Below are 56,690 nucleotides of genomic sequence, written 5' to 3' on the forward strand. Positions count from 1 at the left end.
CTTCAGAGTTAAGCCCAGTTTCTAATATATGGAACAAAAAAAAAGAAACTTTCACTCTATATGCTTGTCATTTCTTCATTGCCCATAGGGTAATTTCTTGGGATTTTTCTCAAGTACTAACGTCTGTCAGAAGCAGATTGCTGGGGCTGATTCTGGCTGGTAAGTCAAGTTACCCTTCTGCTGTGCAAGTAACTCGAAGGTGAAGTAGATATAGTGCAGAAACAGAAAAGATGGGAAAAGGAAACAGAAATATTTCCCACTTTGAGAAACTGGTTACAGCACCAGCATGTCTTTCGGGAAATCTTTGTACCCCTGCTGTCCTCCTAAGATGCCCCAGTTCAGCCACTGGAAATAAGATGCATCCCAAGTGACCCATTAGCAAAGAGAGGAATTGAGAAGCACACACAGAAGAGTATCCCACAGGCCCTTTCATATTTTTTGTGCTTTGTGCAGGATTCAGATCAAAGGGAGTTTTGCTTTACAAATGCTTCTTGTTTCTATAAAAAATTTTTGTGTGAATGCTAATAATCTTTCTATAGCAAGGAAACATTTTTTTAAGCCGGGGCCAATGATCCAGTTTTTTCCAGCTCCATTCCAATAAAGTTTGTCTTCTGAAGTCCCCAAGTGCACAAACAAGATAGACTGTAGTAAACTCTCCAGCAGCAGACTCTCATTTCGCTGGAGTCACAAGCAATATATTTTTACCCATATATCCAGCAGCAAAAGGCTCTGATATGGTAATTTTTACCTCCTTTACTTCCTTTTCTCCTCCTTCCTTTGTATTCATCTCAAAGTATTTAAAGCAAGAGAGACATGGCTGTGTATATGCATTCATACTGGAGAGGAGAAAAGCAAATGTGCTACACCCACCAGAGGAAAACAGAGACTAGAGCTGGCTTAGGATATATTCAGGCTGGTTTATTTTACCAGAAACTGCAGCTGAGAAGAGAATGGGTCTAGGGAGGACCAGTCGGGATGTTCTGGGCAGAATGGCTTGCTGGATTGTGTTTACTGGTACCACTGTTTTTTTAGTTGTCTACCTGCCTTATAAAAGTCACCGACAGCTATTATGGACACCTTGTAAATCAGTCAAATAAACACAGCTTCTAGTTTTTAATGTGATTCCTTTCATATCTTTTGATTTTCCTGTCAACTCAGAATTAACATTTTGGTAATACTTTCACGTACTGTCTTCCAGGGGCTCATACCCATTTATTTTTTCAAAAGCTGCTGAGTCAAATTAATATTCTAATGGATCTTTGGCTCTCTGATAAGTAACTTGTTCTTGAAAACTTTAAGCTGTAACTCATTACAGTAAATAAAAAAATAATAATAAAAAAAGGCAAAGTTCATATGTGCATTTTTAACAAAAAAAATATATATTGAAGTTGCAAATTTTGACAATCATCCTGCTCAAAGAAGCAGGATTAAAACACAAATGGGCCTAGGGTCTATGTAAGCATTGCAATCAGAACAGGCAATTCTTTGTAATTCAATCACACTATGGTGCAGAAAATTTCATCTCAACTAAGAATGGAAATATTGAAGAAAGTATTTTAATTTTCTAATACCTCATGTAATACAGAAGCAGCCCTGGAATGCACATCTGAGACTGCATAATCCGGGAATTAGCTAAAGAGACAATGGCAGTAAAGATTCTTTAGTTCAGAAAGCTGAGTGCTCAAACCCCACAAAAACCACTAAGAAAGCACTACAAAAGATGAAGTGAACAAACTGCTGGCCATGTAATTATTCTCCCAGCAGGCTCATCCAACAATTCCCAGCATGCCCTCCTGCCTCTTCTGGGGATGTTTTGACTAAATCTAACAAAATAATGGCTTCAGTCCCCTCCTTTTACAGTCACTTGCGATACAAATTGGATGAAGTTTCAAGTCCTTGAAGGAATTGATGGTTCTCATCAGCAGTATTTGACTGTCAGATGCAAACCACCTGGCAGACATGCAAACCTTTTGAAGGCAATTGGAAAAAACATCCATTTTTTCTAGACTGAGAAATCCCCAGGGAGGAAGCATGCTGAAATATGTGCTTTTGATATGTTTCTTATTAAGAGGAAAGGGATTTTTTTATATCATTTTAGGAAAAGGTATCAATGCTTTTGGAAACTTCTCAGGCAAATCACTCAGTTCACTCTTCCTTAGCATAGGCATCATCTTTGTCCTCATTAGAAATAAGCAGGTTGAGCAAAACTAACTTCATAAGCTGTTTCAAGGCACCTCTCCATTTATTACATCTTCTAATCGTAGTTATAAATATTTATTGTGGTAAGAATTTGCTTCCAAAAATTGAACTAGAACTCAAAGCTTAATTACCACACTTCTTTAACATGAAAATGATTCTCAGCTTTAACACACCTTGGTGAGACTTGAACTGATAATAATATAAATGTTTCTTTCATCTTCTTCATGACAAACCCAGAAAGCAGCTAGAGCCAGAGCTTCACAGTTAGTTAGGTCTTTCATACCCGTTGGCCTCACAGCACAGTTTTGACAACCATAGACATATTTTATGTCTGAGGAACGTATAATAGTGGCAGCAATTTTAGCAACTTGTAGGTTTTAACTGTAGAAAAAGCTGTAACATCTCCCAGAAGCATAACAGTATGATAAAGTTGCAAGATGAGGTGTGATTTCTCTGTGCCTTTTGTACATTACGAGACATAAACATAAAGCAGTCCTCTGACTTCTTTAGGTCATAAAAGTTGGGGAAAAAAAAATCAGTTTCCCTCCTCAATATACAGAAGTCTGTTAGTCTCCACTGTTCACACAGCTCTAGATTTTCTGGATTTGAATGAGGAACATATTTGAAATCCACTTTCACTGTCAGACGTGAGCTTCGGAGCACCTCACCTTCATTGACTCAAATACAAGGTACGTGCCTCTGTTAGTAGGAGAGGAGAAGGCACCACCTAGAATATCTGAGTAAGATCATGGGGGTCAAGAATGGCAATTTGATGCATTGTCACAAGGAAGCTGCAAGGCTACACTAGGCATCCATGAGACTTCAGACTCAAAGCAGTAGGAGATCCCATTTAGGTTGGGAGGGCTACAGCAAGAGTCTTTAGCCCTACTGTATTATGAACCTACCCATCACTGGAGATTTCTGCTAATGCTGGATAGGCATCAAAATTCAGTTCTCCTTCTACAGACATGGAGCTGAAGCAGCACTTGCGGCATAAGTCAAAATGGTCCTGTTACAATCAGTTACCTCTGAGGGAAAAAAAACCAAACATGATTCCTAGCATGTGTTCTATTTATGTCTTGTCATACTTTTGTGGGGGAGAAAAGTTATTAATCTCTTGGTGTTTCTGATTGCTTCACAAATCCATGTCCTTTAAAGTGAGAAAGGGCCATTACCCTCCCTCTCTCCTGACTGTGTCTCACATGGGTCACAGCATCTCATTACCAGTGCAGTAAGGCATATATCTTGCAAGTCGGGAATAAGGACAAAATAAGTCTGCCAGGAGGAAAGCCCTGCAGTGTTCCTCCTGCTGCATCCCCAGAGAGCAGTGGGAGCATGTTTGATGACTGCCCATCCAGCACTGGTGATGAGACTACTCCTCTTCCAGCCCAGGCAGGAGGCTCTGCCTGCCCTGGTCTAGGTAGTCCTAGGTAGGGACAGACCTATGCTTCTAGAAATATTTGCTTGTGAAAAGATAATGAAGTGAAAAATGTTATCTTAAACACCTCTTTAGATCACTGAATCCTCATAAAGCAGAACCTTTTAGTTTTGCTCTTTATTTTTTTCCCCTTGACTCCACATAGTTTACAAGCTTAGGATAGCTGAAAAATCCAACTTGCTTTTGGAGAAAGCTGTTTTCACTGGTGACAATTCAAAATGTTAGACTTATTCAAAACATGACATTTGCATGTCTAAGTGGATAGATCAGTTTCAGTGTGTGAGTGAGAAAGTCTGCTCATCTGTCACTGAGTTTATGGAAGTCTATCTTCTTGGAACAGGCATCTCTTTTTTTTTTTTTTAAGGTCCTTATCCACAAACTTCACCATCTCAAGTTACAAAATCAATACTGTTTTGACAGTTTGCTATGGTTTTTATAGGCTTTAGAGTAGTATATTGGATAATGAATGATTTGCTCCAGATTTCATTGTGTGATCGAGTTAACAGGGCCATCCAGAATATTACTCCTTTATACTGCTTCAAGAACTGCAAATATTCTTTCTATAGTAACATGCAAATACGATTCCTCACCTTCATGAAGTTAAACTCCAAGTAAGATAACTGGCAATTTCCTGTATCTTCCAGAAAGATTCCTTATTTTCTTCAGTCCTCAAGAGATCAGTTTCTCCTTTGTCTCACCTGTCCCATTGTCTTTTCCTGGTTACATCTGCTATGTAAGGGTTACTTCTGTCTCCACTGTCACCTCTCCTTCTGGATCTAACAGAGCCACCTCTGAGACCAGAACAATTAACTTGAGCAGATGGTTGCAATGCTCCCCAGATCTCCTGCCTGCAGGAGGCACAGGTCCTGCATGATGTGCCTGCATGTCATGGTCAGGGCTAGCACAACTGCACCACCCTCCCAGGTTTTTTGCTGTCCCCAAAAATGACATTTTACTGTTCCCACTCAATTCAGTAGAGCCTAGATTTGGCAGCTGCTCCTTCTGCTCAGTCCCCAGAAACTTGTGTCTGTAGGTATAGGCATCATGGGTTCAGACTGAACAATTTCTTGTCAGGTTGGCCAGGAGTGCAGATCACAGTGGTGATGAAGGGTGAGAGAAGACACATCCTCACCATCTTCCTCGTAATCACAGCCCTGCTATGTCTCTGCCTGCTGCAGCTGAAGGAAGAGCCAATCTCTCCATCTTTCCAGCCTTACAGTCATTCCCCTGAGGTCCCAAAGGCATTGACCCACTGTTTTATCTGAAAACTTCTAGTTTAAGATGTGCTCTGAGGAAAAAGAACATTCCTTTTCTTTGGGGTATATATTTCCCCCTGCACATCTCATTGCAGCCTGGTCTGTTTAAACATCAAAAGTGCTTGTGTAAATATATACAACGAGGCTAAGTGATTAGAATAAGCTAATGCAAATTTCAAAGACTCTTGAGCAGATCTGAGAAATCAAGACTGTCTTCAGTTTTATTTCCACAGCATGAATGGAAATAATATAACTAAAATACAGGTTGTGCTTCAAAGGAAAGCAGTGTTGAAATTCTAATGAGAGGACTGCTCAAAGGTGGGGAGGGGAACATGGCAGGTGGGGGGAATACTCTTTCCCCAGTTGTAGATGAATTTCATTTGTTCATAAACACCTTTAAAAATGTAATAATGTCTCTGCAAGCAATGAGGAATGCTTTCCCATTAACTTTTGCTGTATACTATTTTCACATCCTCATTTGTCCTCTGAGCCTGGCTTCAGCTTCACAGCCAATCCCTTCCCAAGCTGTTGCCCCGGCCTTCCACAATGCATTGGCTGTGCCCACCACAGAAGCTGAGGGCAAGAGCCATCTAAAGGCATCCCCAGCAAGGGAAGCGCTCCTCCAGGCACCACCCCAGCCTCAGCCACCTCTTTCCCAGAGGCAAGGACCCCTGTTTGGCAAAAGGAAACCTAGCAGAAAAGCAAAATACAGTGCACAAGTTACCTAGAGGTAAGACAGGGCAGTGGTGGCTAAGCATCCACAGGGTGCCACAAATCTGATAACTGCAGTTATTAAAGTGTTTGTGGTCTGAGCGTCTGCCCTGTCCCCCTCACTTCCCTGACGTGGCAGCGTGTGTCACCACTGAAGGGCAGGGTGGAGAAGGGACTCCGTCTCCCCTCTGATGGAGACATGAGGCAGCCTCATTAAAACATCCACTTCAGATTCACACTCACGAGGCAGCACAGCTTTGCCTGCCAGCAGTGAGCAGCAAGTTGAAAAAAACCTCCCGGGCTCCGGAGCTGCCAGAGCGGAAGCAGCTGCCTTCCCGTGAGGGAAGCGTGGTACAGAGCAGATGGCACATCTTGTCTCCCATCTCCTTTCCAGCCTCATTATCCACTGAGACCCAGGGCAGCTCCACAGCCCAAAGTGCTCATTTCCTCCACCATCATCACTTCCACCCAACACATGGTGGGCACCTCATCAGGGAGCTGATGGAGAGGTGGCACATCAAGGCTAGAAGTATGTCTTTTTTAATTCTGAGGATAGGCATATTCGTGAGAAAAAAGGTACATTTTCAGATCAATAGTAGGTGAACATTTCAGAAATAAAAGCCTTTCCCTCAGAAATGCAAATCATCTGGACTGCTCTAACATCTTCAGGGCTCTAATGATCTTAAAGCACTTTCTTTTTGCTGTCTGCAAAGCAACTGTAGCTTGACCTGTGAAGGACAATTTCATTTCAAGTGACCTGGAGAAGCAATAAAAGTGCAAAGACAATATGGAAAGAAGTGTTTATCTGAACACTCATGGTACTATTTTTATTTGTATCATAGAGATCATCAACCAGTTCTGTATGATCTTTCCAGTCTCTAGAAATTGCAATGTTCCACTGTAGTAAATGCACAGAGTTTAAGGTCAATGTTGAGCCATAAAAAAGCTACAAGTACAATTCAAGCATTTGCAACTATGGGCAAAACAAGAAAAAACGTACTTTGTACTCCATCTGGAATTCTACTCACTCTGTACACAGTGTTAATAAAATACAGATGCAACTCAGGCCAGTGGTAATCGAAAGTCATTAACATCAGAAGCTGTTCAGCGGCCTGTATGAATTGTATTTTGTTGGTCTTAGCCCAGTGCCCATTAGACAGACATCTACATTACAGCCAGACCCTTTGTGTCATTGGCAAAGACCAAGGACTGTAACGCATTTCCTCACTAAATTCCCCTTTTGGAAGTCGAGCTAATCACTTTTGGACACTGTGGGGTTCCTCCTCCCCGGCACCTATTGTGCTCATAACATTTGTGGTCTCTGAGGGCAGAACGTCCATCTGCAGGAGTGCTGGGTAAATAATAAAATGCAAATATGCATGGGCCAACCGAGAAAGCCACGCCTGATGTAAGTGCAGCAAGTAAAAACTGTGAGACTGTCTGGTTTATGCAGAGAGAGGTGGTACGACTTCACCACCTCCTCATCCAGAATTAGTCCCACATGCTGGCTGCAGCCAAAGCCATTGCTGCAGACAAAAGACACAGCGTGCCTGCAGTGTCTCTCAGGGCCCACGACATCCAGCACAGTCAGAGCTTTGCTATCTAATAGAATTCTAATCGATTAGAAGAAAAAGATTTGTAAGCACACCTCTCTTCTCTGCTGTGCAACTTCTCCCTAACCTTGCCTGAGATTTTAACTTGTGTGAGACGATTACTAAATTCAGAGCTTAATAGTGAGGCAGCATCTCCCATACCACTCTCTCTTGTTTGTCCTGCTCTCTATAAACCAGCCTTTAGCTGCATTTGGCATGAGGGACACATCAGTTTCCAGTCCACATTTTGCAGGATCACTCTTTCTGAGAAACAGAGTCATTTGCTGCCAGCCGAGTGTGCCTTAGCCCTCCGCTCAACCCAGCTTTCAAGCCTCGTTGGATCCATATGCTTCAAATGATCAGGGTGATTTTTCTCCTAGTTTCTGCATGGGTATGGCTTGCGGCTATCTCATCCATGCAACGATGGCCATATGCTCTTGTGTACCAGCAGGAGCAAGAGAGAAAAGATTATGATCTTCAGAGAACTGTGTCTGTCATTAGGGCAGCTGCCACCTTAACAGCACAGAGCTGGTGCGCTTTGAGTTTTGCTCTTAAGCCTCGCTGTTCTTCTATGACGTGACCTTTTGCACTCAGATTTGTCATGCACCTCACAGGTTGGAAATCATATTCTGAGCCATTAAATCCCCCAGTCCTATCTCGAATAATATGCTTTGTAGAAAAATTTCTTGAAGGCATTTCTGTGAAAATACAAGTAAATTTGGTTTTTAAGGCTGTAAGGATCTGGAAATATGTATTTGTTCACTGAGATGCTTTAAAAAGAGTACAAGGCTTAGCAAGTGAAAATAAAATAGGTCTGATTTATACAGTAATACAGTAAAAAGGCTGTGCAGGAAAAATGCAAACAATCATTTTATATATGTTTATGCACATTAACTCTCTAAGTGATTATACAGTCTCTAACATCTAGATTTTCACGGGGTTTTGTAATGCTTCAAAGGAATATAGTTGCAAATAGACAAGTATAAGTTTCATTTCTCTCATTTCAGTAACAGAAAATGATATTTTTGCTTTCAGAAGCTGCCTCTTCTGTCAGTTGTACTTACATTTTTCTTTGCTTTTATGCTGATAAAATTCCACTGACGTCAGCTATAGCAAACCTTCATGCTTGATAAATGTGTGAGCAAGAAGAGAATCAGGATCATACTAAACAAACAAATGTCAATCATCAAGGAATAAATGGAGTTTTTAGCCTGCTCAGAGGAAAGGTAAGTGGAAGGGCCTTTGTATAGCTCTTCCTCTGTGCTCAAAGGTAATATGTGGATGGTTTTAGCTAAATAAAAGCTTATTTTCTGCCTTCTTTTTTCCTTGTGTACTCCCAGAGGAAATGGTATTGAAAAGGCTAAAGCTACTGACATTTTGGTGTTGTGAAAGAGTGAGAATGTAAGCTAGAAATTAATGGAAATGCTCCCCTAAGTATATGATCCATTAAGTTGTTTTGCAATGCTGAGAAATGAAGCATAGAGTGTTTTGTTAAAGGCAATATCCCATGGGGATGAAAGCAAGATTAGGATCTTTCACCACATTCAACAGGCCAAGATCTGCCAGTAAGCATATAGGTATAAATCCAGAATACCTCCAGTTTAGTTAAAGGAACTCACACCAATGCAGCGGAGGACTAACCCAGGGCTTGTATCCCCAGTTTGGATGTCTCCAGACATTGGTTTGCCCAATGCTCTGAACCAGGCGGTGGCAGTTCACTGGCCTGTGTGCAGAGAACTTGAGCCATATGGAGCAATGTAGGACATCATGGGCTCCTCCTGCTCGTTCCCAAGTGAGGGGTACCTTGTTCAGTGCCAGGATTTACTCTAGTTTTCTGAGTGACTTTCATTTTATTATTACTGCACTGAGTTGCTTACCCTTTCAAAAAAAATGAGACAGTCGCTCACTGGAGAAAGGAGGTTGCACTATCACTCTGCAAACAACATTTATAAAATTCAGTCATTAGTACTTTGCCCACAGCTCTAGCACTGAAGGACAGTGTTTCACTCTGTCCTGGCAGAACAGATCGATTATCAGTTTTCACTGGTATGTATCTTGATGTGCTGCTGCCTTTTTCCAACAACTACTGACACCTTGATGCTGTAGTTGCATTGCTCAGCAGTTCTGTTTGCTCTGCCAGGCATTTAGCTATTCATCTGGTGCTCCAGCATATTTTCTTCTGCTTTGCCTACAGACCTGAAGGGCGGGAAAAGGACCTCCCAGGCTTGGCCTGAGATGGATCTGAACTGCTGTTTTCAGGGGTGCTCAGCTGCAGCAGGTTTTCTTTTCAAACTCAGAGGATGAAATAAAGAAAAATAGCTCTCTGGGGGTTTTCTCTGCATTGCATACCTGAAACCTGAATAAAAAGAGAAACCATTAAAAAAGTGCCAGCTTCAAAATGTTGTTGGCACTGACAGAACATGGCTAATCAATGGTGTTTTGTTGCTACAAGGGGAGCTTTAACTGAAGCTGTTTCCCCTTGGTCTGCTGCCAGGGACAGCAGCAGAGATCTCTGAATAGCTCAAGAGGTAAGGCAAAGGAGCCTGGAGGAATTTCTTTGTGGCAGTGGCTACAGACCAAGAGAAACCTCTCAGCCATGTACATTTTCTACAGTCAAAAGCTTAGTAAACATTAAAAGCAGGCAATACGCTGTTGAAAAGAAAGGCAACTCGATCCTCAAATACCCTTTTCACAGTAATCTGTCTTCAGGATTCGTGAAATGGCAGGGGAGGTAAAACACACCTGAAGACAACAGTTGGGTACCTCTCCATGTTTCCCTCTGCGTTTGGCATACTGGGATCTAAAAAGCAGCAGAATTATGAAACCGCAGTTGCCCAGAGTAAGGGCTCTCACCCCATTATCAAGCCAAGAAAAGATAAGACCTCAGCAGGAGTTTCGCTCTAGTGAAGACTCTTACCCAAGCACAGCAAGAAGTTTGTTTGTGGAGGTTAGCGTGCCTCCACCTGGGATTTCCCAGATGACCCCCATGCTAGAGGTGCAGCAAGTCTGATGCTTCCAAAAGCTGGCATGTGTGATGCACTCCTGGAGTACAAATGGATGGGTCCTGCACAGAGAGACCGATGCTCCCAGGGCGCAGCAAACTTGCGGGCCTTGCTTGGGCTTTTTTTGTAGGGGATGCTTCAGCCTCTGCTGTGGATAGGTCAGGAAGCCACAGCATCAGACTTGCAATGTCAGGCCAGATGCTGAGAGGCGATGTTGGTCCTACTGCACACAACGCTGCTTTAGGGCACCCCAGGCCCGTGACCCAGGGCTGTGCCATCCCCTACAGACATACCCAAAGGAGCTTCGACCCACTCGGCTCAGGCACCATGTGCTGCTGAGGCACCTCGGGCTCAGGGCGCTGGGGGCTCATCCACTGGCTTTGGGTTGGCTTTTTTACCACTTCACAGTTAGATCATGTTTGTTTGCACAAGCTAAACCCCCACACGTGAACCATGCAGCTGATATACTCCAGTTAGTATCTCTCATGCAGTATAGCAACTATGCTGATGTTGGCAGGACTGCTGGTGTGACCAATAATCGCATTTAGTAAGGGGCAGAGTCAGGACCCCTGTCATTTCACGGACCTAAAGTAACTCTCTTTCCAGTTCTGTCACACAGTTTTTGAAGCAATGATTTTTAATGTTTTTTCTGGAAATAAAACAGATGCTTTTAATAAACAAGCAGAGCCCTTGGGTACTGCATCTTTTTAAACAGATGATAGTGTGGCTAGAAACCATCTCTCAGTATGATAACTTTTGCCTTATCTCTAAAGCAACACATTTGCCTGATCAATCAAATATAAAAATACAATTTAAAGTGCCTATATTTTGGTTTTCTGAAACTCACTGTCACTGTTATTCTTCTGCCCTAAGCTGCAACATAATTTTAGTTAATAACCTTCTACTTCACCTTATAGTCCCATCAAGACTCCTTTCCTTTGAAAGGAACTGATTTGATTTTTTGGCTGCTGGGGGTGAGGAGAAGGAAAAACTGAGTTTGGAGAGGAAGCAGGATTGCTTTTGAGGTATTCTGTCTGTGCACATAAAATTTAGACAATGAGTAAACCTTTCCCATCTGTGACTGTATGCAGAAGTAGGTTACATTGCCTAGAGCAATTGCAATAACTCACTTGCCACTTTTATAGGACTCTTTTCTTTATTAGTTTTATGCTGATAACTTTATAGTTACTTTCCACGCATATAAAAAGTAGGTAATTGAAATCACAAAGGTAGCTTAATACCTGAGTTATCGTGTAATCACCTGTATGCATCTGAAATGCATAGATTAATACTATGTTAGCTCTTCCAACTGGCCAGTGGTATAGTTTATGTATCAAGTAATTGACTGTTTTCTGTATAAAATGGACAAGTGACTGAAGTACCTCTTTTTCTGACAAATTCTGTAATATTTAGGAGCACAGATTTAAGACCATGCAGTCAGAAGCTAAACTTCTACTGATAAAGGTGTGATGGGATAAACCTGGAACCCTAATGTTTGGATTAGTGGTATTAGTAAAAGCAGAAAATTCTATGAATCTACTGGATCTTCAAAGTGTTAAAGAACTCGAGTTTATTTATATCAAAAGCTAATGCTTTCATGGCTTACAGGCACAAATGGAAAAACAGCTTTCACCATTTTGGCCATGATGAAACATTTCACTGTGGCTAACAGAATGCAAGAGTGAAATTAAAGACTTCCCTTTTCACAACAGAAACAAGAACAAAACCCATGGATTTCTGGTGCAGCCAGATCTCAGGATTAATCTGATCTGACTAAGGATGGCATGCAATTCCAACACCTCAAAATATATTGCAGTATACAACAGACCTGGGAATTCCTTCTCCTGGCACGTCTACTTAATCTTCCACATCATCAAAAGGTATTCCTTCAGTCAGCATCATATCAGTTTCCCCTCCCCTGCAGAGTGTGGTCGTAACAGCAAACAGTTCAGCCAGGGTGCCATAAATTTCCGATTAAGATGGCAATAGAATTCTCACAGTATGTGGAAGCTGATTGGGCCTTTAGAAGCAATGTGAGGTATTTCGTTGTTCACGTAGTAACAATTGGAAGCAGATACTTGGTATCTCAGCACATTTCCAACTTTCCCAGGATCAATTGCACAACTCTCTTAGTTTAAATGACAGGAAATTATTGTTTGCTTGTTTCCTACACTAAACACAGGGGCAATCTGACCGGAGTCCACGGCCACTAATTCTACCTTTACATATATTCATTAATTTTGAGTCTCAGAACGTGGAAAGTCCTGTCGTTAGCAGAAAACCAAAGCACACAAACAGCTTTTTGTGCTGGTCTTTCTGCTCAGCTTCAGAGACAAAGGTGTGCTGTTAGCTCGGGTTTGCAAGGCTCTGTGCAGAGGTATTTCTCGAGGGAGTGCAGGCTCGGCAAGCAGCTGAAGCTTGTGCTCCTTGCCTTGGTCCTTGATTAGACTCCATTCTTTAGGCAGAAATGGCTCCCTGGAAACCAATGACTGGTGCTGGGCTGAGATTCCTGAAACAAGAGTTACCTTCTGCTGTTCCCAGCTGCCAGCTCTGGGTAAATAGAAATGAGTTGTACTTGGGCTCTCCTCAATTTCCATACTGTAAAAGCAACTTACAAGGCTTCAAATGTTTGATCTCACATACTGAATGATCAATATTAGTGGCAGAAGGAACACTGACATCGGAAAAAGGGCCACGCAAAGATGCGGCCCCTGCTGCAGTTAGAGAGGTGTGTCTGAGCCCAGCTGGCAGCACTCCCGAGGTCCTGCAGCCTCAAAGGAAGAGGTTGTCCAAAGAACACATTTGCCCAGGCCACAGGCAGTTTCATTGACACCCAGCTCATCCTAACACAGTCATGTCTTACCGGGCGCTAGACATCAGCTCCTGCAGTTCGGTTGAACCTAACGGTGAGTGGGCAGCAGTGGAAGAGAGCAGAGCAGAGATGGAGATGAGCAAAGGACTACAGCACACACAGCGTTGCACAGCACCCAGGGAGCTGAAGGGCTAGACTAGCCAGGTACAGGAACACCAACCCTCAGGTTTACTAATAATGTGGTTTGACAATATTCCATATATTAGAACAAAACGTAGACACTAGGCTTAGTCCAGTAAATAACACAACAGATCATTTGGCCTTTGTTGTCACCTTAGGATATGTCACCAAAGGACCTGAGCTTAGTTGGAAACAAAGTACCATGTCCTGCAGCCTCACAGGTCAGGTCACTGCTTGGGCCGAACACTATTTTTCTGTCAGCTCCAGCAAGGTCTGCCACCCCAGGGCCTGCTCTCCTGCTAGGCTGCAGCTTATGAGACCAGCAATGGAGCAAGTGGGGAGACCTCTCAACTTTCTCTATGAAGCTGGAAGCCAGTTGGTTATCTGAAAACTAAACATCTCCAACAGGATACGTTTAAATAGCACTGTAGGGGCTGTGGTTCATTTTTGCTGTTAATAATCTGATACAGCTATAATTTTTTTTTAATACCCAAAGACAAATTACAGCATATAAAAGACCATAAGGTTATATTTTAGTTTTCTAGAAGCTGAGATAGTCCTATTAATATATATGAAGGCATTGTAACAAAAGTGATTTAATGATAAAACATCCAGGGTCAGTAGAAAATATATATCATCTGCAAGTTCATAGATATAATAAAATAGCATAGCATAGGAGATCAGTCACATTTTAAATAGGATAAATGTTATTTATACTTTATGCTGCAACATTTTATATTTTGAAGCAGCAAGAAGGTGCAGCAGGACTCAGTACTTGTTCATGCAGCATCTGCAAATGTGCAGAGGGGTCGTGGCAGCTCATCTGGCAGCAACAAGCAAAGGCTGTGGTAATTACTGGGCTTGCTGATGTTGAAGGCCAGTTGCAGTGAGAGACCATGCTCTTCCATCCCATCAGGGAGGGGCCAGCCAGGCCCTGCTGAACGGTTGCAGGTGGGGGGGGGGGGAGGTTATAAACAGGGAAGCAGAGAGGGAAGTTGCTGTGGGCTTTTATGCTGCAGAGGAGTATTGGCTAGTATCCTGATCTGGAGTAATTTTGCCTGTGAGTGATGATAGCTTAGTTTTCTCCACGAGAAAAGTGTAACTGTCAGATGCAGCTGGTGGCAAGGAGAGGAGATGGTCTGGAGGCCTTGAGAAGAGGGGGAAAGCCTGTGGTGGTGAGTGGTTCCCCTGTGAGTGAGCTTTGGTGCTTTCAAGGGTGGATATGGGGGAAAGTAATGTGTCTGTGCATCCTCTACCTGAGCTTGGGGCAAGGTTTGAGCATCCTGTGGTGCAGCAGCCCTGATAGAGCCCAGGGAATGGCAGCTGTACCTCTGTGCTCCAGTATCAGCAGTATGGTGGGTGTACCCTCAGTTAGCTAAAGCCTACAGACTTGAACTAAGGTCAAAAATGTTGCTTGCTGGAAAGGCTTAAGCTGTTAATTTGCTGATGGCCTTGTGAAGTGTTGGACTAAAGAAGAGTAGCGTTCTCCTGAAAGTGTGATAAACATAGGCAGCACCTGCTATGTTTTATGTTGTCACTATCTGCATAGAAATGATTTCTGATGGTAGATCAGAGGAGCGTGCTTGTGCAATATTAGCATGTAAATGTCACGATGGGATCTCTGAAATACATCTAACGTTAAGGAAGTGGGTCCAACATGCAAGGAATGCAGTCTAACTTCTAAATTATTCTTGACGTTCCAAGTCTGATCACAGTGGTTGTGCGCACTAAATGCCTAGTAAGAAATTGTACAATGCTCTCTTTGAAGCTCCCTTGGAACTGCTAATCCTTTGGCAAACAAAAACCCTGAGGTTAAGCTCTGCATAATGCTTTCTTGGCCTGTACTTCCAGACTTAAGAGGAGGGTGAAGGAAAAGCCAATTGTGAGCATATGGTATTGTCTCTGCATCCCCCTCTTCCAAAGCGCTCAGTATGGCTTTGTTGTTCAGCTGTTGATAGGGTAACATCTTTATTTATCTTGCTGTTGCTGGGTTTTTTTCTTGCTTGAATCTATGCTCAACAGATTTTTTTTTAATAAGGAAAAAACAGTAATAATTAATTCAGTATAAGTTTGTGGACACATTCTAGTACCCCTGAGGAAGAAATAGAGTGAAAATACCTTCTTCGTGGGATTCAGCTTTGCAGTTGTTGTTTTTCCAGCCAGTATGCATTTAAAGAGAGGTAGAGGCTGCAGCATTTGGGTTTCTGCAGTATTCCAAAATAATCTAGTGAAAGGTCATGTTTCAGTTGTTACCACCTTGAACTGGCAGGAGAGCACACGGCTTTGAATTGATGCTGACATCAAGGGTGAGGTCCTTGCACATCTCCCCTGCTGGTGGGAAAATCTCAAAGGGGCTCATCCTTGTCTCTGCCATCCAAATAAGGTGCTGAATTTAAATCAGACTGCAGGCAGCCCAAGGGTTTATGTGCCTGACTAGCAGTGATTCACTTTCAAAAGAATCAACTTCTCTATGCCAAAAATAAAACAATAGGAAGAGCAAGGGGCAACTACAGCAGTAAAATATTTGTATTTCTCGTAAAAGAAATTGTGGGTCCTTGGCATTCTAACTCTGTAATATTTTTTTTTTTTAAAAATGTAGTAGTTTTGTAATGTGAAAATCTACAACAGATGTCATGTAACATCCTGATGAAGTCAAAATATTACTCAGGCCCTGTAGGCACTCAGTACTCATTTCAGAAGCAAAGAAAATTGTATTTCTGATTATGGCTAAGTTTGGGGAACACTGTGGAAGAATCACTGGCTTCAGTGTCAAAGAATAGTAGGAGTAGAGATAACTATAAAAGGCTTTCTCATGCTTTGCAGTTCTTTCTTCTCAAAAACCATTGTGCAGTGCTTAAAAATGGGACAGTTGTAAACAGCAAAACGACATGCTTATTAGTAGCAGCTTAATTTGGTGAGACTGAAATGTGATTTTTAAAATTTTTTTTTTCCCCCCACCATATTGCATAAGTATCTAATCAAGTAAATAGCTGCAGAAGACAAAGTACAGGCTTGTGAGCCTATTTTTGGTTTAGCAAAGGGAAACCAGTGGTTTCCATAGGATGATTGCTGTGACTGTGACATTCTCTTGCTGAATTTTTTTGTCTGTCCTGGCTATGGAAGCTAAAAAATAGGCTCTGCTTCAAATTCTGGATGTGTGGTAGCTAATTACGGTACACGTAATAAAGAAGTGTCATTAGTTATAAAATATGTTTACTCTAAGGTTTCATGGGTAGGGAGATGGAGAGTCCAAGCTGCAGAGGGCTGTTGCCAACTGGATGGCTCAGGCTGTGATTTTGTCAATTACTGTGTTTTCTATTTATGTACCTACAAAGCAGAGCCGATAAAATTTGTCTGTGTCCTAATTGCCCTGAGCTTTTAGCAAATATTTATGGACTACGTGCAGACTTTCAGGAGATGAGTAATTAAATTTCCACATCTTGTTAAATGTGTTTTGTAGAATTTTATCTCTTTCTTTAAACAGCTTCCTCTTTCTGTCTTGAAAGCACTTCCAGTAGAATTGTTGAAAATTAGAACAAATATTTTTATTCTAATGTAGCACATTAACCTCATGTTAAGCTTTGCTCCATCTTCCTCACTTCAGCTTATCCTCATGTTCTGTTCCATAACACCTCTTGACATCTTAATATGAATCATAGATACTAAAGATTATTAAATTGCTCTCAGGTAAATGGAAGCTTTGCCATTGGTTCCTCCGGAAACAGGATCAGGACCTGGATGGATGCATGTAATGTCTTGTAAGACATGCTAATACACTGTCTGCCTGAACAAATAGGACTCTAAGCACTTCTGAGGCTTGTCCTCTAGTTCTCTGCGACATGCATGCTACTACTTGATCAAATGGTAACTAAAACTCTGCAGTACGTTACGATGGTCTTCACTTTTACTTGCTGGAAACAAAACAGCAACTCTGCAACAGGATTGACCAAAAGACTCCCAGTCACAGGTGCTAAATCACACCTGAGTATAAATGACAATGCATTAAATCCACATGAGCACCCAATGAATTCACAATGAGCTGGTGCTGTCATCATAATAGACTAATGCCAGAAATGAGCTTACATGGGTGTCCAGAGCTCTGTGTTTTTAGGGTCTACAAGCACAATAAATATAATTGTGATTTTGATTCAAATTCTACTTAAGCTTTGTCACAACAGAGGTGAGGAAAAATGTAAGTGTAAGACCCTGTCAAGCTCTTGGTTTTGTGGAGTACTATATGTAACACTCAGATATTCCTGATTACATGTTAAAACTACCCTTCTATCAGCTCAGAAAGTCCTTTAATCGGGGATAGGATTTTCAAAGGAAAAGTCAGTCACGTACAGTCTCAGGATTTTATTTATCTGATTGTTGTCCCATCAGCAAGTACTGCAGTCTTAAAAGCATGGAGCTATGCATGAGGTATGGGTTTTTTTGTGTGCCCAGGCACTAAGTCCTGGGCTCCAGTGACTTGAAAAATCATCTCTCTTTGACAGAAGCAGCTCAGCAGTCACCTGAAAGTACTTGGTGGGTTGTGGCAGTGTCTTAACTAGCTTGAGATCCTGTGCATTGTAAGCTGTATGTCATCAGTACCACAGCATCCCCACCTTCAGATTCAGCAACAGCATAATCAGCTGCTGAATTCAGAAGAATAAGTAAATGAAGCTCTGATTTACATTCTTAGGTGTAGAGATGACATACTGCCCTGTCAGTGACCTACTAGCATTCCTCCAAGACACTTCAAAGTAGACTAATAGCAATGAAGAAAAATGGAGCTGACAAGATCAGAAGCTTGTCCCAGACTTGTTTTTCAATAAAGCCAGGATACATGTTCATTCTGTTTCATACTGTACCTCCAATTTACCTTAAGACAACCAAAATGATGCACTTTACATGAAAGCAAGCTCAGAGGACCCATTCCCAACAGGCCACATGCTTTTAACTTCACTAAATAAGCAGAGAAGGATGCAAAACTGCAACCCATAGCATCAAGTCCTGCCTGTCACAAATTGACCAACTCTATTAGTAGAAAACACGGTTGTGTTTGTCTATTCCAGTTTGAATCCACCGGATTACTTTAAAACAATTTAAACTTGCTTGCTTTGATCCCTCAAAGGCCAGCCACCACAGGTCTAATACCTGGGCTCTATTTCCAGCCAGGTTCATAGCGCAGGCATCTTCAGTGGTATGAACAGCAGTACAAAGAGAAAGCAAATAAATGTCTCTGTGCAGTGAGTGGTGACCTTGCTAAATGACTGCAGGTATCCTGAGCATCTGGTGTAGGCAGTGCTGGGGCCTTTTCTTAGGACAGTATCAGAGGAACACGCATAAGCTCTGGGGGATTATCTTGCAAGGATCAGTGCAAGGACATTTCAATGAGAAAATGAATAATTCTTAACTCTGATTATGATGATTAATTCTGTTATGTCAGCAGCCGTTGGCACAGCCAGTGACAGCAGCAGATTTCATACAGGAAAAACCTAATTCAAGAGCCAAGAACCTCAAAGGGGAATTTTGTGCAGTTAAGTAATAATATTAATAAATGACACGCAAGCAGCTATAATTTTATGACTATGCAGAAATGCACGTGCTTTCCTCGATGTTATATAAGACTTTGTACTGGCATGTAATTGTTTTGTATTTGAAACATCACTCAAGATAAGACTGGCACTGTTGCTGGAATTGACCAGCCACAGATGGAGACAACTGTGGAAGTTTCTGGACCACAAGAAGTTGAGCAGAAATCCTATCACAGGTGCCAATTTCACAAATAAGTAATCGCTGTTGAACTGGCAGGCATCCTGCTTCCCTCACTTCGAGTTTGGTTATGCAAAAGATGAATCAAGTCATCTATCAGGTACATAATTTAAGATGGGTAGATCTTTGCTAGCATCTAAAACTGGATGGCCCTAGATTTCAATTACTGATGGGGATTTGGCTTCCAGACAGTGTGTTAACTGTCTCCCTCTCCAGTTCTGAAGGCAAGCACTTGACATGCACTGATTGGGTCATGTCTCTCTCTCTCCAGTACAGTTTCTTCCCTCAGCTGCCATAACCAAGTTGTGCTCTTTGTCAGTTTGGTTTTGTGCTGGATGCACTCCAGCTCATGTCTCTTATGCAGTTGGTATGGGCAGCATTTAGGAGGGAAGCATCAAGGCCACGTTCCTCAATCATGTTTTGTTAGGAAATGCTCATTTGGCAATCCTAACACAGTTAAAAATTATTCTTGGTAGGGTATGCTCTGCCAACACATGACCTTTAGCTGTTAAGAAACAGTAGAGAAGGCATCACAAAAGCATGTAATTCTGTAATCAGTTCAGATATTTGACAGGTAACAAGAAACAGCTCTCTTGCATTTAAGCATGGTATTTAGAAAGCTGGAGTAATGCTTTAGGTGGCTGTCCTTGTATCTTCTCTGTCTGCTGTTCAAGCTGCTGTCCTCTCAACATTCCCCTACTGGAAGAAACTGAATACTATCATTTAGATGTGTAGATTGGTAATTAACATGTTGACTTTCAAATCGGAATCACTGCAAACACTTCTGCAGGGGTCACCTCCTCAGCTCAGACGTGCTGATCACATTTGCAAAGAACGGTGTAGTTGAACCCAGTATTTTGAGCCCTACTGTTTTCTCACCTTATCAATTCATATACTGGGGTTGTTTCCTATCAAATTTTTTATTTCTATGTATCATATGCAAGGAAAAGAGTTGAAAGCTAGGTAACAGAAGAAACCAGTCTTCCTTTGAGCTAATGAGAAATTGTCTTACAGATTTTAGTGGCAGAGAGGATACACCAACATTTTTATTGCAATACGATTTTTTATTACCTGGGGTGCTCTTGTAATAACTGCATATATCCCCATTGATTAATATCTAATACTAAAAATGCTGGAAAGGTAATGTTCAAGTACACAGAGAACTACATTGATCTGCCTTACCTACACAAACAAGGAAGTTATTTTAGTGTCAATTTATACTTTGTATACAACCCACTCTCTAACTATTCAAGGGAGATCAATACTTATGACAATTCATTAGAGAACAAAGTTGACTTTTATTGTGCAGACCAAAAAAAAATGCAGTCACTGACCCACCACTACATTAATTTTATGAAATCAGTTCACAAAACTATTGTAAAAAATAACTTAATCTCTGATGAGTAAATGGAAACAAGTTGTACAGCCCTCCAGCATTCCTGTATTGATAGGGTAAAATGGCATTGAATCATGATACTCAGTAACTCAAGGACAAAACCACCTTGGTTGCTTAGGGGAATAAAAACACTCCTGATTTCTCCCCCAGTCCCACAGCCAATATTGGTTTATACCCCCCCAAAAAAATAAAAATCACTTGGAGTTACTGCAGAAGTTCCACACTCTTTACTCTCTAACTTTGATATGTAAGTACCTGATAGAGCTACCCTACTGGCATGTACACAACTCAAGGGAAGCACTACCTGGCTCCTTCCAAGTGTGTTTAGCTTGCCATCATACCAAGCTTAATCTTCAGGTTCCTCATAATGTGCATACCCACTAGCATAGGTCCTTCCTAAATTCAAATTGCTGAATACATCTGTGGTCTCTGTATCAGAATCCTTCCCTCCCTCATCATTTTCATCTTCATCGTCATCTTCTGCTTCATATTCATCATATTCATCGTCACGATCACCTGCATCTCCAGCCTTGCTGGAAGAGAGGTTCTTCCAGTAGGCATCGTAACCAGAAGCTCCATCTGCATCTTCACTGCCAGTCTGTCGGCCAAACTTCAAAGAACGTGCTGCAGACAGAGGAAAATCATGTTCTCACCCCTCAACAGCAATTTGAGCAGAGCATCTGACATTTCTTTTCCATCCTCTTTCAGTACTCAAAGAGCATATAATGTTAGACAGCCTTTTTCTAAACATGACATTTTCGGATTTAATCCTTACTCTTGACAGAACCTTTCTGCTACACATAGTCTGTCCCCCTGCAGCCAAGTCTGTATAAACAATAACTGTCCCCAGAGTATGACTTCTGTTTTAGAATAAACCTTTGGTATTCTAGCCAAGAAAACCTGTAATTGGATGTGCTTTGCAGACACAATACATAGTGTGATTTATTCAAGAATGGTTGAGGTATATTGTATGTGTGTCATCCAATTGCATTTTGAAATTCATTAGCCAGCTTTCTGTAGACGAGATAAAGGCTTAAGTGGTGATTTTTTTTCCACCTTTTCCATAACTAAAAACTCAAATCAAACAAAAGCTTTCACTATACTGGAGTAAATTAATGATTAAGAATGAGAGACTGCTCAATTCTAGAACTAAAGAAACAGGTAGTTCTTCCCAAAATTAATGCAGCAAAGCTTTGCAAAACTGAAAGTAATCACTTTACTCAGTGTTCCCATGCAGAAAAGTAGTCACCAATGGTACTTGTGTAGCTTGTTAGCTAGAGAAGCAGGCTTACTTGACATGCTCAGATCCTTTGTCTGCTGAGTTTCATGGCCGCATTTAGGGCAGGGAGGCTCTTTTCCTTTTTCCTGCTTGAAAACCTTACTTCGTACATGATCGTCACAAAAACAAGCCTGTCGGGTAAAAGGAGAATAAAAAGGCTAAATGTTTTAATCATAGAAGCATACTCTTCAGCAAGAAGCCTAGAAAGAAGTGTCTAACAGCAGCATGATTTTCTGGCTGGGATTAAAATTTAATGAGCTCTGTCTGCAGTGGAGCTGAAGTCTGTGCACAGAGCAACCACTTCTGTGTTGAATGTAGTTTCATGGCTTCCTGGGGAAGAGGCTGGATGAAAGTGCTGATAGAGAAGTAATGTACTGGAGGACTGGATTATAGTGCTGCCCACAAGGAGCCTGGCAAACTTTGGTTTACACTGACAAGATTAAATAAAACACTATCAGAGATGTATGCCAGAACATAACCATGCAGTGACCTGAGGGCGAGAATTAGAGACTGAAATTTCACATGTGGAGCACCATGGTGCCAGTGAAGATATCTGGAGAAAGGAACAATTTTGGAATATGAAATTGATGCCATGGGAGTCTGCAGGGAAATGGAGGGTAAGAAGAGTAAGAGTAGGCAATGAACCAGCACCTGCAGAAATCTGGGCAATGCTGATGATGAAGCAGGTGGAACTTTTTATATAAAATTACTTCTGAGTGTGTAAAAGCCTGACATCAACAAATTACCCTGTGCATGTGTATAACTGGATTAGCTGTGGAGGTGATTTCTATTAGCTGCAATGTTTTCTGGTCAGATAATCACTTGATTGATTTTTAAAAAAAACCTACTTTTTAATTGTCTTAGTTCTACACTGGATCAAAATATATTCCGAAGCCTTAGATTCTGTTCAAGACTAAGGATTTGTTTTGGTTTCCCTTTAAAATAAAATAAAAAAAAGACCCAAACAGGTACAGACCCAGTTTAAACACAGAGGTCTGGACAAAGTGAAGACCACCTCACTTGGCATGAGGATGTGTAACACTGGCTTACGGTTAACAAGCAGACAAAAAAGCCTTTTTGTCCCCCATAAATCTGCATGCAGGCTTCAGAAATTAATATCAAAATTATGAATATTAATAAAGCAGAGGAAAACATGACAAGGCTCGGTAGCAGCCTTGGAGGCTAAGGAGAACAAATCTAAAATCATAGCTCCTTGCAATTGGTCTTTACCTTACAACGCAGGCACGAATGCTGCCCAAGCCTGTTACAGGAAACACCTGTTGGAAAAAATCAATATATAAAATTCAGTACTTGGAAACTGCAGATCTGTGATCTTTTTAAGACCTTGTAGAAGTATGTAATAATGTAATTGAGGAATTTATTTTTAATTCCCTAACACAACTGCACTTTGACACAAATCAGTCATTTTACCATACCATTCTATTTTACTAATTTTTTTTCAAGTCTAAGCTTCATTGCAATAATGTAATTTGATACAAAAAGTAGAAGTTCAAGGGGGAGGGAGGGAAGTGTAACTATTTCTTGAGTTTCCTAACTTTTAAAAACAGGAGTTTTGGAACCATATTGGTATTAAGTGATCAACTTGCTTTTCCTTTTCTCTCAATGTCAAAAAAAGGAGCCCTAGCATTTTACAGTCACTTTAAACAATGCCACGGCAGCCTGTAGTACCTTTATCTCATTTAAATGGGATGTGAGAACACTTAAAGCTTGTAAACTTCCAGACCTAGAACAGTCGTTTTGTTCTGTATTTTCTATCATGTCTTCTGGAAATATACTTTATTGCATGCAACTTTGTATGAAAAATCTACCTAACTGTGTTAAAGAATTGTAGGTGGCACATGAGCCGTGAAGAGCAGAATCAGTGCTCAAAATATAACTTGTCTTGGAGCTTCAAACTGGTTTCTTAACTCCACTAGAGGGAGTACAGTAAAGGCAGCCACACAGGAACTGGCAGCAACACCGAGCTGGGTGAAGTTACTCCTCCAGAAGAAGCAATATGTAATTTATCACTCTCTCTGCAAGTAGAGCCCTTCTGCCTTGCCCTACCCCTGTCTTTTGAATCTGAAGTAATAAATATTATGAGTTCTCCACATGAGCAGGACAGCCACAGGATTTAGTGCTCTGTCATGTGTTTAAAGATGGAATTAGAAATGCTAATACATATATATTCAAAAATTTCTGGAGTATCTGCACTTTAAAAAATTTCTCTCAGATAGTGGTAGAAAGTAACAGTACCTTTTTCACAGCTAGAATGGGATTTAGACTACAATTGCATGACTGCATTTAAAGGTCATGTATTCTGTAAAAGTTCAGGTTTTATAATCTTGTTACCACACAGTGACAAAAATCCTGCCCCTCTACCAAGCCTGCACTGTGCCACAAAACATCGAACAAGGTGAAAACCCTCAAAAACCAATTTCTCTATTCAGGGTGTGACATCACATCTGTGAATTAAAAGCTTCCAACAATTACTGAAAAAAACATTCTTGTGGAACAGCTGTTGCTGCTTCAATATTGCTACACAGGAAAATGTTCTGGCAGGGTACATCAAGGGAAGCTAATCAAGGCTTAGAAAATAGCTGGCTGGTATGAGAGATGAAAAGGAGACAGATTTCTAAAGCCAGAGACTATAACATTGAAATCAACAAATATTCTGAATTGGGAGAAATCAGTTAAGACAAGAGATTAGTCAGTTCTGAAGTCTTATATGTGATAAAGAGCCCCTTGAATTTCTATAATGACTGAAAATGTTGTAATAGTCAAAATGCATGCATACAAGTTTTGGAAGGGACAAATGCTTGTCTCGTGACAGAAACCAAACAGTAGTTAATGGTGGGTAGAAAAGAAATACTACAAAAGATAAATAATTTCAAACATGCATAGTCTTGGTTTGTTGTGGTGTTTTTAACTTTCCTTGAAATTTCCCTGTTTCAGCCAGAGATGAGTGGTGGACTAGCAAAGTCCATGATGCAATGGGCATCACGTCCTCTTACAAAAAACAGTTTCAGTTTTGTCCACACAATCAAAGTTCTAGAGGACAAAGTCTTCAGCTACCTGTTCTTTCCTCAGTAAAAGTGGACATGTATCAACAGTCACTACATGTCCACAGTCCAATGGTTAGTGAAGACAGTAACACAGATTTCATGTTCTGGATGAACACTATTTTTATTACTTCCTTCCACACTTGCCCTGTCACACTGAATCAGACAATGACTGCTTCCTGAGTTATGGCCCTCCTCAGGGCTTGCTGCTTTTGCAAACTACCCCTTCACCAAAATACAGGCCATCCACAGCAATCGAGGAAAGTTTAGCCAGACTAACACAGGTGCTATTATTTAGGACAGCTGTTTTTCACAGGGAACCGGTAACTAGAAATAGCTCGTCATACAGTCAGAGGACTGGAAGAGAGCTCCTTCTTGCCTGCAGAGCTTTGTGAAGTAAAAAAGCAGCATCAACAGTTTTGCTGCAGTCCTGGCCACTGCCAACACTGCACCTGAGAGACTCCTGGCTCCTGCAAAGGCCACGTCCCAGGGGAGGCCTGTAAAAGCCAGGAAGGGAAACAACTGCCATGTATGATCGGGCATGGAGGAAGGTCAGAGACAAAAGCTCTAGTCTAGATAACTGGATATCAAGAGCAAGCACATATGAGACAGGCCCTTTCCTCCAGTGGTGGTAAAAGCTATTAGGAAAAGGTGATGGAGAGTATTCTGGAGCACAGAGGAAGCAACTGGAGAGTCTGCTTAGCTGTGGTGAAAGGGAGTATGAATAACTAACTTACATTTAAATGTCTCTGCTTCCAGAACTTGGCAGCTGGCTTGATGTTCAAATTGATCATCTTCACAGAGGAAATTGTGACAAAAGGAGCAGGCGAATATTCTGCCTCCTAAAAGATTTATCAGGGCATAATAATCAGCAACGGGTGTAGGCATCAAGTTCTGCCCTGCAAATGATCTGGGCAGTAGTTTTGACTGAAGACCAGTTCTCCCTTCTGTCACAAATGCTTCAACAAAGTCCTACATCAGACACTGCCATCTATTATTACACTGACAAATACCATATATTCTACAATATAAGACAGCATAAGTATAAAGCAAGTATTATTTCTAGTCCTTTTCTTCATTTTAATTTGACTATGGCATTAAATATTTTTCTTAGATCACATTCTCACCCCCTTCCCCTCTGGATGCACACTTGAAAAAAACACTTTAAAGGATTCCACAAATGGAGAGCAGTATGGTTTGCTAAGCAATTGGGAATCCAGATACCTGTACTAGAACAGATGAATGGCACGGGAATGGTAGAAAATTGTGTGTTAACAATCTGATGCAGTGCTTAATTATGTAAAGCACTCAGCTGATAGGGCAGTTAATACTTTAGATTAAATAACCATCCCCAAATTGAGCACTGTATGCTCTTGAGCGTCATTTACATTCCCTACTGCATAAAGTCTATTTTTAAAAAGGGGAGAATGCCTTGCTTTGACCATATTGCAAGGACTAATCAGTGAAGATTAAAAATGCTATTTTAAAATACAGGTACAATAATGTAAGCAATGGGAAAAGTATTATTTAGATTTTCTTACTTTTAAGTGTGAGCAACTTACCGTGGTCCCAGACACTTCTTTCGCACTCAATACATTCTGCATCTGCAAGAGGGCAGATACATGCGTGTGTGCTGAGACACTTCCTCCCATGACACACCCAAGCTTCACAGAAATCACAGATTGCACCCTGCAATTACAGAAAGATAACATCTTGGGACTTCTGCAATACCTAGAGAGAGAGAGATTCTTACTCCATAACCCTGAATGTATCCAAGTATTCATTCTCTCAGTGGGTTCATTGAGTGAGAGAGTATGAACTGCATCTGTATTCCTATCAAGCTGCTCCACAGTTCATCTTGTTCATTTGATAGTCATTTCTGCAGGATTAAATATAATGCAAAATAGCTTGGTTTTATCTTTTTCTGTTTTTTACATTTCCTATCTTAAATCGTATGCATGAAAATTGTGTCCTCCAGCTGAAACCTGAGATCCATAAATGATAACAATGTTCTGGCAAAAATGCAATTTCAAAAAAGACCTGAAAAATGCCACTAGCTTCTTACAGCTGAGATCACTCACTCAGATTTTAAACCATGCTATATTCGAACAGAAGCTCCACAGAGCACAAAGATCAAATAACTCATTAAAAATGTTAGACACTAACTTTCATTTTGATTAAACTATAAGATCTACACATCAACTATCCTTTAATTGTAGCATTTAAGAAGCCTTCTCAGCCTATATGTAACAAACTACCAGATTACATGCACACAAAACTAAGAAAACCATGGTGAATCCAAACTAATTGTTGATGAAAATGTTGCATCAGTGAACACATGGAATGAGTTTAGGAACATCCGACTGGGAATGCCAGCTGTGTTACTGAGAAAAGCTGACTGCCAACTGGAGGCAGAAACAGGACAGAGGTCTAGTCCATACATTTGAGCCAGAGGCTATGACATGTCATACCTTGCTTTTCAGAATGGAGCAACTAACTTGCCCTTCTAAGAACAAAAATTCAAAGGCCAGAAGCTTTAACCATCTCTGTTAAACACCCCAATTTTTTTTTTTTTTTTAATAAAATTCCCCCCAATTCCATGGAACAGATTCCTCCCTCTGATGCTGATGGTCTCTGCAATACTGAGAATACAGCAATAAAAGTCCACTGGTTTCTACAGAACGATCCTAGATTTTAACTGAGACTGGTAATTTGCTATGGGGCATGTAAGCTCCAGTGCTGTTAATGCACGTGCTTAGAGCCTGAACCAACACAGATCTGTTAGCATCCAGGACATGTGTCAAAGTTTGCAGGGATTGAATCTAAAAATGCAAAATTTGGGTTTCCAGTATAAGGGGAAAATCAGTTTGTGATGGTAAGATGAGAAAAAAAAAAGTTGGTACGGTACATGCTATCATTCCATAAATGTTTTATCTTTTTTTGGGGGAAGATTTTCATAGAATAACCTCACAGCGCAAAAAAGGCTGTAATTTTGTATACGTACCACCATTGCTAGACCAGTACTGTACACACCAGCATGTTTTATGACACAATCTGAAGACTTCATCATGCATTTGGTTTTTCCTGTTTAAAAAAAAAAAAAGGCAAGTAAACAGAAGAAAACTATATATAAATAAGAAAAAAAATAGAATGAACGTTCATATAAAAGTAGTACTTCAACCAAATGCATGTGCTTGATTGTAAATCCAGGTAAAAATAATACAAACAAATGTCTGCAACCTGCAACTCACCCTCACATCTCCCTTAGATCAAATTAAGTATTGCCTTTTTTCAGCCAAAATCTCTTGCCCCAGTACTGATAAGGCAATGTATTGTCTTGCTCTGTTTTGACGCATTGGCAAAAATTTCAAAGAAAACAGACTGAAGAACAACATTAAGGTGAAAGTCAAGCAATGACATCTTCAAAAGTTGCATTTAAAACTGCTGCTAGTTCTATCCCACCATAAAAGCAGCATGTGCTCTGTGTAAGGCTGAGGCCATCTGAAAAAAAAATCAACATGGAATCATAGAATGGTTTGGGTTGGAAGGGACCTTAAAGATCATCTAGTTCCAAATGCCCTGCCAGGGGCAGGGACACCTTCCACTAGACCAGGTTGCTCAAAACCTCATCCAACCTGGCCTTGAACACTTTCAGGGAGCACCTGATGATTTAATTACTTAGAGGTACTTGGATACTTGGGGTTTTGGTGGTTGTTGTTGTTTTTTTTTAAAACCATGTAAGAGATTACTTCCTAGACAAAATAATTCCCTTTAAATGTAGGGGATGAGTGGGAGAAAAAGCCACAGTCTGCACTTAAGTTATTCTGACACAAGCAAGCAGTTAGGGTGACAAATTTCCCCTACTCTTTGCCTCTGACATAAATAGCTCTACCAGAAAGATTCACACTCTGTATGCAGTTATCCAAGAAAAAAAAATAAATCTTGTAGTTAGCCAAGGCCACTGCAATGGTGTTTTATCACTGATATAAGCTGCCCTGCCACAGACCCCTTTGGTGTCTCTGTTATTACCTGCTTAGAGAAACCAACAAAAAAAAGGGTGCTCCCTGCAAACCCATTCAGGAGCTGACAAAACCAAATTTTACTCTGAAAATGTAATTAAATCCCAGTATACAGCACCAGCAGAGTTTTGTATTAAATGACACTTGTAGGGTGAGGAAGGACCAGTGGTGGGCTGAACTGGGCAATGTAAGGTGGTGGGGGTATTACTGTGTCTGGAGCACTGCAATACAGCTACTTTGTTCTCATCCCTCAGGGACTTCTCTAAGAAAAATGCTGTTGGTTTACAAGGGCTGTGTCCAAACAGCTCTAATGGTCTTTGTCTTGGAAAACCATGGGACTCACTATAATTTTGTAGTTGTTATTAGGAATGCTCTACCTCCAGAAACATACTGCTGATTAAGAGAAATTCAACACACAGGAGTCAATTTGAAGATGTATAATATACTGTAAGACAGACAGCATGTTTTTAGTACTTCACTGCATGATGACAGAAGGAAAACTTATGAAGGATGACACACTGCCATTGCACACTAACAGCCTGGCTTCCAGAAATGCTCAGTATCTGCAGGTCCCAACAAAGGCACTGGAAGATGCAGATGTCAGCAGCTCTGAGAGTCAAACTACAAAACAGTCAAATTGCTTAATGACAAACCAAAATTCTGCAAGGATGTGTTGAAACTAAAACAAGAAAATTCACCTCAAAGTATGAAATGATTATCAACATCCTGCAAGCAAGCAGCTATTTAAAAAAAAAAGAAAGGGCATTTTAGCCTGATTCAGAGCTGAGATCTGTCACTAGAACTCCTTCTCTTCCGATTTCAAAGCGTCCGCCCTCTAGCATGTATAAATAACATGAGCAGTACATTACATTACAAAACCACACAATGTACCGTTGCTTTAACTGATATTAAACTGATCAGAAATTATATCATTCCTAAAAAGCAGCATTTATTGGCTTCTTGCTGGCAGTCAGAGCCTTTTTAACTTTGCTGCTGTTATGAAACAATGCTCCACACAGTCAGTCTAAGGAAATGGTTAGTCAGATGTTCTCAATCCTAAAAGGCAGTGAGACAAATTCTTCCAAAGATCAAACACTGAAGACAAGCCCATGACCCAGACATGCACACCTCTGGGGGTCAGAGGCATACGCATTAGTGCATGATCAAGCAGATCTCAAGGAGGATATTCACAGCACATTTAGAAGAACCTGCTCCAAAAATCAGGAAGGTACTTTAAGACAAAGGTACTGTAACTGCTGAGAGTTTAACACCACAGTTGGGACTGAGGGTAGCATGTTCTCATCCATTATTTCTACTTACCACACTGTGCACAAATGGGTAATTTCTGAACAGAGTTACAGAAGTAGCAAAAAGCTCTATTCTTCTGTCGTCTGCAGGGGTTAAAAAAAAAAGCAAGCATTAAAGAAAGACCTGTAAAATGTGTGAAACCAATTAATACTAAACTACTGGATTTAGAAGGGGAAAAATACTTACCTTTGGCACTTATCGCATTCCTAAAGAAAAGAAATTAAACAGTGTAATTATTTTTATTCTAGGTAAAATATATAAAATTTGCAGACCCCACAGCAACTCTGAATTAAGTTCTGATTAGGAACCAAACTTTTTATTCAAGTATTATACCTCTCAAACAAACATAACCTTAAATATAGAGGAAGGATGGTAGGAAGAATGACATCCTAGTGGCATTAAATAGAGTCAATGTATTATCACTGGTTTTACATAAAGTAAAATCAAGTATTGTAATATAAAATACTTTAGGTTACTTTACCATTGAAGCATTACAAGGATGTTTGGCTAAATCTATGTTGGCTCTTGAAGCCCTAATCTGCTTTTCACGTTCACGACGGTTCTCAGCTTTCTTTCGAGCACCAGTCTTCTTTTTAGGCATTTTTCACTATCTGGGGGGGAGGGAAAATAGGTATGTAATAAATGTACACAAAACTATGTGTGTATATATATACATGGATACACATGGCACATACAGCACTAAAACCAGATCTTGGAGTTCCCATGTTAACTGTGCTTCATCTCCATTCATTTCCTTTTGTGAAAGTTTCTTTTTGAACGTAGAACAAGGAGACAGTCCCTTCGGAAGAGTCATGTGATGAATCATGAAGAATCCTGTGATCTGGAAAGGACTTTGCTGTCTTAAACTTTCCGCTTTGAAGTGTTTTGCCTTAAAAAAACCCCAAAACCACTATGATTTGTAGGTTTGTTTGTGATGGGCCTCTCTGATTTTGGTTTGCCTTGTCTATTTAATAAAGACAATATTCAGCTCATTTTCACTTCTCTCTCTTCTCATGCTAACTACTTCAATCAGTTAAAAATCGTTCTTCAGGTAAGCGAAATGTGGCATACTGTAAAAATGCAAATTTCACACTTCATGAAAGCTTAGAAAACAAAATGTCATTATATAGATTTAAGAGCTATGACAAAGGGATGTTTGTAGTGCTTATTTATCATTCTAGCACATTAGCAATAATGAGGAGATGAGCATGCATTGCTTTGAAGATGCCACTCTTTCCCAAGAAGGGTTTACACTTAATTTAATTCCATTTGCTTCAACACGTGCATCTATTCTAACATTCTAGGAGGGAACCAATGCAATACAGTGGTGAGACCATCAGGCAATCAATCAGACCACTGCTCTGCTGTCATCTCCACAATGAACCGCAGTCCTCGCATATACTTAGTTTACACTGTGTTTATAATAAACTTGGCAAACATTATCCTGACTTCATGAAATGGACAACTGAGAGCTTAAAGGTGTGGTCCAATGTTAGAAATTCTCTCGTCAACACAGGCACTCAAGATAGATACCCTTCCTTATGCTCCATCTTTATCATCCCCTCACTGCTGCTGTTAACTATTGTTGGTGTTGTGTTCTAAACCAGATACAGGTTAAAAACAAAACAAAAAAAACAAACCAACATGCATTACCAAGGCCCAGATTACAACAATCTGATGGGGGAAGACAGCGAAAGGGACAGCAGGGGTATATGCTTCACGACCATGGGAATAAGAAAGCAGACAATGAAGACGCAAAAAAAAAAAAAAGCCTTATTGAACATAGTTCTAAAAGAACACTCCCAAGTCAATGGCCCAGGTGGATGCACTTCTTTGTGCTGTAGCTACCAAACCACACTTCCTTGCAGATGACAAAATGGCTGAATTTTTGGAAGTGTTTAGCTCTTATTTTGGTACCTCACCACAGTGCTTCTGTTTTGAAAATCTGGCCCCTCTAGCAAGTTGCCCTAAAATATATTGCACCGTACAACTAACCCACAGGTTTTTTAGCTGCAAGTACACTTAACAGTTATTCTTGCTCTGCCTCTGATTTCTGAAACTGCAGAAACATACTTTCAAAGAATTGATAACTGAGACTCAAGTGTCATCTTAAAATCTCAGTGTCCAGTTACTAAATTTGAAGAAAATCCCTACACACTTGGGGCTTGGCAGAAACCGGCCCACATGATGAGACAGCTCTTCCCGGGCAAGGGTCTGCTGATTCCAGTACCTCTATGGGTGGCTACCAGGGCCACTAGGCTGAGGAAATGGGAGGCACCTGCTCTCCCCAGCCCCATCCCTAACTCCAAGCAGACATGTAGACACATGCATGCTGGCATCTGTAAGGACAGCTGCAGCATCAACAGGCAGTGAACTGTAGCACTTAGACTTGGAAGAAAAATTAGTATCTTTGTTCAAAAGGCCTTGTCAAATAAACCCAACAATCCTAACTTTCCCAAACAGAAATATATTGTGCTGACCAAATACTAAAATTTGGTTTTGATAGCACACATAAATCAGTTTTCTCACCCTGTAGCATTCTGCATCGTGTTTAAATTGTATTAGTGTCATATTTTGTAGTCAAAATCATATTGCCGAGCTGCCTGCTGGCGACTGTCATAACTCTAGCGCGTGACATTTGTGACACTGAAGTCCAATATGAGGTTGCACGCTAATTTTCAAACTGCTTCAATGCTGATTTAACAACAGAATCTAATGGTTAGTATTTACGCCTTAACTTCTTCACATTACCCGATAATCAAAAGCACCAAAATGACAAACTGTTTTCATGAAAACAACTGTCTCAGTGACTACTGAGGACACAGATTATGAGCAATCTTTAAGATGGTTTTTAGAAAGTTGCACTCAACTAAATAACAACAAAACTGCAATGTCAGATCCTTTTAACAAAGCTATCAAGTCAATCCAGGCTTTCAAACACCATCCAATAAATAACATCATGCTGTAGATCAGTATTCTATCACTCTTTCCCTCTGAGCTTCCACTTAAGATGTTTGCTGTCTTTGCCCTCAGTTCTAAAATTTTTAGGGAATTTACCATCTTTTAATTTTCTGACTAGATTTTAATAGTGTTAGGATGCCAGAAATTATGATAGTAAAAGCTTTATTTATCTGCAATTCCTTTCAAATCAGAGTATCGCACCTTTTAAAAGCACTGGTCAGTTTTAAAATGCCTCTGAAGTATGTTCTACCTCTACTTCTGGGAGTGCTTCTGTAATCTGAGGCAGATGGATGACCCAAAAATGTACTGAAGTACCACAACACCATTACCAAGTGCTCAGACAGGAAGAACCCAGTGGAGTATGTCTGCAGTCCAGCTCCCCTCTGCAAGGTGCATGGGAGAGAAAAGTGCCTCTGGAAGACCTGAAACAAAAGGTCCAGTTATCAAGAAAATGCCTACGGTGAGCTACTCGCTTAAGATCTACCTGCCAGGAAGATCATGTGAATTTTTTGCTTAGTCTTTTTAAATAGCCATGCTAGCACCATCCTTTACATCTATGATGCTGTTGTAAGAGGAATTGCCCAGGACACATTGTCCAGAAATTGTCTGTGCCTGGTTCCCTCCACAGTCCCAGAAGGTATGACCCTGCTGCCCTACAGAGCATCCGAGCTCCTGAACTGGGAGCAGTTCTGCACATAAACAATGTCTGGCATCTAAATTCTGTTGAGGTTGTACCATGCCTATGCCATTTGTTCCCCTCTTGAAGACTGTCCTTGATGAGGTCTCAAAGACACACACTAAATTTGCAGCAGACAGGAAAACAGATTGCACCAGCAGATTTCTCGATCTTCTGTGCTGAGCACAACATTCCCTTGCGTCATATTATCTTGTCTTATGTGATACGCTAACCACCCTGCTGTCGCAAATACAATGAACAGCTGTAACAACCTATTCATTTTGGGGGGCAGGGGAACTGTTGGGTTACTCTTCTTGTGCCACACAAATACTAACATCCAAAAGAGGCCTTCCATATTTCAAGACTGCTTGTACTTGACCATCAAATAGCTTCTACCTTATGAATATTGATCAAAAGAGTGATTGGGCCAAAGTGCCCAATGGCCCTCTTGGGATAGGATTTATTAAATAAGCTAGGAGTACAAAACAGTTTTAAGAAAGGAGAGATTCATTTTCCCAAAACTAATGCCTCGAAAGCACAAATATATTCGTTACAAGCAGCGCTGGAAAATAAAGAACTTGGAAACGTTCCCTTGGAAATTAAGAATGCAGTTACCCACTTCGTATGGGCATCTGAGAAACCTGGAAAAGCAAAGAATGTAGACCCAGTAGAAGCTGAATTAAAACCAGGAGTCTGGCCAGTAAGAAAGAAACAATATCCTGTTCGTATGGAAGCCAGAAAAGGTTTACAGTCAATAGTGAATAATTTTCTTAAATATAGACTTCCACAAAAGTGTCAATCTGAATACAATACTCTAACCATGACTGTTTGCGAGTCATTGGACAGGTGTACGCCAGCAGACCAGACCTGAAAGATGCTCCCCTCCAAACTCCAGATGAAGGACTGTATATTGATGGATGCAGCTATGTTGTGAAGGGGATAAGAAAAGCTGGCTATGCTGTGGTGACACTAACTGAAAATCGAGAAGTTAAAGCATTGCCTCCAAATACCTCTGCACAAAAGGCTGAAATAACTGACTTACCTGTTAGTGGTATGCCTATGAAGTATGGAGCAGAAATTTTACACTCGCTGGAAGCAGTAGGGAAGTCGCTGTGATACGTTGTAAAGCACATCAGAAAGACAATTCGGATGTAATCCGAGAAAATCAGAAGGCAAATGAAGCTGCAAAACGAGTGGCACTTAGTACTATTTGTGTTCTAATTCCATCAAGGGAAATGCAAGTGGGGCCCCTGAAGTATACAGAAAAGGAAGATAAATTGGCTGAGTTACTAAAATGCAGAGTATACTACATGAGAATCACGGTAAATTTGCAGGGTCACATCTGATTCCATTCAGACTTCAACCACATCTGTCTTACCACTTTGCAAGCATTACACAAGCTTGCAGTATTGTAAAAATCTGTATTAGCAGTATTTCATACTTCATGTCGTTGCAGTCCACGGCTCCTTCTAATAACGAAACCATTTTCAAGGCACTGTGATTTCAATCATCTTTCAGTAACGAGGTGGCACTCTGCCACCGCAGCGTCCCAGGGCCACGGTGTCGGAGGGGCTGAGGTGTCCTCGGGCACGTTCCTGACCGGTTCCCTCCTCGGGAAACGCACCTCGCCGCCGCCGGGAACGGCTGCCGAGCTCTCACGGCCTGCTTTAAGGCAGTTCCGTGAAAGGCCGAGAGCGGGACAGCTCTTCGAAAAACACACGTACACACACGTATATTGCGGTTTTCCAGCTTGCAGTATTTTACCGTATTTTTAGGATTTTACCTAGACACCCCCCACCCCCCCCCACCCAGCCGTGTCGCAACACGTTTCCAACCTGGATCGCCGCGCTTCGTATTTCCCAGCGCTTATCTCTGGGGAAGCCAGCGACCGCTTCGCTTCCTCAAGCCGGGGAGCGGGACGGCGAGCGGAGCGGGACTGCCGCGCCCCTCAGCGCCCCCGACCCGCCCAGCTCGGCCCCGCGGCCGTGCGCAAGCCGGAAGCGGCGCGGAGCGGAGCGGAGCCCGGCCGGCCCCGCGCGGCGAGGCGGGAAGGTTCCGAGGCGGTGCCGGCCGACTCAGGCCGCTGTCCCCGGTGGGCCGCCGCCCTCTCCCCTCCTTCCCAGCTCGGTGGGGGCGAGCGGCCAGGGTCGGAGCACGGCCCGGCCCGGCGTGCTTGGATCGGGGCGGCTGAAGGGGCAAGGAAGCGGAGCCGCGGGCCTCGGGGAGCCGGGAAGGCCCGGAGCTCCGTCTGGCAGGAGCGGGAGAGAGAAACAAGCGCCAAAATAGCCCGCGCTTTCTGCTCACAGAATCGCAGAGCCCGCGGGTTGGCCGCCGAATGGTTGGGAACCAAGAAAGGGCACCATTTCCACACTGCAGGGAAAGGTGCTGCCAGAGTTTTAGGAGGAGACATCATAAAAGATGGTAAATATATGGATAGCAGAGGCAGCACTCTTAATCAGTAGTTAGCACCTACATCTTACGTACTACTGAGTGCTGGGTGTTAAAACACAAACTGCATTTGCATGCACCTACATCTTCTTGTATTAAAAAAAAAAAAAAAAAAAAAAAAGCCAGAACTCTTCACATTAAATTCTGTGTTCTGAAGCGAATCAGGAAAAAAAACTGGTGTTATTTTGGAGGTCCTAATCTTTCTCCTCACTTAAAATACGCTGTTGGTTTCACTGTGGTTGAGAAATCACTGAAAAAGTTTTTATTTGTATGGATGTTACCATTCAGTGGTTGTTCCATCCTCAACTTTTGTTTGCTTTTGTGGTGATTGCCCCACAACTTTCACTTGACAGAGACCAAATGTTAGGACATAGTCATTGCAACAATTAATTGTGATTGTAATTGATTAGGGCTGGCACCTGAAAAGTTATCTCTGAACTCTTTCGTTGGTGGCTCCATCTGTTTTCAGAATACTGTTTAATCTTAATGGTAGGAACGCCACGTAGCTTAAAAAGGGAAATAATATCTATACCATCATTACATCCTGCACACAGCTCTGTCTTGCCTGAGGTTATGCAAGTCATACTTTGCCACAGATCCACCTGCCTTTCAGAAGGAAAGTTCAGTCTATTTCTCCTTATTTCCCAACTTGGTCACCTAGAGGCTTGTAACCTAGCGGTGCTTGCTTGAGTTCTGCGAGAGCTGTGAGCTCTGGAGTTTGGTTTGGTTGGCAGACATGTAAGATACTACATAAGGTGTAAAGTATGCAGTGAGGACAGCTATATGGACTTGCTGCTCTCTTTTCTTTGTAGGTAGGATGAGCCCTTGCCTAACTCTTAATAAATGACATACAGCACAAGTAGAGGTGTAAGAATGTCTTTGACTCATTTTAATATCAAAAGTCCTTCCTTCAGGCATGTTTATTGCTCTTGTGCTTATTGCCTAGAAAACGCTTTGTGAAAACCATTAGATGATGTATCATATAGATATCTAAATAAAGATGACTGCAAGGATCACAGAGCAGTTAAATTCCAGTGTATTTTGTAGTCTTTTGCCTCGGAAGAGTTTGATACCTATTTCATATAAATAAGTCCTAGGGCACTGTTTTATTTTTTGTGTGTTTTGATTATCTATTCACTCAGGTGGGGCAGTTGTATTGCTTCACATTGTACTTGGTCAGTCACTTCTTACTGAAAGTTGGCTGCTAGTTATGGAATGTGATTTTGTCTTAATGAGAGAGGCAGGTATTCACTGGCCACCACTGCCTTTCCAGGAAGACACTTTCAACTTTTCTGAGGCCAGGATTTTATCTCCCACAACAAATTGTTTGCGTGTCTTCCCTCAGGATGTCATCTTCACACCAGGTTAGTGGGACACACAGAAAACAGCATTATCATTTAAGACAAAAGTTAATGATGATCACTGAACTTTTCTCCTTTTTAAGAAAGATGTGGAGAAGTAATTTTTAACTATCATTAGTAGCCATGGCTACATGCTATTTAACTAATAACCTAAGCAGTAAATATGATCTTTTATGAGACCTTAGAGCTTTTTTGTGTCATTCCCACTTCTTAATGAATGCCATTAATTCTTTTATTCTGGTTGTGCCCGTTCTAGTTTTTTAGACAGTTATAAATAGAAGAACACAATGAGGATAAATGATACAGCATTGGAAACAATTAAAAACAGAATGTTTGTAATCAATTTTAGAATAATTAACCTAGTCTGCTAATTTACTTTCATGAATGAATGGAGCTGTTGAAGAAAAAACTCATACAGATCCACAGAGGTGATGATTGTCCTCTCCTTTGAGTGGGCGTTTTTACATAAACACACGAGTGAAAGAGAGGCAAAAATCTAGAAGTATCCCAAGGAGACAGACAAAGATTTTTATCTTGGTCTCACTTAAATGGCTTTTAAGCAGCTGTTTTATTTTATCCCGTGAAGTTCTATCTGCCTCGATTATGTTCCCGAAACGACCCTCTAGATGGCAGGAGTTAGTCATTTCACTCATGAACACTAAAATACCTTATTTTCAGAACGGGTAAAGTGACCTAGGGCTGTAATACAAGTGAATTTAAAAAAAAAAAAAAAAAAAAGAAAAAAAAAAAGATGAGACTAGCCAATTTAGAGCTTACAGAATTTCCATTAGCAATACTGGACTACTCTCTGGGTAACTATTGTGAACTATTGTTGTTTCAGAGATACATGCAGAAAGCAGTGGGAGTTGCCTACCTTTAAGGTGTTTTCAGTGACCTTTGTAAGAGGAGCCCTGGAAGGACAGTGTGTGTGTCTCTGAACTATCATCATTCCATATTACCTTACAGAGAATCAGAACTGTCATGTTTTTGCTTCATGGCCACTGTCTGTCTAGCTGACAAAACAGGGCAAGACTCTGAGGGCCTCCCTACATTGCCCGACAGAGGTATTTGTCCAGTCAAGAGCTTGCACAGGTATCAGTGGCAGTCTTAAGCCTAAAGTGTGCTACCTGCAGAGTAAAAGCTGTACACTAGAGAGAACTGTCAGTGAAAGTCACTCTTGTAAACTAAAGGATGCAATGACAGCACAGCCATCTTGGTTGGTATTTACATGTTAAAGGCATACCCTGCAGCACGCATTGTTTTTCACTCCTGTTTCACTCTGCTATGCATCTCATAAAGTTAATTTCACCTATGCAAAGGGCCACAGGATGACAATAAATCAGAATCCCTCCAAAATAGATTGCTGTGCAGGGTGCAGAACATTGAAATTTGGGGTAATCTCTTTCCACCTCGCTCCCTTTTTCATTCACGTTTTGGAGTCATGTGGCAGGGCAGAGCAGTAACTCTGGATTACATACTGACTGCTGGTCAGATACACATTTTTAAGGCAGTAAATTTACAAACATTTTAAACAGGAATAATTCATTGAAGAGAAGTGTTGGGAACAGTGTCTGAGCAAAGGTGGGCCTTGCTTTTTCCAGCGATGAAGCTGAGTGGTACCATTGCAGCACCATGTACCAGCTCATGGGGACACAAACCATCTTCAGAATTGCTGTGGCTCACTCCTTCATCTGCTCATCTCATAGAAATTCTTCCTCTCCAGTGAGGGCATGTTTTGGGGATGAACACTTATTTATTCCTTAAGCTACTCAAGTAATAATAAAGGATTCATGCCCTCTCACTTCTACTGTTGAAAATTATTGAGATCAGAAAGGAAAATCAGGAAATTAGGTGTGTGCACAACCTCTTCCAGAACAGCATTATTCTGGGAGAGATAGGACCTTCATATGTAGTGACACTGGACTGTGCTGGATGCTAATGAAACATTTTTACTACCTCTTGCTGTAATATCTCTGTCCCTTTAAAGATACAATAAAGCATGTTAACTATCAACTAGAAATAAATACTGACCTGAGCTGTTTTAATTTACTTCTAATTTAATACACTGCAATTTCTTTTTCTCTAAATAACATGCTTGTTCTGATCTAATTAAGCCCCTATTACCTACCTACCTATTACTGTAATTATCTTCATTATTTCAATGTCTCCTTGCAGCATTCAATACATTTGCCTCCCTGGGGGTTGCATTGTAAAATGGGTGCAGCATATATCTTTCTAACTGACCTTTGAAATGGCATACATCAAATTTAATTTGTTTTTAAATCCTGGCCTTGCAGCAACTAACCTTAAAAGTCATGTCAATATTTGTTTGACGTAAGATAATTTTGTTTGTAGACATTTATCCTTGCTGATTTAACTACATAAAGAAAAGGGAAACAAAAGAACTTGAAGCAAAAATCTTTATTGGTGTCTACTGAATTGGCATGTTCAAATATAATATTTTAAAATAGGTCTTCTTGACTTAGGTGTTAGAAGGATTTTGTGTATGTGTGTTTTCCCCCTGCTATTATAACTGATGCTTACAATCATTAATCTTAGCCCTGGAGAATTGTTTCCCCTGAAATCTCTAAATGGTTATTTTGTCTGGTCAATGTTTGTGAAATGTATCAGAAGGGAAAAGAAAAAAAAAAAGAGAGAGATAAAAGAAAAAAGAGAATTTGCTGTTAAGGGATTAGAGTCCTGAGTCAGGGAGCCCACTCAGTTGCCAACTTTATTAAAATCTATTCATCTTTCCTGTGATATTCAGGTTGTATATTTTCACATTTCTTCCATGACTTCAACAAAGAACTGAGCAGCATTTTATCATCGTAGTTTGTTGGGGCTTTTTTGTTTTGTTTTTTAAGATGAAAGACATGCAGTAAAGCTAATGCTGGTATTTCTGTAACACATTTAATGTGGTATCGTATGTTAATTAAGATTCCTGAGGTGAGGGGATAGTTACTGCTTTTATAACAGAAGGGGTAAGCAATTATTATTTGTGATGGACAAAGAACTTGCTGGCCAGTGGCAAGTTACTAGTATTATTTTTCCATGGTGAGATTGTAATGTCGTAAATTATCTTGTTTCTCTTCCCTCTGACCCCATCAAAAGGCTGGCACATGGTGATAAATTTGCTGCATATGTGACACTAGGAGGCTTTGTGGGTAGAAGAGGGAGATACCTGATAGAAATAAACAGGAGCGCCTGTGTGACAGAAATGGAAAAAATAATAAGAATAAAAAAAATCAAGGTCAGACAGCAGAGGACTGATGACAAGAATTTCTCTCACAGTGCTGGAGGCTTGTCAGGTGGAAGTGACAGAGGAGAATTAAAAATGTGAGCGTTTTAATTGGTCACAGGATATGAGATCAATTCACCTAACTTCAGCTGTGTAATGATGAGCTTATGAGTTTGAACTTGTTGACTGGCCTCTCCCTCTAATCAGCAGAGACAGATGGACACCTGAAGGAGGTCAACCATCTCTCTCAGGACAGGATGGTCACTTTCTTCAGACAGCTAAAGTTAGGTGCCATGAAAACTGCCCAGGGTGCCTACCAAGTGTCTGTGCCAAAGGGAGTAATGTTCTAGGGTATACCGAAGGTGGTGTTTCTAGCAGGGCTAGCAAAAACATAGTAGTATCAAAAAGGTCTCCCAGGATATTTTCTGGAATACTTGTTACAATTACCTGAGTTCAGCCCTGATCTAAAATAGGGGCTGCACAGCTGCAGCTGTACCGCATGAGTGAAGAGATGTGTTACACGAGGACGCTAAAGCAGAGAGGAAGGAGAAGGAGGGGGTGAAGTTCCTATAGACTTCCTGCAAGTCTCCCTGTAAGCATGGACCAGTTAATACCTGTTAATCTTTGTTCAAGGTAAAGAATTCATGCAGTCAGGTGGAAGGAAATTTTGCCAAGGTCATTAGGAAACTTAAGAAACCTGGTGCGTAAGAGGAGGCAAAAAAGATGTGCTGTATCTGGCAAAAAGAAAGATGAGAATGGGTTGGGGTGGTTTTCCGTCAGTTTGCCAAGTAATGTGGGGGAGCTAAAAGCCCATTCTGGTGGAAGAGCAAATAGGAACCACACAGTGTGAGAGAGAGAACAACAGTGGGACAGTGTCAAGGTTCAGCAACTGTAGTTCTGTGATGTATGAAGAGAGCTGAGGTTGTTTAATCTGGAGAAGGGAAGGCCGGAAAGATCTAATTGCTGACTTCAAGGACCTAAAGGGAATTTACAGAGAAGGCAGGGCCAGACTCTTCTCAAGGGTGCACAGTGAAAGCATGAGAGGCAACAGTCACAATCTGCAGCAAGGGGAATTATGACTGTGTATGGGAAAAAAAAGTTGTTCAGAGTAAGAGTGGTTAAGGAAGGGAAAAGCTGTGCTGGAGCCTCACACACTGAAGACAAGAAACTTCTTGTCATTTAGAATGGATATTATTAAAATAACACAAAGAATTAGATTGGAAGGGACCTCTGGACGTCACCTAGCCAAGCCTTCTGCTGAAAATTTCCACATCAAATAAGGTTGGCTGGGGCCTTGTCTAGCTGAATCTTAAATGTTGTCAAGGATGGAGATCACACAACTGCTCTGGACAACCTTTTCCCAGGCTTAACAACTCTCCCTGAAAAGATTCTGAATAGGAGGATCCTGTTGACTTCAAAGGCAGTTGGATTATGGCCTAGATGAGGCAGAGTATTTGTTTGCCATCTTTTTCTGAAATATCTGTGCTAAGAAACTTAGCATTTCAGCTGTTCCATGTTTTTCCTCAGTTACTGAGCTGTGTGACAAGTTCCTCTTTTGTGTCGCTTCTGATCTTGATCACAATTTTTCTCTTTTAATTATGGCTTTTCCTTGTTCGGTAGAATTTGGTTGTAGAAATCTTATGCAAATACAAACTGAATGGTTTTCCTGTCTAATTATAGCTCCATTTAGATTAGACTCATGTCAGTGGTACTGAGCGCTGACTGAATTAAATACTGAATTTATTCAGCTAATGGAAGCTGAAGGACAGATTGTTTGCTTTACGGTATGCAACATGGATGGTTTAGCTGTTGGTTCAGAGGGCTGAAAGAGAATTTTTGCATCACTGGTTCACTTCCCTGATATTGCAGGGAGCTCTCTCATTACCTCTTTCACAAACTTAGCAAGCTCCCATCTTATTTTCCCCCACCATGTTTTTGAAAAGCATTGGAAATAAAGAACAGAATTAAACCCAGTGTTTATAAAAGCATCATGCAGCAATTCATCACATACTGAACTTCATATTGCAGGTGATGTAATACCCGTATTATAAATAAGATGTTTGAATGCAGGTAATTGAGTGTCAAATTTTATGCTCATGGCACTATGAATAACAAGACTTGGAACCATTTCTAGCCATGGACATCAGTCCTCAATATTCTGATTGATTTAGAAAACCCATTTGGTTATGTTCCACTGCTGTTAGGTGATATTCTGACAGTAGTTTCTATTCATTCTCATTTGTATTTTGTTAGATTTCATTTATAGCACAAAGTTGTAATAACAGTTCTATTGCTTCTCAAGTACCTGTACGTTTAGAGTTATTGAAGTGTCACTACAAATAGTCATGTGCTCACAATGTTCACTAAACTCCTTATTTATATTTATTGTGGAGTAATGAATCTGTAATACTACTCTGAGCTAGAGTTTACCAATGGGTGATGTATTGTGAAATATATTTTCATTTTATAATAAGTGTTCCAAGTGTGGTGGTTGTTAAAAAGCTGAGCAAAAGCCTTTTTGATGGAGTATAAGGGGGAATTGAAGAGTCTGTTTCACTTATTTTATTCTATTTATGTATTATTTAAAACACAGGTGGAAACCGCAACGCTGATGTACCTAAGGTAAACTCCAAAAGAAGGACAAGAAAAAAGCAAGCAGTTTCTGAAAAGAGCATCCTGGACTGGCATCTCATTTCTTTGATAATGTTTACTAGGTTTTAGCTCTTTTTGACAAGGTGGAGTTCTCTCTAAGTCATTGTAGTTGTGCAGTCTCTGCACTGAGTGCACGTCTGATGGGTCATGGGAGGTATCATCAAGATATTTGAGGTTGGTTGTTTTGTTACATTTCCTGCTACTGCCATGTCACTGGACAGTCGAATGCCATCTGCAGCTAGCATGTGGCTATGTATTTTATATGAAGTTAACTATTTCTCTACAGGGGATAGGGCCTTGAGGCTGTGAATTTTCTATTTGCATGATGATGAGTGAAGTTAGGTAGCAATAACTTTAGCTCACCGCCAGCTTCTCTTGGTCTGACCCACTCTGAGTAGCTACACAAAAGCTACTTGTGTAACAGATCTGAGCTGGAAGATGGATGGGGTGCCCCTGGCAGCCAGTATGTTACCAGAGCATTTTCATTTCTATCATTACCCATCTGAAGCAAAATGTTACTTCCACTTGTTTTTTTTCCAGTGGCTGCTTGGTGGAGTTTATTTGCATAGTGGTATTTTTGTCACTGCTTGGTTCATTTTAAATCTAATTTGTTTCAAAGAGCTCAGACCTTTTAAATGAGCACACTTTTTTCCAATATTAAATCCAGCTAGAACAGCCTAGAATGAATTGGAGCACTGGCCTAGAAAGGAAAGGCTTCACAGCCCATTACCAATCCCCTGAGCCATCTCATCCCCTTGACTGTCATGTAATGTTTGTTTAATGTAAAATTTCCATATAAAACAAAACAAAATAAAACCCAAACGGCAGAACAGCAGCTCTTTGGCATTCTGATATTAAAATGTGAAGGTAGTGAAAATTAGATTTCCTTTCATAAGTGCATAGCGACCTTAGGGGAACCCTCAGTGGGGAAATACCACAGTGGTGAGAAAAGGCTCAACTCGAAGGAGGAGGTGGATGAGCATGTTTGGCACTGTGGGCTGGAGTTGCTGGGGAGTTTTGTTTTCAGCTTCAAGGGAGAAGAGGCCCTTGTGGGAGCCTGTGAGGATTTCTAAAATAAGTGCTCTGGGCCAGTCTGTCGCTGTGCATGTTACCAAGTAAGTCTGGGCAGGAGTGTGTCAGTGTGTGAGTTACTGAGGATTGCTCTGCATAAGTAAGCACGTCATTTCATGAGTCACTGAGGATTTCTATGCATGAGTGACTGTTTCTGTGCTCAAGTATGAATAAATAACATACAGACCCTCCAGTCATTCTAAAAAGGTTTAATCAAGGCTATCAAGTAACTGGTTTGTCAAAAAATATAGCTTGATAAATTTATTCACGAGGTTTCAGGGACTAAAGTAAATTCAGCATCCCAGCAGTTCCTCCCAGGTTTTTTAAAGTTCCCAGGAAGATCAAAGCAGGACCCCTAACTAAGATCCTTAATAATGTAAAACCAAAATGGAGTCACTTGTGCGAAAGGTGCAAGTGATGTGTTCAGAGTCCTGTGCACATATCCCTGGCTGTGGGATGCTCCCCGGCTCAGGTGTCTCCTTGGTCACTGGTGGATCTGTATCAGGCGTGGACTGTAATGTTCATCTGTTGGTGGGCTGGGAATTTGGAGGTACTCAGCAATGAGGAGAGTAGATGTAAAACACATGTGACAGCCTGCAAATACTTGCTGAAGGTACTGGGAGAGAATTTCCAAGCTCACTCACTGAGTGTATGTTAACATTACGCTTTACCTAGTCACATTTTCACACAGGCCTACCGTGTCTAGTGCTTTCACGCCTCGTGCTGGCACCCAGGGGCACGATTGTGTCACAGCCTCCCTCACTTGCAGGTCTGCCATTTCATCTTCACCTCTCGGATGCCATTGCTCCCACCCCCCATAGTGTGGCACAAATGAAGTCAAATGAGGTGAGTAGGCCATTCTGTAGATTAATATAAAGACATTCCAGGAATGAACACAATACAAAGAATTGTATCTCTCGCTACAAAAAGGACATTGAATGACTCGAGCATGTCCAGAAAAGGGCAACGAAGCTGGTGCAGGGTCTGGAGCACAGGTCGTACGGGGAGCGGCTGAGGGAACTGGGGGGGTTTAGTCTGGAGGAGGCTGAGGGGAGACCTCATCGCCCTCTACAGCTCCCTGAAAGGAGGGTGCAGAGGCAGGGGATGAGTCTCTTGAACCAAGTAACAGCGATATGACAAGAGGGAATGGCCTCAAGCTGCGCCAGGGCAGGGTCAGACTGGCTCTGAGGAAGTATTTCTTTGCAGAAGGGGTTGTTGGGCGTTGCAAAGGGCTGCCCAGGGCAGGGGGGGAGTCCCCATCCCTGGAGGGGTTGAAGAGTCAGGTTGACCCAGCGCTGAGGGATCTGGTAGAGTTGAGAATGGTCAGTGTGAGGTTAATGGTTGGACTGGAGGATCTTCAAGGTCTTTTCCAACCCAGATGACTCTGTGATTCTGTAGTTAAGACACCTGAAGACTACCCACTGAGGTCAAGTTAGGAAGAAACTAATGGCTGAAAGCTCTTAAAACACAAGTTACCATGGTCTCTGCAGAATGGGCAGAGCCAGTTAGGTCCTGTGGCAGGGTGAGAGCGCTTGCTGGCCGTACACCAGCCTGTGCACCGCAGCCAGCCAGGCTGTGTCCCCGTGCAGTGTGCTGGGTCCTCCCTGTCACAGCCCTTTCCCACCAAGGGCTTTCACAGTGGGAAGCTCTGAAGTCACCCTCTGCTCCCAGGGGAACTTCTACAGTATGCTTGCAGCAGGCTGAGCTCTGAGTAAATGGACCTCTGCTAGGAACTTTCCTCTCTAATCAGAGATTTTCTAAAAGGCTATATTTTTTTCACCACAGGTGTCACAAAGTTGATGAGTGAGTCTGAGTTTGACCCCAAGAAGGCAAGATGCAGATTTTGAAACAGTACTCGTTAGAGAATGGTGTCTTTTTTTTCATTTCATAATTGGGTAGGCACAAGGGTAAGGAGTCTTGGTGGATATCTGTGCCAGGCATCTCTTAAAGAACACTGGGAGTGTGTCCTGAGAGAAAGCTAAAGAAATTATATGTTCTTTCCTCTCAGTAACCTGATCTGCCATTACATCAGACTTCCTTGGATTCAGCTTCAACAGCTGCTCTTCAGCCTGGTGCTGATCTCATCCAAATGTTTGGGTAGCTGGCAGATGGCATTGTTTGCATCTGAGGTGGAGCTGATGTAAAGTTTGGAGTGGTTTTCTTATTGCTGATACTCTATCCTTGCTATGTATCAATGTACACTAGAGGCTTACAGAGAACTCTGTGTGACACAGCCCATCTAAGAACAAAGCTGGAACTGAGGTTTTCACTAGCTAGCGAAAGCTAGTCAAATATTTTCTGCAGAGAGTTTGCTGCCATATCTCTGTTGTGCGGCTACATCTCTTGTGGAGCAGTTGCAACTAATAAATAGGGTGCGGGAATACGGCTGACATCCTTGGAAAAGAAGGACGACGAGATAAATGCAGAGGAACATGAAATACAATTATCCAGCTTGGAAATGGGTTGCCACACAATTCTCATTGCCTTCCCTTTGGGGAATTTTACAGAAACAGACCTTCCACTTTCATGCTCTGATGGAAGATGGCACCTCTATTAGCAGCCCTTCAAAAGCTTTTGTTCATTATTGTCTGCAAGATAACATCCTTGCTGCCTACCAAATAACTGGCTGACTGACAGGGCTGTGAGGTTTTCCCTAGCTGAGGCTTGTTGGCAGTTGACAGATGAGCACAACCTCTCGGCCAGCCCTGGGTAACCCCAGGGGTGCCTCCGCAGTGACTGGCAGCTGGGGGGCTCTGCTCTGTCAGGGCAGCCATAGAGGTGTCCAGGCTGGGCAGCAGCTGGCGCTTGTGAAGGCTGTGCCATGTCTGTTGGCTCACATCCTGGTTTCTGTCCTGAGCTCGTGGGACTTGGCTGTTGCCTCAGGTTCTCTTTCTGGCCTTGGGACCTCGGTGACAGGACCTTGGTCCAGGCCTTGGCCCTAACAAGTGGGCAAGATTGGTCACACAGCCTCAGGTTGGTGCTTCAATCCCCTCTCAGCCCACATAGTTACAGGGTTGTAGTGGTAAATCCCTGGTCACTTGTTGGTCTGCACGCCTAATCCTTTTGCTGTGTTTTCAGCTCTTAGCTATGTTTGCCTTTCCTGTTGCAGCTTTCATGCCTTTCATGCTGATTTCAGAGCTGATTCTTTTGAACTGGAGAAAAAGTAAAATTGCTGTTCTTCTTACACAAGAAATTCAAATTGCTAAATATCTCATTATTAATATATTTTGCTTTGAAATAATAATTTGTTCAACAAAACTGAGCAAAGTAAAACTGTGGAAGAGAGATAAAAGAAAGTACCCAGAATACTTGGTGTTTTAGTGCTTCCATAAGCTGTGCAAGAGAAAAGGGCAAGATATGCAGTCCCCTGTCACCTCGAACTGGGGAACACGCCAAGATCCCACTTGCAGAAAGTCATCACACAGAAAAGAAGAAAGCAGGAGACTTCTTTTCCCTTTGTTTTGAAGCACATTGGATTAAATCTTTGGCAGTAACAGATGGAACTCCCAACTCCTTCCTTTGCAATGGCTTCATGAAGTTATATTTCTGAGTAACACATAGCTGATGTAGCAGGTGCACCACTTAAAGCAGAGGCAACAGCTTAAAATCATGGTACGTGGTAGCAAGCTAGAGTATGGCATGGCCACAGACAGCAAGTCTGCACTGGCTGAGTCCTGTAAGAGAGACATAATGTAAGGCAGGAGAAGAAGGAACACAATTTCATAAAGTGGCACTAGCTAAACCGGGGTACAGTGTAGTCTCCACAGCACCCCTTTCCTTTGTCACTTGGGATTCTTTGCTACCTTCCCTGGTGTAGTTATGCCCGTAAAATTTGATAATGCAGGGAAAACTTGTGTGGCTTTAAGAGATAAACCCAGCTAGGCCTTTTGGCTCCTTATCTAGCCATCTGCAGGGAATCAGCAGGCAGAACAGATAAGCTGAGAGAAGATGCGACAAAGGATTAGTAGATACAGCTACAAGAAAGGCAGTTACTTTAGGCAGGAGATGTTTGGGGTCAAATGCTGAATTGAAGCCATGAGCAGAGAAATTTGGGGGGAGTGGGTTCCCTTGAACACTGAAGGAATCAATGTTTTGTATAGGATTTGTGAATAAAAAGGAGTGAAAACTCTGGCATCAATTTTTCCTCATTTCATGAAATATGCAGAGGATATTGAACTTTAAACTACCTAAAAGGGCCTGGATTCGCTACTGATTGCAGAGCTGTGCTGGATTCCTCTGTCTGGCTATAAAATAACTGATTTAGCAGAGTAATAAAGCTAGCATACTTTTGTACCGCTTGGACACTAAGAAAATATCTGTGCATATGCATAATATAACTTAGCAGACAATGTTCATTTGATGGAAGGTGGAAGATCTGAAATCTTACATTAAAGCTAATATTTGATACAAGAATGAAGAGAACTTGGCCTGCATAAAGTATGTTGCAATTTTCATGGGAAATACAGTAGAGATGTAAAACAATTGGAGTTGGTTTTGTTACACTCCAGGAAGTAGCCATAATAAGTTAGAAAATTTTAGATGGCATATTTTTTATCTCATTCTTCTTGATTTAACATAAAAATCTGTTTTGTCAGGTCAAGTAATCTAGTTAGAGCGTTCAGAGTAGTTGAATGTTAGACTGATTCATATATTGCAAAAAAATAACCAGCTCTCTATATGAGGACAAAGTCATCTGTTTGATAGAGCTAGTCTATATTACAGCTTTCAAATGTAAGCCACAACACTCTGCTTTTTGTCTGTACTGCAGGTTGAAAGTACATTAGCAGTACACTTATTACCCCAACATAATTCTTTTTCAGTTTGCTTCTCTGTTTTTCTAATGTTAGTTAACAGCAATGCTGGTTAGAAAAAGTGAGATGAGGACAGTCATGGGTAAAATATGAAATAAATATTAATTGTGGAATTCTTTATTTAAAAATAATTTTAAAGTACAATGACAAATATACTCTATAGCTGAAAAATCTGCATGTTGTAATATATCCATGAAATTAATTAATTTTCTTTCCTTTTGCAGTATCTGTCCTGCAAGTTTTTAGTATTTCAATAAATCGTAGCTGCTTGTGAGAGTAGCCTGACACTGGTGCTAATTGAATGTTACTGGATTGTTAGCTTTGATCTGTGATGAGGTTTCCATGGTGATATCACCAGATGAGACTATGGGCACTACAACAATTTCTTTGTGCTGATGTGATTCTGAACTGCCTACCTAGCTGAGGATGAAATCCCAGCTCTGCTGAAAATCAATGGGCATTTGCTGTTGATTTCAGTGAATTTGATATTTTCTCTATCATGACTGGTCTTGGAAGTGTGCTCTGGAGTCCTGTAGGTCCCAAATGAAGGCAGTCTGTAGTCAAGATAATACTTTTGTTTTGAACTGCTCGGTGTGTTGCTTGAAACCAGATGGAATTTGCTGACATTCAAACCCATTCCCAGACTGACCATGTCTCCGCATTAGATAAATTATCCAAGCCATTTGCCTCATAATTTAAATACTTAATCTGTGCTTATTTGATTTCATTGCATAGAGCCCTTAGAACTGAGTGGGACGATATTGCATGAGGGATCATGAAAATACAGAAGATGATTCCCCTTCAAAGAGCTTACAGCTGGATACAGATAAGCTTATGAGAAAGACTAGGAAAGAATGAGGTAAGAAGAATTGGCAGTGATCAAAGCAAATCGGCTGCCTGGCTACATAGGGTTTGATATTTTGCCATTTGAATAGGTGACATTGGTTTTAAGAAGGCTTTTGAAGGAAGACAAAGTGATTTTCTCTTCTCTGTGAAGCAGGTGGAAGGAAGCGTGGCAGTGCTTCATGGAAACTGAGTGGGCAGCAGAGACTGGCAGCGTGGGCAGAGGGATGGCAAGATGGGTGAGGATGCAGCAGTGGCAAACCCGAAAGAGACTGTGATGCCCCTCAAGGTGAAGTTGGTATCAAAAATCTGGTGTGACCAGGAAGGAATAACTAGTGGAGGAATATGAAGAAAGGGGAGAAGAGGGACAAGACAACATGATGATCTCATTTTAACAGTACTCCGACTTGGCCTAAATATGACAAGATTGCATTTGCCAGGACAAGACAAAAGGAAGCTCCTGTAAATCCATGAGATGGGTGAAGCTCCTGTTAGGACATGAGATAGGTTCCTAGATAAGAATTTTTAGGTGCAAGTGCAGTTAAGAAAGTGTGTAATTTTCAAGAGATTGCGTGAAAAGAAATTGGCAAGCTTTAGATGTAATCAGGGTAAGAGCATTTCTGGAGGGCTCCAAGTATAAAACAGTTTTCTGACTTTTCTGCCTCCGTATGCTAGTGAGACAGCATCATGTCAGATAACAAAGTGGAGAAGAAGCATTTCTGTAATATTTCCACTGATTTTTAAAGCCAAGAACAGGGCAAGGGACAGGTTGATTGTAGAAGGTCAAAAGATCTCTTAAGAAAGGACGTGAGCTGTGATTTTTATCATCCATTATTTTAGACTGGTAAGTAGTTGTTTCTCCTAGCAAGAAAAATGTCCCAAACAATATAACCTTCCTTGAACCTTGTGTTAAAGTTGAACTATCCGTGTGTGGAAAGGTTCAGAAAAGAAATCTAAGGAAAGTGAGAAAAGATGTATTAAAGATAAAGGTATATATTGTAAGAAATCACTTTAAATTTATTGCAGGTTTTGGTTGTTGGTTTGGTTTTTTTTTATAAAGAAAGCAAAACAATCTCAGTTATGCCGGCTTTATGTTCATTTCTTTTAACTCGTGTAAATATTGAGTAAGTCCAATACACTTGAGAAGATACCAAGTTTTTTCTTACTAGAAGGCAGAGAAACTGTTCTCATGGAGCAATTATGACCTCTTGCGGTCATCTGCTAAAGCTTCAGGTTCGTCCCAGGTACAAAGGAGTTCGAATTTTTATTAAATCGGGGAGAGTCACAACATTGGCTGCAACACCAACTATTCCTATACAAGTCCTTTATTTAAATGGGGAGTACAAGATTACTCTCAGAGAGTACGGTTTTGCCTCATTGCTAGAATTTCACTCGAGGTTTATGTTCTAAACTGAAATGGGATTTTTTGTTTTAATCCATGAAAGTGAAATTAAAAAAAGCAAATAAACTTTGTGCAATTAGATCCTTCTAGGTAAATATCCTATCAGTCTGAATTTGTGCAATCCAAACGTTGTGGCAGTGTGCCAGTATCCAAGAAAGTATGGTATTTTCACTTTTTATGCTGACTGAAGTAAAGAGACTAAACAGTCTGCATCAACTGGAGAAAAATGTATTTCTAAAATTACTTTTGTATAAATAATTTAAATTCACATTGGCTAGTGTTTTTAATGATACTTCATCTCACAATATTCCCTTAGAGTTACAAAATCACCTTCAAACATGTAAAAAGCTTGCATTGTTTAAATTGAGATTGTTTATGTTCAACTATGGTCTGAAAGTGAAAAATCTTTTGACTGAATTGAAATCTGGTTTAAAGCACCGGTGGGTTTGAGGAAGGAAACTATCTCCCTTGTAAAGCACCAAAACCATTGCTAGACTTCCCTTCTGCCTCTGCTAGGTAGCGCAGTATGCTGTGAAATGTGATGTGTAAGTAGCCCTCAGTGGCCGTGTACAGACCTAAGGTATGTCATTCTTCTTTTGTTCTGCATTGCCAACGTTAATGTAAAATCTGTAGCCTTGAAGATTGGGAAGTTAATATAAAAAAATTCTAATCTCAATATATCAGTGAAGGAGCACATCTAAACTTCTCAATATCCTTGGGAAGAAAGGCTTGATTAGAAACATAGAGATAGACTTCATTACCATGAGATGTCATTGTAACAGAGTATTGGAAAACTCAGAGCCTGGACTGTGACATATTTTAGGGTGCATCTTTCTGGTGGTTGATTCTAGCACAAAGCAAAAATCTTGTGCTTCAAGATTGAAGACAGTGATTTCTGGAAGGCAGTATAGTACGAGCTGGAGGCAATGATGAGAGGACAAATCACCTCACATCAGCTTATCACTTATATTTGTACCTTCCAACGTGTTTCCTTGTTTTAACTATTCAGAAGTGGGAGGCTGATTCACGTTGATTGTATGTCTGCTAAAATACATCCATTTCCGAGGTCCTATGAATAAATCACTAGGTTGAGCACCAGAAAAAAATAGACCACAAGAAGAAAGTGGTTTTCTTTCTGCACAAATCACTCTGATACACATGAAGGCAACACAAATATTTCCTAAACAGTGTGAAAATGTTGCCACTACCCGTGGATTGTAGCACACCAAGTATGTGATACGTTTATTTTCCACCTACCCTGGCTGCTGTATCTCCATAGTTAGTAGCTGCAACATTCCAGTGTGTTGCCTGGCCTGTTGTCCAGGACTAGTTGGTGTCCACAGGACATCAGGAGGTCTTCAAGAAAACCCAATTTAGAAACAACCACACGTGCACATTACTACACAGTCAGTCAGGCATGAAGCGGTGCCTAGACACAAGCATTGTCATGGTCTGCTCCTAACCCGTGTCAGTGACCAACACCTGACCATTGTCCCTACTCGCAGGTGGCCAACAGGCATAGGACACAAATGATGGATTTTCTTCTTTTGGTTTGGTTTTCTTTTTTCCAGAAGTCAGTAGCCCTCCAGTTCTGAAAGGCAGAGACATGTTTTGGTGTGGCTACTGCTTGTCAGCTCCCATCTTGATTTAAAATACTGGGAGGAAGCATGGGTCAAATCTCTGGGGTCAGCACTGAAAACAGCCTGAAGTAACTTTTATGAGCAGTCAGTTTCTTGGGGGGTTGGCCCACAGCTGCAGGTTTACTTTGAGGATGTCTATCGAGTGCTTCCTTGTAGTGAGGGATTGCATAGCTACCAGGTACCCCATAATTGCCCTAAAAGTTTTAAATATATTTACAGAGGAAGTGGAGCATTTTCATTCTGGTGAACTTTTCCTTCTGCTTTGAAACAGAGAAGGAAGATACAGATGATTCCTGCTCAGAGAGAGGACACTCATCCAGAAGACCTTTAAACAACATGAAAGATACCTTAAAAGATGATGATGATGATGATAAGAAGACATTCTTTAAGCAGCAGAACACTGTCAGAAAACACATTAGTATAGCTATCTCTGTAAAAATTACACATGCACATATCACCAATCATACGATCTTCCACTACTCTTAAGAGTATAAAGTAACATTTCTCAGTCACAGCCCTCCTTCCCTTCGCCCCTGCAGCGCAGAGCCCTAAGTTGCCCCGGCATGGTGAGGAGAGGTGGCTGTGAGGTTTCTCCTGCCTCAAGGTGCAGAGAAAGTCTCCTTTGCTTTCTCTGACCACTTTGGAGGTCCTAACAGACTAAAGGGTTGAGGGCTTCCTGACAAATCATTTCAGGCTCCTGTCTTTCAAAAACTTGCCTGAAGACTGATTTTCCAAAAGCTAGACTGTGAAACACTTGATATTTGATAAATATAATAAAATATTTATCTTAGACTTTGCTGGGCTATTTGGAAGCAAGCAGGAATTTGAGAAAAAAACCTTCTTGTTAGCTTATATGTGCCAGAACAGGTAGTTGCATTCAGTTACTAAACTAAGCACTCTGTTTAGGATTGAAGTGCTCAAGGTAAAGAAACCAGAACAAAGCTATGCTATGCCTAGAGAAAAGAACCTTAGATTTTTGCTAAATGCTTGTTTTGCATTTATATGTACCTTTTGTCATCTACAATGTGAGCAGAGCAGCCTTACCTTGCCACTTTTTGAAACATTTTGCTCTTTTTATTGATGGTTTGGATAGTAAGGGGAAAATGGTTTATAGCAGAAGTAATTTTTGCTTTTGTTCATGGGTAGCTTAGGAATCAACTAATTAATTTCTACAAACTTCCTTCGGAGATCAAAAATTACTTTGTAGAGTTTGAAAAGTATAATGGAATATAAAACCCTATATAATTCTTGAAATGCTAACAAGTTGAAAAATTACTTTTTTTTTTTTTTAACGTCTCATAAAACATGAACCTAGGAATGATGTCTGCTATTAAAAACAATATTAACAGTTTAGCGTTGTGGGAAATCAGAATAGGTGATCATAATGGATCCTCTTACAGGAATCCTAATTAGTCTTTACAATCTGTAACAAAAACAAACCCATACTGACTCCAGAAAAGCCTTTTCTTCTCCCAAGACAATGTTATAATGAACCATTATATTGACTTGTATGACAACAAAACTTTTGGTCTCTTGCAAAAAGAAGCTTTTAGAGAAGATATTGACTAAGGCATAAGCCAACTAAAGGTGCAATGTATTGAGGGGATTTAAGCAATTTGAGTTTAACTCTCTCAGACAACAGCAGTGTTATTGGTGTGCTCAATTCTATATGAAGAAAAAAAAAAAAAAAAGAGCTCACATCAGAGATTAGAACTAGAACTTGATGAACAAACTTCCCTGAATGACTTTTTTGCTAAAAGTACTTATAAATCATTCATCAGTTCTTACCCTGCATGGACTATTTCTCTGTTGTTCTAATTGTAGTGGTAAACAGTTTATAAATGTATGAGATAAGAGGACACAATACAAACGATAGGGCTATTATCTGAACTCTAAAGGTCTGAAGTATTGGAGTGATGAATTCAGAACACTCACTTTTAAAGACTAGCTTTATAGGAGGACAGAGATCTAAAGCACAAAGAGGATGAGAAGTGGTAATAGCCCAAAATTAATAAAACCCATCTGAGCTCTATCAGATTTTTAAGTAACATCTATGTGTGCTTTTTCCTTTAACTCTGTGTTCAAAGTTTTCATAGACTGTAGTTTGAGTTCGCGGTCCAGGTAACAAATATCCTTCCACTTAATTTAAAGAAAGATCCAGTGAAGGAAGTTAGAAAATGAGACAGCAAAATCCTGGGCTCTCATCATTTTCATGTGCTTGGCATCCCTAGGATTCAGCGTAATTTTCATTCAAACCAGTGGTAAAAATACTATTTGAAGAGGAATTTTAATATCTACATACAAAAGGGCTTCCTTTGAGTAGTAGCACTGCTTCTAAGAACCTGTTCAGTCACAGATTTGAGCAGCAAACTTTAATAGCATATGCAGGAACATCATAAAATGTGCTTAATGTGACACAGCTACACAGCATTTCAGCCATAACCTGTAAAAATGGAAGTCTGGATGTATTGAGTTATAAAACTGTGACAGCACCATCTGGTGTCTTCCAATAACGCTATTTATGCTATTTTTAGGGGAGGGGAAGGAAATAAATATCCTGTCAACTTTTAAAGCTAAGTTTAGGTAGAGACAAAGGGGTTTTCCTGGATCATCTAGTCCAAACCTTGCTATTTCATGCAATCATTTACTAATTCCTTCACATTAGTTTATCATGTCTCCTTTCATTCCAGTTAGGTAATTAGAAAACTTTAGTTCTGTTAATTAAAACCTTTTCTGCATTTTTTGTGCATTTATGTATGATCAACTTGCAGTCGTCTTCTTAAGTGATAAATCCTATTTTCCTTCCACTGCATTTAGCCACCCTGATGTACCAACAGAGGGCAACCATATCCCCTTCAGCCTTCCCCTTGTCACCAAGGTTTTAACTATTTTCATAAACAATTCTTCATTCCCTCACTCTCCTAGCTGCCCTTTTCTGTGTCTTCTGCACGTGCAGTTCCTCTTAACACACAAGTCCAGGTGGGCTTTCTGGAGGCCTTATGTGAGAAGATTTGTGTGCCCCCCATTGCTGCTGATCCTGTCTGCTAATGCATTTTAAGGCCACATTTGAAGGGGGCATGGGGGTGTTAATGGCATCTTTGTGACATTGACATCCTCATGAACCAGTATCCCAACCAATGAACTTCCAGTTAAGAGCAAAAATATGTATTCTTAGTCTGTAAATTCATGATCTGGCATTATTTACTATTGAATTTCATCACATCTCAGATCGATAAGGTTCTCCTGTATTCCACATATGCCTTTCTCTCTGTTGCCAATGGCACCTTATTTTATGTCTTCCATGAATTTCCCTTTTTGTTTGTATGCACTATGGTCATTAACGATCATGTTAAATATGATCCATCCCAGGAATCACTCTTGCAAAACCTCCATTAGTAATCTCACGCATCTGTTTTCAGCAGAACATATTGCTATCTTCCAGAATTTATTTGCTGCCTGTGTGGCACTGTATCAATGCTCTATTGAATTCATCAGCAAGGTGTATTAGTATAGGAAAATGCCCAATTAGTTCAGGTATATGCTTACTCTCTCTCAAGCAAGACCAGGAATCTGCAT

General features: G+C 40.9%; 1 protein-coding gene across 7 annotated transcripts; it reads right to left on the minus strand.

The window, feature by feature from the left end:
- Positions 1 to 19,920: 19,920 nt before the first annotated feature.
- Positions 19,921 to 35,628, minus strand: ZNF330 (zinc finger protein 330). Of its 7 annotated transcripts, none has more exons than XM_074905035.1 (12): positions 35,484 to 35,628; positions 34,691 to 34,830; positions 33,174 to 33,394; positions 30,493 to 30,622; positions 30,198 to 30,217; positions 30,024 to 30,094; positions 27,689 to 27,768; positions 26,247 to 26,373; positions 25,422 to 25,526; positions 22,853 to 22,899; positions 21,636 to 21,753; positions 19,921 to 20,967 (listed from the first exon to the last, which is right to left on the minus strand). In XM_074905035.1, the coding sequence occupies exons 4-12, from the start codon at positions 30,610 to 30,612 to the stop codon at positions 20,690 to 20,692; spliced, it is 966 nt and encodes a 321-aa protein (XP_074761136.1). In that variant the 5' UTR covers positions 30,613 to 30,622; positions 33,174 to 33,394; positions 34,691 to 34,830; positions 35,484 to 35,628; the 3' UTR covers positions 19,921 to 20,689. The 7 variants fall into 7 exon arrangements, with proteins under 7 accessions (XP_074761136.1, XP_074761133.1, XP_074761132.1 ...); XM_074905032.1 differs by having other exon boundaries at positions 33,223 to 33,394; positions 34,691 to 34,898; XM_074905031.1 differs by having other exon boundaries at positions 34,691 to 34,898.
- Between the last annotated feature and the right edge of the window lie 21,062 nt (positions 35,629 to 56,690).

Source organism: Athene noctua, chromosome 4 (genome assembly GCF_965140245.1).
Source record: "Athene noctua chromosome 4, bAthNoc1.hap1.1, whole genome shotgun sequence".
NCBI lineage: Eukaryota > Metazoa > Chordata > Aves > Strigiformes > Strigidae > Athene > Athene noctua.

Bases quoted from the DNA above. Each gene is read 5' to 3' on its own strand.
- ZNF330 (XM_074905037.1), bottom strand. From the start codon at position 30,612: ATGCCTAAAAAGAAGACTGGTGCTCGAAAGAAAGCTGAGAACCGTCGT. The intron at 26,374-27,688 runs GTACGTATACAA...CTGTAATTGCAG, and splicing joins GTACTGGTCTAGCAATGGTG to GGTGCAATCTGTGATTTCTG. The intron at 20,968-21,635 runs GTAAGCCTGCTT...CTCTGTCTGCAG, and splicing joins AAAGGATCTGAGCATGTCAA to CACGTTCTTTGAAGTTTGGC.